Source organism: Mirounga angustirostris, unplaced genomic scaffold, assembly GCF_029215605.1.
Source record: "Mirounga angustirostris isolate CCGP_5_RB_7025 unplaced genomic scaffold, mMirAng1.0.hap1 SCAF_13, whole genome shotgun sequence".
Taxonomy (NCBI): domain Eukaryota; kingdom Metazoa; phylum Chordata; class Mammalia; order Carnivora; family Phocidae; genus Mirounga; species Mirounga angustirostris.
Window position 1 is genome coordinate 34,148,023 of NW_026991721.1, and position 72,089 is coordinate 34,220,111.

The 72,089-nt window shown below is 36.0% G+C and overlaps 1 protein-coding gene and 1 pseudogene across 1 annotated transcript; one reads left to right on the forward strand and one right to left on the reverse strand.

The window, feature by feature from the left end:
• Positions 1-3,595: 3,595 nt before the first annotated feature.
• Positions 3,596-51,617, reverse strand: LOC123857291 (zinc finger protein 133-like). The gene is made up of 2 exons (XM_045894000.3): positions 51,241-51,617; positions 3,596-7,874 (listed from the first exon to the last, which is right to left on the reverse strand). Exon 2 carries the CDS (start codon positions 6,875-6,877, stop codon positions 4,958-4,960), a length of 1,920 nt encoding a protein of 639 aa, XP_045749956.1. The 5' UTR covers positions 6,878-7,874; positions 51,241-51,617; the 3' UTR covers positions 3,596-4,957.
• On the forward strand, positions 30,540-31,695 carry LOC123858014 (vimentin-like; annotated as a pseudogene).
• Positions 51,618-72,089: the final 20,472 nt, after the last annotated feature.

Consider the following 72,089-nt stretch of genomic DNA (forward strand, 5'->3'; position numbering starts at 1 on the left):
TACTAGCCCTGAATATATGGACTGTGCTTTAAATACGCCTCATTGAATCATTTAGCATTCAGTAGAACATGTTCAGGCATCAAGTCTGTCTAGAAGAAAGACTTAAAGATATAATTTTATAAGCCATATGTTGAAAACCATAGCTAGACAATGGTAGCTGAGGAATTTCAAAAACTAAAGACATATCATAAAACATGCTGGCTTCCTTAATAAGCAGATGTCAAGCTTTTGAACACATTATTTGTTCATCTCTTAAATACACAGCTGCATTAAAAAACAGTCTAATGCTGACAGTGCTTTTCCTAGAGGTATGGTGAAAAATCAAAACCTCAAATTAAATATAGCAAGGTCCCACAGATATTACTAAAAGCCAAGACAATACTAGATCTGTTTAAATGTAATACACAGAGATTAATGGTACCATATACATTTGGCACACATTGCTGTCAGGCAACATGTAATCAAAAATCCTGGTAAAATCTCCCAATTAAAAAGCTTAATATTTGCTCAGGGCAAGGCACATAAAATTTTTGGGAAAAATTCTGCTGGCTGACTAGTAACTGTGCACAGAATGTGACCTGGTGAGGTTTTCCACTGGCTGCCTGCATGGTACAGTGAGAACTTGGAAGGCTTTGAATGCATTTATTTGTAAAACAGGCGTTTTCTGTTAATCTGCAAGGCACTCAATAGGTATATTATAGGACAGTAACAACTTGCTAAAATGGACTTTAATGAAAAGTGGCAAGTATTTGTTTTAATTAGAGGCCAGTATGTCCTGGACAAAAGATGCCCAAATCTCTTCAGAGAGTATCTGGGAAATAAATATTTCTTAATGTTATTATTGCTGTTATTTTTATTGCAAGTGGCATTTGGCTTTCCCTAAAGTGCAGCCTGCTTTGTGGATGTTACTACATTCATCTTCACAGCATGGTAAACAGGTGTCAACTCTGATTATCCTGGTTTTGCAGATGGTCAAAAGAAATTCTGAGAAGTTCCATGACTTGATCAAGGTCATAAAACGATCTGAAGCTGCAACTGCCATGGACCTACTCGGTTTCTTATTAATTCCGGTTAAATAGGGCACAGCAGAAGTAAAAGGGTATTTTTTAAAGGATTACTTACCACAATCCTAGTTTACATATTGTCATTTAATATTAATAATGGTGCAGATGAGAAAATGAAGCTTTTAGAGGTACCCAATATTTTTCAAGTTCATGGGGCAAATTCAAGGGTAGAGCCAGAGTGTGAACACAGGTGATCCCTATGACTCTTCCCACTGCATTTTGCAGGTTGATCTTCACTACTATGACAATTTGTCTATATTTGCCAAGATTACAGCATAGAAACAGCAATTGTGATTTAGCTCCCTGGGTGTAAGAAGGTGAGGGAAGTAGGAGGTAATTGAATCCATCAATATCCAAATCTATCGGCATCAGTCTCTTGCTTTAATCATTCTATTTTCCTGTGGCCTTCCTACTATTGTACATCACAGCTAGCACTTCGAAGTTGACAGAGGATCTTGTCCCCCAACCCAGATTTAACAGATGGGGAATGCATAGAAATGTTCCTCTGAGGACCAAATATCTAGAAAGAAACTTCTCTATCTAGATTCCTTCTGCTCTTGCTGGAGGACACTCCAGAGAGAAATGTCTGACAGGGAGATATTGTGGACAAACTTACTAACCACTTCTCATGTCACAGTTCCAGAGTAACACCACCCATGGCTCTTTTTCACATTTTGTTTTTAATTCCACATGTTAGACTCATAAAGCAATATGTATTTGAGTTTAAGCAGAAAGGTCCAAGATTACACAAATTGAATTATAATATAAAACTTATAGGAATAAATCCTTATGCATTTGCTGTTCATTTTGTCCCAAACTTTTCCAAAGGAAGTATTCTTAATAACAATCTTGTACAAAATCATAGGTTTTGTGGTTGGAAGATGTGTGTGTGTGTGTGTGTGTGTGAAATGACAAGTAATACCCCTTCAGTTTCAAAAAGGTTTATTTGAGATATAAAAGAAATAATAAACTCATCTAACATAAGCTCATACTGTCTGCCAAAAGGGGAAAACAGATAAATTATAACCCAAATGTTAGTGTTGTTAACACAGTGAACCGAAATCGATTCATTTCATTCTCTGATGTCAAAGAATACGAGAAAAAGAACACAAATCATCATTGCCTGAAACATCTTCATCATATTATATTCATTGCAGGGTCATTTTCCATAATAAACACTCATCATTCCCTGGAAATTTCACCCATTTTAATCCCAACACTAAGTGGATTGCATCCGGCCAGTCCATTGTTATTATACAACATTTAATATGGGAATATTGATTAATGAAAATAACCCACCCAAGAAAATGTATGACTTTTAATGGGTTTGCTCCTTTGAAATCGAGTTATAAAAACTGAGAAGTTATATTTACTGACTTAGGGGACAGGGTTGTTCTAAATGCAATAGACACAGAAACAGTAAGAGAAAGGGCGACAGTGAGAGAGGGACAGAGAAAGACACCGAAGAGTCTTGCTCATCTAGAAGAGGATATAAGTTTTCAAACATTTATTTATGAAAAAGAAACTACTTGGGCAGATGCCTTAAGAGAAAGCAAATATCCTGTTTAAAATTTGGAAATAAAAACAATTCTAAATAAGGATCACAGAAGCATATCTGCTTCCGAAGCAAATGACAGAGTTGAGAAGAGTAGTATAATTTTTAGAGTCCAAAATATGAAAAATAACTTTTAAATGTAGTGCCTCTTCATAATATGGTTGACCAGATCAGGGTTTATTAACTGATTTTCCTAGTTCTAAAGAATGAGTAAATGAATAACTTTCAAAGCAAAGGATCCCTTCTAATGTTATTTCTGGGTTTATTTAAATCACTCGTTTGAATCTTCATGAAAGTTATTTCAGAAAGAAATGGAAGGAAAATGGCAGTTAATTTTACTGCATTGGCAGGCATGGAAAAAAATTCAGATATTTCAATATTAGTATTTGTATTTGGTTCTTTTTTTAGTTTTGCTTTTCCTTTTGAAATATCCTGCCAATTTTCTTCTAAACTCTTTAAAGTAGTTATAATAATTGATTTAAAGCCATGGCTGCAATTTCCAATAACTAGGTGACCTGTTGGTCTGCTTCTATCATTTTCCTTTGAGTAAGGTTACATATTTCTATTTTATTTCATATCTGGTCATTTTTAATTATATTCAGAACACTGTGTATTTAAAAAAAAATTCTGGAGACTAATGTATGGATACTTCACATAGAATGCAAGGTCTTTCCTTTATCTGGCAGTTAGGATATGGGCTAATCTTTCTAATTTCTTCAGGAGTTTAGTTATTCTGGGCTGGGTCACAGTGCAATTCTAACAGTGATTATTCCAACCACCAACCAACCCACCATCCCAGGAGTTTCCTTCTTTTCTTTCTTTTCTTTTCTTCCTCCATTCCTCCCAGCCTACCTACCTTTCTTTCCTTCCTTCCTTCCTTCCTTCCTTCCTTCCTTCCTTCCTTCCTTCCTTCCTTCCTTCCTTCCTTCCTCCCTCCCTCCCTCCCTCCCTCCCTCCCTCCCTTCCTTTTTTCCTTTTTTGCTTATGTTTTTACTTTGATACAATATCAAAAAGAGGAAAGTTGCAAGAATAATATAAGGCACTGCTTTTACCTTTTAACTGGATTTACCAATGGTTCAGACTTGTTCCACTTGTGTCCTCTTTCTCCCTCCGTCTGTCTGTCTGTCTGTCTTTCTCTCCCCAGCTCCTGGAAAATGTGTTTGTATTTTATGTATTCATTTTGTTTTCTATGAACATTTTCAGACCACTTTTTTCCTGAACAATTTGTGAATAAGTTGGAGTCATTGTATCTTTTTAACCCTAAACACTGACTTGTATATTTTCAAAGCAAAGATGACCACAGTATGCTGCATTTATCATTGATTTAACATCGATTAAGCAGTATCGTCCAGTCCATAGTCTTTCGTGACTATACTTTTTAAAGTCCACAATCCAATCCTGTATCAAGCGTTGTATGGCCATGTCTCCATAGTCTCCTATAATCTGCAAGTTTGTCAGCCTTTTTGTGTTTTTCCTGGCTTTGATATTTTTAAAAAGTACAGGACAGTTGTTTTGTAAAATATTACTTAAGTTTATTTAATGACTTCTCATGACAAGACTTAAGTAATGGCTTTTTTGGCAGAAATATATTTTAAAAATGATATGGTATCTTTTTCAGTGAATCCTATTAGGAGGCTTATGACGACAATCTGTCTCAATGTTAGTGGTTAACTTTGTTATGGCGGTGTGGGCCAAGTTGCTTCGCTGTAGAGTTACCATTCTCTCCTTGTGATTGTGTGAGTTGGAGTCTTCTGAAAAAGAGGATGGGACTAGATGTGCAAGAGGCTATTGGGAAAACCATATTTGAGAAAATAAATGGAAAGAGTTAAAGAAGGCAGGGGGAGGCATTAGATCTGGATTGAAGGAGAGGGAGGAGGATGGAGGTCTGGGCAGGAGACTCAGCTACAGGAGAGTGTAAGAAATTTTCTTTTGAGCCAATGGCAGGGATCTGGGAGCCAAGCTAGCCTTAAAGGGATCCAAGTCTTACAGGGTGAGAGACTTTCGTTGTGGGAGGCAGTCCTGTGCATCATAGCATGTTTAGCAGCATCCTTGGCCTCTGTCCACTATACGCCGGTGGCATCCTCCCAGTTGTGACGATAAGAAAATGTCTCTAGGTTTCACCAACTGTCACCTAGGCAGGGGATAAAATTGCTTCTAATTGAAGACCATTGTTTTACACAGGTAGGTCTTCTCCTGTCGTCTGATGAAAGTTAGTATCTCTGAAGTCCCACCCTTTGCACACATGAGATTTCCCCTAAAGTTCTCTCTTCTTGCATGATGAGGTATGATCTGATTTATTACTAAAGCCTTGCTTACACTCCTTGTGCATGAAGCTTCTTTATAACAGATGTGTCCTCTGGTGTCTAATAAGGAGTGATTTCAGCCTAAAGCCTTCCCCACACTTACTACAGATATAAGGTTTTTCCCTTGAGTGTGTTCTCTGATGTGTGCTGAGAGTTGCCTTATCACTAAAGCCCCGTTCACACTCCCTGCATACAAAAGGCTTCTCCCCAGAATGTGTCCTCTGGTGTCTTATGAGAGCTGACTTCTGGCTGAAGCCTCTCCCACACTCCCTGCACACAAAGGGCTTCTCCCTTGAGTGGGCCATCTTGTGCCTGACTAGATTTGCTTTCTGGCTAAAGGCTTGCCCACACTCAGTGCAGACATAAGCCTTCTCCCCGGAGTGTGTCCTCTGATGACTGATGAGGTGTGATTTCTGTCTAAAGCCTCGCCCACATTCCCCGCACACAAAAGGCTTCTCTCCTGAGTGCGTCCTCTGATGTGCAACAAGAGTTGACTTATGTCTAAAGCCTCGCCCACATTCTTGGCACACGTAAGGCTTCTCTCCTGAGTGTGTCCTCTGGTGTGTCATGAGAGCTGACTTAACACTAAAGCCTCGACCACACTCTGCACACATATAGGGGTTCTCTCCTGAGTGTGTCCTCTGGTGTGTGGTAAGATTTGACTTATCACTAAAGCCCCGTCCACACTCCCAACACACAAAAGGCTTCTCTCCTGAGTGTGTCCTCTTGTGTTTTATGAGGTACGATTTCTGACTAAAGCTCCGGCCACATTCAGTGCACAAATGAGGATTCTCCCCTGAATGAATCCTCTGATGTTTGCTGAGAGTTGATCTGTCTCTAAAAAGCCTCCCACAATCTCTGCACACATAAGGCTTTTCCCATGAGTGGGTCCTTCGGTGTGTGATAAGGTTTGACTTATCCCGAAAGCCCCGCCCACACTCCTGGCACACAAAGGGCTTCTCCCCCGAGTGTGTCCTCAGGTGTCTGATGAGGGTCGACTTCTGGCTAAAGCTTCGTCCACACTCCTCACATGCGAAAGGCCTCTCCCCAGAGTGTGCCATCTTGTGGGTGACTAGGTTTGACTTCTGGCTAAAGGCTTGCCCACACTCCGTGCAGAGGTAAGGCTTCTCCCCCGTATGTGATCTCTCGTGTGTGATGAGAGCTGATTTATAGCTGAAGCTTCTACCGCACTCACTGCAAAAATAAGGCTTTCCTCCTGAGTGGGTCCTCTGATGAACAAAGAGTGCTGATTTCTGGCTAAAGCCTAACCCGCAATTTCCACAGTTCACTACTTCAAATCCTGAGAAATCAACCCACTTTAATACTTTGTCTGTTTCTAAACGGCTTGCCTTCTCAGCTGAGCTGAGCTTTATTTCCACCACTGTCTTGCCTTCCCTCAAGCTTATTAGCTGTCTGCCAGGTGGGCTGCAGAAAGCTCTGGAGGCAAACCCGCCCCTTGTCCTCTCAAACAATGACTTGGAGCCCTTTTCTCTGTCTTCACCTTCCACTTTGTCATTGCGGAAGCTTTCGTGAGGAAGTGGTTGCTGCTTCTGCTTCGGATAGGCTGGGCAGAGAGTGCCTGCTAGCAAGCCCGGGCAGATCAGAAGGCAATGATCATGTAGCACGTGTTGGCATACTGGCCGACTGCAGAAGTCCAGAGCGGAGGAGGAATCAAGTTGGATTTCTGGCTTTGCATCTGCTGAACAGGGGCTGGGCAGATGTTCACTCTCCTCCTTCCAGGGTTCTTCCCCCTGCTCTAGCAGAACGACAAGTGTTGGCTTGGGAAATGGAGTTCCCAGGGAGACCAAGTTGTTGTAGTTTTCCAGCATCACACACCTGTACAGCATCCTCTGAGCATGGCTCAGCAGCCGCCACTCTTCCCAGGTGAAGTCCACAGCTACATCATGGAATGACACAAAGGCCGATTCTCTCCTGGCTCTTAGCCCCGAGGCCATTTTTCTGGTCTCCTGAATGGTCTCCCTGGAGAAAAGTGAGGTCTTGTCTCAGCTCAGCTTTGGCTCCTGTGCAGGAACTACCCCCAGGGCAGTGTCTACATGTCTGTGTAGCTCCCGGATGTGGGGACTTGTCACTGACAGAGAGGCTACAGCTGGTGGGGACACAGTTGCAGTGTCTGTCCCACGGCAGGTACAACAACTGTAAGGGATGACAGATTAGAGGCAGACTCCTACATCACCTATCTTTCTTTTAGAAGTTTTATAATTTTAGCTTTTACGTGAAGGGTGTGATCTATCTCAAATTCATTTCTGTGTTTGGCATATAATAGAGATCAGTTCTTTTTTTTTTCCGTATGGAAAGGAAGTTTTCCCAACATTTCTTAAAGAGGCTTCTCTTTTCCCTTTGAAGTGCTTGTTGAAACCAGTGGGTTATATAAGTATGAGTCTAATTTTTTACTCTAGTCTGATCTCTGCTATGTTCTGCTAGCTTTCAGTGGTGTCCATACTTGAGCTGGAAGACTTGGCTGCATTTTCAGATAGGCTTGCTTTGTTACTGGTTTCAATTCCACAAAGTTCTGGAATCCAGTCATTTAGAGAATGGCCAAGACTGGGTGACTTCTCTTTACTTACCAGGTCTTTATCCACTGTTTTTTCTCAAGGGTGGGGTGGGGAGAGAGGCACAATTACTTGGCTGAGCTGGGGTTCCTCCAATCTACAGTCCATTTCAACTAGCTCTCGGCATCCTCACTCCTCCCATGGTACTCTGAATCCAAACCTGGCAATGACCCTCAGAAAGAAGTAGCTACTGCTCTCTCCTCTTCTCTGAAGGGTTTGTTTCTCTATAAAATTCAGTTCATTTAGCTTCTTTCAATCCTCCACTCTTCTCTACTTCATAGAAAAATATGATTCTTATACTTTTTGTCTATTTTTCTTGTTGTTACCATTAGAACAAAGCTTTTTCTCTTCTTTTATAGTCTAACTGACAGCAGAAGTATTCCTGGTGGGGAAAAATGAAGGGAGAGATTAGAATTGTTTATGAGGAAAATCAAAAAAGAACTCACATTTTGAATCTTTTGTGTTACTAATTTTTTTCTTCTTATCATAGTTATCATAAATTGGCTATACTTTTGTCTTCAGCCATTGAAATTTACTCATAAGCCTTTAGAAGTATCTAATATTTAACTTTAGTAACATTATTCTAGGATCAAATGTCAAAGTTTTACCTTGCTTTTGTGATAGGGGAGTAAAATGGAATGATAGAGGTCCATATAACAGTCAAAACAACAGGAGTCACCTTAGCAATTTTTTCTCCTCTTATTTTTATTTGGCCATTTAATATGCTATCCAAAAAGGTCTTCTCAATGACCCTTGAGAAGGTTCTTTTCAACAGAGACTGAGGAATACAACAGGTCAGAAGTTTGTTCATTATTTCACAATTAAAGAGGAGCATCATATATATTATTTAAATAAGAAAGAGAATGGTGACTACGATATTATGAAGTGCAGAAATAAGATGTTTTTTTTTTTTTTAAAAAAAAAGTAAGCTAGAGAAATCATTCCTGTTGGTTTAAGTGACACAGTGAAGCTTAAAATGAGGACCCAAGAAGCTGACAGCAGTAACATTTAATTTGGGTCTGGCACAGGCTATTGATTCAGAAGTAAGCCTTGGTCTTGGATTCTAGCTGGCAGCATTTGGACAAGTCCAGTTAAACACAGCTTCACTAAATGTACGGATTGTTTGAAACTGTTTTTGTTTTATTAAAGACAGCATTCACTGTGGTGCTCATACAGTCTTTCAAGGCATATAAGAGAAGTGAATAGACAATCTGAAGGAAGAAAAGAGTCTCCTTGTGTGCTTTCCCTGTTTTTCACTTTTTTACCCATGTTTACCCTCCCCTAGCAATGTTTGAGCATTCAGACTACACAGGGAGGGTATCTGAGTGGCAGCACTCTTCACATAGAGGGGCATGATTAAATGAAAATAATAATGCTTAATAATAAGAATGACAATAATAAAAGAGATTTCTTAATGTTTAATGTAGAAGCCAGCTTATCGGCATTCAAATACAAGCAAAGATCATCCAAGAATCTAATGCTCACTGTAGAATTCTCTCTGGGTAATATGAAAAGACAAAATGCATATTCTCAGTATTTGAGCCTCAGAATTGATACACATTCAGCCTAAAGCAAGATGATTCTCAAAACACCAGTGTAACTCAAGCTACAAATAGGAAGAGGGAAATAGAGGGAATTCTGTGATCCAATAAGTTTGAAAATGATTTGGCCAATCCATTTATACATGTTTCTTAATTGAAAATCTTCTCAGATACTTCAATATGTCTAAATTCACTCTCAGGCATCAAGATAGAGACATAGGATGTAGTGTTTCTGAAACATATTTAATGAAGAAATTCCTTTCCCTAGAATATCTTATGAGACAATTGTTCTAAAAAACATGCTTCAAAAAAATTGGTGTAATTTCAATAAAACTTATGTTGGGTTTTTTTTTTTTTTGGTCTTTGTTTATGTTTTCTCAAAGAACTGCAAGATCTGGAGTTCCTTTTATCCAAAAAATAATCAAATATGTCCAAAAGGAAATGCTTTATTACATTCATAGCTCTTTGAAAATTTTTATGGAAATTGAATCATTTATTTTATAAGAATCCAGATGAACTCAAGATATATGGAAGAAAGTATATAGTATAACATTCATAAAAGATTGGTCTTTGTCCTTGGTTAGTGCTCAAGGGAAGTAAATTATTAAATAGTGGCCCTTGCTTCCCATATTTTCTACGTGCAACATGCTTCATACCCTTGTCAGGATGTTTTGAGGTAGCGTTGTGTTGTTAGTGTTACTGATGTAGATATGTATGTGTGTGTGTGTGTGTGTGTGTTGTGCATTTTAGAACATCTGATGAAACTAAACAGTGAGTTCCATAAGGGAAAAGACCAGCTGTTACCATTTTTTTTTCAGACCTATAACTGTGCCTATAAAACAAACAGAAGCTTCGAAATAAACCACTTCATGTGTCTAAACCACTTCATCTAGGTCTTTTTCAAATCAGTATCTTTTGCATTCTACAGTTTCATTTCATTCTACAGATCATTTTCCTATGATATATAACAATAAATATTTATTAAATGTATAGTATGGCCAGGTGATACAGGCTACATGCTAAGGATTCTTTTATTTTCACTGGCCATTTATCAAGGAGCTTAAAAAATTAGAGCACAATTAATTTCCTAATATGGAGGTAGTTTGAGCTTAATAACTTTAATTAAGAAACCTAAACAGCTGTGAAGAAACCACTACTGCGGTATCATTCAGGTTACTGAGGGCTCTCTGCTTGATCAAGAGAAGTAAAGGCATTTATTCATCCTTAACCACCTGGAGAGCAATATATCAAAGGTATAATTAGAGAATGGATAGAGGCTAATGCTTTTCTTTCCAGGTGAACAATAATAAATGAATGTCAATTTCAGCACAAGGTTTGGGGATTAAATATAAGGAGCAACTTATAAATATCTCACGTACCAGAGGACCTCTGAATGGCACACCAAAATTTCAACCAGGGGACTGTGGTGGTCAGTGGTGGGGGCAGGAATAAAGGCAAGACCATGTGGGAAATGAGGGTGAGGGTGGGAGTAGGAGTAGGTTCAGTTAGATCAAATGCCAACAGAGTAAAACTGAAAGAAACTAAAAGAGTGAAATAAAGATTCATATTCTCATAATAGTGCATTGGCAAAGGAATGAAGTTTAATATTTAAGAATGAGTCATAGCGATCCTGGACAATGATCTTGGCAACACTAGTACACAGTACCTTCTATGTAAAATCTGTCATTCTAAGTTTTCTATAGAAATAATATTGTGTGTGTGTGTGTGTATTTATAATATGAGGTATATGTTATCTTGTTCCTCATCTGAGGAATGAGGCCCTGACGTGGTAAGGTTAAGTCATTTCCCAAAGTCTTAGAGTAAAAGACAAAAACAACATGAGACAGAATCTCTTATTATATGATAATTGTCCTTCTCTGCTTGACTTACTTCACTTAGCATAACCCTGTCCAGTTCCATCCATGTCGATGCAAATGGTGGGTATTCATCCTTTCTGATAGCTGAGTAATATTCCATTGTATATATGGACCACATCATTTTATCCATTCATCTGTTGAAGGGCATCTCGGCTCCTTCTGCAGTTCGGCAAACCCTTGTGTTGAGGACTAACTTTCAATAAATCACAGTGTGGGTGTTTTTAAGTATTATTAGTGAATCTCTTACCACTTCTATGCAATCTGTGGTTTAATAGTTACAAAACACAAGTCCACTTGGATTAAAAAAAACATTCTGGGGAAATTAAATCACTTTCCCAAGGTCATGCTCCAGAGCCCATGCGCTTGACCCCTTTACAGTAATTCGTCCGGCTATGCAAAGTGAGCTTGTGTTCCCCGTAGGAATCCCAAACTACTGCAAGAAGCCGAATTCCAAAATTAAAATAAAATAAATTGAAGTATAATAGCATGGATTAACGTTAAGTACACTTGACTTTCTTTGGAAATGAGCAGGAAATTCTTTTGAATCTAGCCAAACTAAGTGCACAAAGTTTGGCATTTGCTTACTTCCCATGTTAGGCCATCCTTTCCCTCCTAGATCTATCTTCTTTCTTGAAGACTTCTCTGAGTTCCTGCTCCTAATTTTCAGTACCTGATTCCCCATAGATCCATGTTCTACACCAGTATAGACCAACAGTAACTGGTACCAGTTGACCTTTTAATAGTCAGCTTAGAAATAGCAACCGACACAGACATGTAACCACTAATATAGGTTTGAGGTTGAAAGACGTGGAGATTTTGCAATCTGAGATAACACTTCTTAGATACTCACCTACTCTTCCTTGACCCTTTAGCTCTAAAATTCTCTACACCTTTAAAAAAAATCTCACTGTAATATTCCAAAAGACAAAACATATTTATTGGAGGAAAAACATATATATATATATATATATATATATATATATATATATATGTACAAAGAAAGAAGAAAGCAAGGAAACCCTCCAAACTCTTCCTATCTGGAGACATCCATTGTTAACCCCTTGGTGCACTGATTTCTAGATCCTTTGATGAGAGATTAGGTCCTCTATCCTCTGAGTCATGACAGCTCTTTGCGCACTCAAACACAATTATTTTGAACTTTAGTTTTTCTCCACTCAAAATTTAGAAACAAACAAAAGCCAAAACAAAAACCCAACACATTTCTTCTTAGCATTAAATGTTTAGAACCATCCCAATACATCCCAGTGTCATTTTGCCAGTGAAAGGAATAAGAGATATTTTCTGTCCCTCTGAAAAAATTATGATGAAGCAAGGTTTTGTATATCTAGCAGTCTCTCTTACTGAGCTTTGTCTGAGCCAGGAGTTCAAAAGTGAGGCATAACAAAACAGTTTAGAATGTTGACACATATTTAAAATTGGACTTTATGTAATTGTTTGACATATAGCTTTGGGGTAAAAACATAATAAAAATGAGATTTCTACTTATGTTTTGCTTACCTTATATAGAGCAGTAAAATTAATTAGTTAATTGATAAGAATTTGTGACAAATAAATATTTTATCTTTCCTCATTTTCAAGATATGGTAAATTGATGAATATTTCTTCTAATGAACACTATCCAATAAAAACAACTTGGAATAAAATAATGTAAGATAGTATGAAAGTAGAATTAGGGAGGCTCATTAAAATCTGTACATCTTCCAAGCATGTACAGTGTTGAATAATTCATTAGCTGTCTAACACATTTACACACCCTTAAAAACCATACAAACTGATTTTATTACTGGGTTTTTATTATTTCATTTTCAAAAAGGATTATATATTTTTTCATCTGTGAGGCTTCTAAGGTTTAAATGCAAAATAATTAACATTGAGTTCTTGCTAATTAAATCAGCAGAGGAGATTTAACTGACACTATGCTAGGTTCTCAAATTAAAAGTCTGTCTCATTGCATTAAACAGAATTCATTTATCACAAATAAACTCTCAGCCTATTTATTTGATATGACAGTTAATGGGTAAAGAAAATGAATCTTCCCAGTGTTGTAGGCAACAAATGCACAGTTGTCTTACTTCTAATTGTCTGATCTAGAATGTCTGAAGCAAAAAAAAAAAAAAAAAAAGGATATAAACACTATTGTCTTTAAACTGAACTGGAATATAATAAAACCTAAAGAAAGTTTCATTTCAATAAGTTGAGTAGTGCTCTTGAACTAAATAAAAAGAATAAGAATTTTCAAAATGTATGCATAAACATATATAAGCTCTACTCAAACATGATTAAACACCAGGGGATGTATGGTAACTTAAATTATAAAACAGACATAATATTGAAACAGCTAGGGTATCCTGTGCTTCTTTTAAATATCATAAAATATCTCTATCCTAGAAATTCTGTCACCAATTTCTTTTAATATATTCACTTATTAATTTATTTATATTTATTGAATTCCTTTTAATGGCAACCACTATGCTAAATGCTACAAACGTAAGTATAAGGAACAGCATATATCTGTTGGCTCAAATTCTTCCTTGTAATGTACTCTATGGAAAATTTCTGAGAATTTTGAGTATGAGTAAAACAGATATGAACTTATGGATGTAACTTACAATCTGTCTCTGTTAGGATATAAGTCTATTTTGACTGGCACAGAAACTGTACTTAATATCAGTGGCTTAAATAAATACCAATAATAGATTTCTAAGTTTAATTTTTAACATATGCTTGAGGGATTTCCTCTCAAAATTAACTAATTTTAGAATTGACCACATTCATTAAAGTATTTTCTTCATATTTTTTAAAATATCATAAGTTGATTTTCTAAACTGCCATATTCTTAACATACAACTGAATTTTTTTTAAGTGATTTTCTTTTTAATGTATCTGCATTAGAATATACTTAGCTAACTCAGTTTCACATGACTTTGACTTGCTACTGAGTATATTTTATCAATATATCACATAAAATGCCTTGATTTTCAAGCAAGGGTCAAGAAAAAACAAATAATCTTCAATGATCCTGTAATAATTTCAGTACCAACATGATTTAAGGTTTGATCAGAGTCAGGAATGTGGATTTGTAAGGCGAACAAATCAAATGCTAAAACAAAGCAGTTTGAGTATTTATAATAACTTTGCTCCTATAATTCTGCAAAAATATGTTTCTATGCCATAGAAAAATGGGGAATGGAAGTAGTAATAAATCAGCATTGCTATAGTGGTCTTGGACATCATGCAAGCACCTAAAATAAATTGTATCTTACACTAACAGAACATATTTCTCTTATTGTTGATATTTCACAATGTTCTCTGACAGTTAAACTAGTTCAGTCAAGTACGGTCAGCCTAGCAAATAGTAAATATTTTACAGGGTTTCCATTATCAGGAGAATAAACTAGAAAAGAAAGAAGCCCTTTTTCTTTCTAAAAGGAAAACCAGATTCTGGATTTTAAGGAACACTATTTTTATTTTTTATTACTATTCTTCTTCTTCTTATTATTATTATTATTTTCACTAGGGAGACAATGGAAACAGGAGTAAAGAATTAGGTATATAGAGATATCAAAGTCCAAAATCCTGATTTCATCAGGGAGCCACCATACTAGTCCTAAAATGCCTAATTTTAGACTTCTCTTTCTGTGATAAAGAAATGAAATCCTTATTTTGTTTAAGCTATTGTTTAACTTTGTTGGTTTTCTTTAACTGAATGCAGTTGCTATTAGTACATTAGCTTTACCCTCATGGGTATGATATAAAATTCAATCAGAATTTTAGTTTAAAAATTAAAAAAAGCTTTATTCATAAATGAGTACTAATAATTATTTTAATAAGTGAGAGGATCAAATAAGAACAGAGTGGTAGGGGACTTACCACAATGCCTGTCACACAATTTGTAGCCTGTGAATCACCATAATTATTGTTATGTGCTATTTGAGAAGCAACGTTTTTCATTTCTTTTTTTCTTTTAATTTTTTTCATTTTATATTACACCTGAGACACAAATCAGGCAATAAAAGAGTTAATGACTTGATTTTTAAGATAAATGTAATTGTGTTTCTTCTCAGGTCTTTTACTCCTCCACACCCCCAGAGGGGGAGAGAGAGAGATGGTGGTGGGGAGGGGCTGAGGGAGAGAGAGAATCTTAAGCAGGTTCCACGCCCAGCGCGGAGCTGACACAGGGCTCAATCTCAGGACCCTGAGATCATGACCTGAGCTGAAATCAAGAGTAGGACGCTTAACCAACTGAGGCACCCAGGCACCCTCATGTCTTTTTGTTCTTAAATCTAACATACAAATAATCACAAATTATAAACACAGTCATTTTGCTGGATGCACTGGCCAGCATATATGATACACAGCTTTTAAAGTTTATTTTTCTAAAACTTGCACTGAATTTAGGCCTTTGAAAAATTCTAAATGCACTTACCTGTTTATGTCAAGATACTGGGGTGGGGGGAGTGCATTAAAATTGGATGAGCTAAAGCTATCATGAAAACAAAAGAGACAGAAAAAAAAGAAAAAAAAAGAGAGAAGAAAGAAAGAAAGAAGAAAGAAAAGAAAGAAAGATAAAAAAGAAAGAAGAAAGAAAGAAAGAAAGAAAGAAAGAAAGAAAGAAAGAAAGAAAGAAAGAAAGAAAGAAAGAAAGAAAGAAAGAAAGAAAGAAAGAAAGAGAGGAGGGAGAAAGGAAGGAAGGAAGGGAGGGAGGGAAACTATTATGAGTTTAATTTCAGTTTCCATGCCTTTTAAATAAATGTTTGGCTTTTTACAAGGCTCTAGAAAGACACAATACTGTCAGTTTATTTAGGAAGAAAAATAGAGTGCAGACTTTTTCCATCTGTAATCTAAGAGATATCCCATGTTCAAGCTCCCCAAGGGTCCTTGTGTCTGTGGTTTGAACGACTAAATCTGTATAAGGAATCTTGGTTTGGAGAGAGGATCAAGCCAAGTTTGTCAAACTGGTTAGGTCAGTTGCAAACCATAAGTAAAGAAATTACCCAGAGGGTCTTCAGGGAGTTTATGATCTTAAACATTACATTTTGAATTTAACAGTCCTTATCTTGCCCAAGAGTCAAAAAAACAGACACATAGGCATCCCTAGAAATAGAGCTTTTCTAGTGTAGCTTTAAATCCACATGTATTTCCATTTACTAATGTTTAAAAACAAAAACAAAAATGAAAACATGAACATAAAATAGAAACTTGGTCTTACAAATTTTCCATCCATAGTTAATATGTTTATTTAAAATTTCACTAATCGATAACAGCCATTATTTTATGCCACTTGACTTGACATAACCATTATTTAAAAATATGTTCCATTAAAAAATGTTCCATTATTGACTTTTTTCTTAGCTGTATAATTGATACTCTTTTTGTCAATGTCTTATACTTTTAATATACATTTATTTGACACAAAATATGGAAAGATCTTGTTTTCTTTTCACTCTCTTGCTATTAATCTCTTTTTCTCACATTTTAACCCACTTTTTCTATTTGAGTGAATTCCAAAGAGATATTGTCTCACTGACTAGTCATCAGTGTCTAATCAAGACGGTGTTTCAGCTGCCCCAGGCTACTCTGGGTCTCTAGCCCTGTTATCCCTATGCCACTAGTTTGGATAGTCTATATTCACACTCTAATAATTCTCAATACATTAAGATGCTAATGAATCTAGTAGTCATTTGCTTATTCATTCACTGAACCAAGAATAACCGCTATGCTCATACACACTCCTTGGCAACCACAGCGCTGAGTAATGGAGAAACAAGAGCTCCTGCTCTCATGTATTTCTAGGCTGATGGAGAATACAGACAGGAAAATAGGAAATTATAAACAAGTGTGGTAATACCACAGTGTAAGTTCTGGTCGACTGAAGCACACAGGAGGTATGCAAGTTGGAGTGTCAGGGAAGATTTCCTGAAGGAAATAGTAGCTGCAGCATAAAGAATAAAGAGCTGTTAACTAGGGAAAGATAGGGTGGTGGGACAGACAGCGATATAGAACATTCTGGGCAGAAGGATCAGAAAGAGCTTAGCAGATGTGAGAAAGTGAAATTAATACTATATGTCCTGAGAGAGAGAGAGAGTCTGGTAAGAGTAAGCACAGGAGGGAAACTCTAATAGAGGCTGGGGTAATGAGCTGAAAGAAAACCTCGGAGGGCATTACATTGGTAAACAATGTAAATAATAGAGATGAATGTGACTTAAGTTAGAAGAGGGGTCTGGTAAAGGCCTCTAATTTTCTAGGCTTCCATGAATCAGCCACAGGAGAATGGTCAATAGAACATAAACACAATTCTCCACATTAGTGTGTTTTTCAGACTCTTAACTCTTTCTAAGGTGCCTTCTTTCATCTCTCTCCAAATTTCACACCCTCTTTGATGTAGCCATCAAATGCATCCTCCCTCATGAAGCCTCCATTGAATTAACTGAATAAATGTATTTCTCCTTTCTCTGGTTCTGTACAACTCTGTTTAGTTATTTTTCCCCCTTATATAATATCTTGAACACATATTCTTGAGCTGTATATATTTGTAAACTTACCTTCCTCTCCCACTAGACGAGGAGAGGTCTTAAACATCTTAGAATCCCTATAATATGGTCATTCATATTTTTATTATTAAATCACACATTATTAAATTAAATAACACTAATTAGGCATGGGCGAAAACATTAAAAAAGAAATGTTATGGTTTTTCATAAGGCTTACACATTATAACAAAACATTATTTCACCAAATGTGTAAGCCTGTTTGGGGTGGGGAGGTTGGAAACTCACACAAGGTTATTTTATTTGTTTATTTTTTAAACAATCATCTGATTCTTAACTGTCAGTTTAGCTGATACTACTGAAACTATAATGTATAATCGAATGCATTTTTTCAGTTGGAAGAGCACCACCGTTCACCATTGATTAAAAAAACAACTGGGTAATTTCTTTACTTATGGTTTGCAACTGACCTAACCAGTTTGACAAACTTGGCTTGATCCTCTCTCCAACTTTGTGCAGAAAGAAATTGTTTTAGCTTTTGCTTTGTGTATGCATGTGTGTGTGTGAACAAATTTATAGATTTCATACTCTGTGAATTTGAAAGAACCTTAAAAAAATCTGATTGAGCTGACAATCCCTCAATTCCCTTGAACATACCCTGTCAAAAGATGATCTAATAGAGATGGGGAACTCGCTACCTGTCAAAACCTACAATTTTCATCTCTGGGTAGCACTAAAATTCTGCCTCCTCTTGAACGCAAACTCATCTCCTTAAATTCTGGCATTTGATCTTGATTATACCATTATGAAGCCAAAGAGAAGAGTTTCCAACTCTTTCCTACGTGGTATCTTTCAAATATCTGAGACTGACACAACATCTTCATCCTATCATCTAATCTTCTTCAGGGTAGACATATCCAGTTCCCTCATCTCTTATTCAGAATGCTTTCAAAATGTCCTCACAGCCCTGAATGGGTTCAGTTTGGGTTTTATTTTTTCTTAAAACAGCAGCCAGAACTGAATAGGATGCTAAAGATGTACCCTTGGCCAGCCAAGTGGGAGTCCCAGTTTCTTTTCTGAGATATTGTTTTTCTATTAATTCCGAGTTGGATTATATTAATTTTCTTGGCAACTAAATTCCACTCATGTGTAACCAAATGATCAGTTAACTAAGATGCTTAAGATGTTTTCAATATATGCTACATGCAGAGGCACATAAGATATAAGATAAGGTAAATTTTAGTCTACTGAAATCCTTTTAGAGTCTGAATCTAATAATCCTTGATGGCAATGAATAGCCAACACTGAAACTTACGAGCATTTTGGTAGACAAACTCAGATACCCCACCAGGCATTCATAAAATCAATAACATGTCATCTGTTAATTAAAATATTTTAAAGAAACAAAATCAAGATTTTTTTTGGTAATTTAGTGAAAACAATAGGGATCAAATTGTATTTTCAAAGGACTTAAAAATAGGCTAAATTGAAACACGAAGGAAAACATTTTTCTAATAAATACTATTAATAAAAATTAAATCAGTAGTTTAAAGTTATATACACAGTATGAAGCCTAATATTTCTTCACAAAACAATTTCACATTTCATCATTTCATCTTAAATGTACACCTTCTAAAATAAACTTTATTTTATTACGAAACCTAGTAAGACATTTCAAAACAAGAAAAATTAATGTGTTACAAGCCTATGACCAAACAGATCAGAATTTTCATTTTCTTATTTTTTTAAGCTTTTCATTCTCTTGTTTTCTCTTAGTCTTGATCCAAATACGTGAATAAAATGTATGCATATTTTAAAATATTTTCTTTACTTCTATGACTATATTTCACAGGATATGTCTGACATTTCATACATTTATTTTTAGAATGTTCAGGAAGTAAATCAGCCTAGTAGAAAAATCAAGCTCTGCCTACCCGAATGATTTCAGTTTTCTGAAGTCGCAGTTCTCAATTTAGCCTTTCATGTTCTCCCTGTTGGCACTTTAGACTGGATACGAAGCTAAAGCGCAGCCATCGGCACTTTCGTGTCCCATTTACAAAGAAAAGCAAACATCAAACTTCCCGTCTTCTGTATGCTACAGAGCACTTGCGCCAGAAGGAAAAACAGTTTCCAGTGTGGCCTGCCCAAAATCTTTCTTCTTCAGAACTGTAGACAAAAACACTCTCAAGGTCTTCTCAGTCCCGGGAGAGCCAGAGGACTCTCATGACTATGGGAGTTTTACTCATCTCTTCTCATAGAGAGAGAGAGTTACTACTCAGGGAAATGGTCTGTTTCAATAACTTAAATGTGAAAATTGATTTTTTTAGCATTTAAAATGTAAAAGTGGGGGAGGACACAGAAATGATGTGGGCACGGATGTACCGCAGCCCAGCTCACAACTGACATTCTCATTTGGGTCTCTGGGTATCTGAAACAACGTGCACGGAATGGTAAATAAACCTCCAAAAGAAAAAGAAAAAAAACTACCTTTAAGCAAGAAGATTTTTGAAAAAAAAAGAAAAAGATTTCTGCTATAAAACATATCTGGAATTATGAGAAGAGTATATTATCCCATAGCTATGAAGTGATCTAATTTACCTAAAGGCTTCAGTCTAAAAATCAGTTCCTTGTTAAAGATTTTGTATGAGTACTTGCCTCTTCTAAGAATTTAAGAATTTAGAAGTTAAGATCGACACCTAGACAAAAATGAAAGAGAGCAAACTTCTAATCTAATGAAGTTTCAGATGTACATATTTTCTATTTTGTATAGGAAATGTATATATTCCCTATTTTGTTTTTCATGAGCTTCATTTTAGTAATGGGAGAAAAAAGGGGCTATACTGAATGTGCATTATGAATGAAGCAATTTCAGTGCATTTTATCATTTATTTGTAATTATAAGTATTAAAGGTATAAATACTCCCATTTTGAAATTAGGCTGTTTTAAGCAGGTCAAGTAACCCGGATAAAATTAAACAGTTGATAAGCTTTACAGCTGAATTTTAATTCAGATACTTTGATACTAAGTCTGAAAACACTTTTGGCTTTGATATATAAACACTAAGTATATTTATACAAGTGTCCCCCAACACGCACATACTTAAGCTTAAAACAGGGTTGGCAGACATTTTTTGTAAAGGACCAGAAAGGAAGTATTTTAGGTTTTGCTAGATGTATGAGCTCTGTCACAGCTATTCAGTGTTGCCAATATAATGTGAAAGCAACCATGAGCAATATGTAATCAAATGAGCAAGGTTGTGGTCCAATGAAACTTTATTTACAAAACTGGTTGAAGGCCAGATTTGGCTTATGGGTGGTAGTTTGCCTACCCCTGGCTTAAAATAATGCAAAACCCAGAATAAAGTTTTTACCTTCTGCCACAATAACATGAAAAATAATTGAAATGTTAACATAATGTAACAAGGAATAATTGTATAATAGAATTCAAAGTTAAAAAGCAAGAGAAAAACAACAGCAGCAGTTTAGAGGGAGCAAATAAAAAAATATCTAAACTCTTCCTAATATTTTACCTATAGTTTATGCAGGTTTCAAGAGAGAAGCTGAATTGAAAAGCAACAGGAACTTAACAGAGACAACATACATAGTGAATTAAAACCAGGAGAGGTCAGGAACATGGGACCAATATGCAGAAAGAAAATCTCAAAAGTTCCTGTGGTAAAAATGCAATTATCTAGAAGAAGAACTGCACATCTGTAGAAGTCAAGGTGGCTGGAGTCTCGTGTGCACAATACCATAGAAGAGAGGGCTACACAAAAGAGAGCTCCAGAGATCTGCAAAAACAGTCATCCTAGAGCTCTTAGCTGAGAAATGATTCACATGTAATGGTGAAGAAACTAACCCAGACCAGTGAAAGAACAATCTATAAGGATTATATTTCCACTTAATCTGAAACAAAACCAGAGTCAGGAATAATTCTTGTTGTCACAAGCCAAAATGGAAAACAACTCATGATTCAGAGAGCATCAAGTAGAGTTATCAGAAGGGTTTTGGCCAGGTAGTGGGGCAAGATAAGTCAGAAACTCAAGGCTGCGCTGGTTTCATTGAACAGATTTTAAAAGCAAGCCTCTAGGGAATCAAATGTTTTCAAAATAACTTAAATGTGCTTCAGAACAAGATCAAGAATATTTATAGGGATATGAAAATATCCAATACCCAAAAAAGCAAAATTCACAGCAGTTGGTATTCAATAAAAAATTATCTGTATGCAAAAAAGCAGACAATCCATAAGAAGGTGAAAATTTAATCAATAGAAAGAGACCCAGAAATGGCACAAATGATAGAATTAATAAACAAGAGCATGCAAGCAGTTATTATAACTATATAACTATAACTTGAACTATATACAGCTCAAGAAGGTAGAGGAATGCTGAGATTTTGAATGGTGGATGTAGAAAATCCAAACCATAATCTAAATCAAACTTTAGACAAATAGAAAAATAAACACTGTCTGAAATAACACATGCAATAGCTGAGATTAAAGGCATATCAGTTACTGCAGAAGAAAATATTAGTGAACTTGAAGACATTACAATAGAAACTATCTAAAATAAAATACAGACCAAGAAGAGAGAGATTAGAAAATAAAATATAAACAGCATCAGAGAGCCATGGAACAATTTCAAACAACTTAATACACATACATATAATTGGAATCCCTCAGTGAAATGGATCAGGAAAAATACTTGAAGAAGTAATACAAAAATATCTTCCAGTTGAATAAAAACTATAAACCCACAGATCTAAGAAGCTCAATTAATCCTTAACACAAAATATATTTTGGAATTTTTCCTTCAGACAGTTTCTTAAAAACATAGAATAAACAGAAATATTACTTAACTTTTTTCCATCATTATAAAAGCTTTTATTCATTTTTAAGTTTATGGTACAACTAAATTATTTTTTCCCAAGGGAATCTACATGGATATGCATTTTTAAGTTATCATATATAAAAATGATGTTTTGTCCATCACACATAAAAGAGCATTTGGATATAAAGCAGTTGGGATAACTAATTCTTCACCCATTTATGTCAACCTTTACTCATGTATTTTGTAGGTTAGTGTTCCCATAAATTAAAATGTTAAAATTAGGAATTCTATATACTGAGGTAATGTCCATCCCCTAAATTTCTATATACTGAGGTAACTGAGGTAACTGAGGTAACGTCCATCCCGCATTTCCTTTTATGAGGACCTGCCTAATGAAACAAAAATTTTCTCATCCTTGCCAACATAATTACTTATTGTGAAAAACCAAATTGTTTGCATCCTTGATCTTTCCTTTTCAAACAGAAATATCAAAAAATACACACAATTGCATATTTGAATCCAGCAAGGAATATTTTTTTTTACCTTAGGATTCATCTTACAGGAAAGCAACGTAACATGCCATTCAAATTGATAGAAGATGTCAAAATTTTTGCTTTATTATTATCATCAGTTCTATTTTTGCCCTTTCTAAGGCTTTAAAAAAAAATAAAAACAAACTTTCGCACGAACTTCACTATTCTTTAAAAGAATTATTTTTATTTACAAGACTATATATAGGTGCAATTTATTATTTCAAAAGTTTTTTGTTACTTTAGGTCTAAAAATCTCAATTCACTTTCTGGTACTGTGACAATTGCTCGTTACTCATATTCATGTCATCTTTTTTTTTTTTTCCACTTAAAAGTGGGGAGAGTTCAACTCAGTCAATCTCAGTAGTGGTGTGACATCAGCTGTCAAATAAGTCACTCCTAGAATACAACTGTTAGAAAAAACTTTGAGTTTTCCTAGTTTTTATATTTGTAGAGGTAATAGAGGCATAACCACATGATAATCTAACTTAGGAGCGAGCCTTAAAATTCGATATGAAAGGAGCAACTGAGCACAGTCTTTCCCATATCTTTAAAAATTGTCCCAAATGCAACTCTTTGGAACCAATTCAAGTATCCAGTCATAATAAAAATAATCTTGGGAAATCGACTTTACATGGACAATTGTATCTAAAGGTTCAAGGGGCTATGAAGTGATAAAAAAATAATTTATTATCAGTTTTCTCACTGAATGAGGAAAAAAAAGACCTCTAAGTTTTATGTATTAATGGATCCTGAGATTAATTTGGGGCTGTCTATAAAGAAAAACAATGTCCAGCTAAGAATGTATGCTGGAAAAAGATCACACAGGGTGTATAGTATTGTTCGTCCTGCTCCAGATGACAAAATAAGAACAAATTAGTGACAGTTATAGAGGAATTTGTAGCTGATTAAAAACAACTTATTTGGGGGGTACGTGGGTGGCTCAGTCGTTAAGCGTCTGCCTTCGGCTCAGGTCATGATCCCAGGATCCTGGGATCGAGCCCTGCATCGGGCTCCCTGCTCAGCAGGAAGCCTGCTTCTCCCTCTGCCACCCCCACTGCTTGTGTTCCCTCTCTCACTGTGTCTCCCTCTGTCAAATAAATAAAATCTTTAAAAAAAAAAAAATTATTTTAAAAACTCTCCAGAAGTTTCAGATAGAGGTTTGGTGGATATTTATTTTCCATAGAGGGAACTGAATAATGGATAGGAAGTTGGAGGACAATGAATTTTAATTCTGTTTTGAGGGGCACCTGCATGGCTCAGTTGGTTGAGTGTCCAACTCTTCGTTTTGGCTCAGGTCATGATCTCATGGGTGGGTCGTGGGTTTGAGCCCCATGTCAGGCTCTGTGCTGGACAGGGAGTCTACATGGTGATTCTCTCCCTCTTCCCCTTCCCCACTTGCATGTGCATGCATGCACTTTTTCTCAAATAAATAAATAAATCTTTAAAAAAATTTCTGTTTTAAGTCTAAATGTCACTCTAACAAAGTTGTTTCCACTACTTAATTTTGTCTATTTAGTAAAATGAAATTTGCTGGTAATTCTCTTAACCTAATTCTAAAAGAATGTGAATAATGGATTTATTTTTTAGCTTAATACTGGGAAAATGTTTTGAAATAACATAAAACCCCCAAAATATTCCTCAATGACACATCCTAAGAATGATTTTGGTTCATATTTTTGAAACAGAATATATGCTGCAGCTTCTATTTTTAAATATTTACTCCAGAGTGACTTTTATAGGAATTATTAATAGAAAATAATACCATATATGAGTCAGTGTAATGAAATTGATATATTGCCCATCAAAGCAATGAAATTGATTCACAGGTATTCATAAACCCTAAATCATTGAAAACATTCATATAGAAGTTTGAATATTAAAAAGAAATCTTACAGACCCAGTTTTAGTTCAGTCATTAGAATAGTCTTCTTAGGATTTCTAAACCAGTGCTTAGATTTCTTCTCCTGATCTCTCTTTTCTGAGCAACTGCAATTTTGTTTCTTATTATTCTGAATTTCCCAAGTGATAACACATAAAATTGCCATTAACAGCAATATGAATAGTTATTTTAGCCAAAAATTTTAGAGAAAGTCCTATAATTGATCTCGTTCAAAGGTATCTGCTTTAGTATAAAAAGGAAGAAGTTCACTGAAATAATTCGTATTTCTATTGTGGCTGTGCCTGTGTCTGCTTCCCAAGTGAAATGCTGACCATCTATCTATGCACACTTCCAGCTAGACTCAGGGTAATCCTCAGGGTCTGGCATATCTGTTGCCAGAGGACAAGGTCAATTAGACAGTGTTATTCCAATTTTAAAATAAAACAAAAGTATATTTAATCTTTATCAGATATCTTCATAGTCTGGAGTGGTTTCTAGCAGGTTTTTTTAAAGCAGAGTGATCTAAAACCTTCCTTTCAGAACTGTGTTAAATAAAATGAGCCAAGTGAATGTTTTTGTTCTTAAATTAGTCAGTTTTCTTGGACAACTATTTCACATCTATCTAGTGTATCATCTCTCTTAGAAGAGAAGATGGGGCAGAGGAGATAAACAAATTCCTCCCAGCATGAAACAAAGTAAACAAATGTAGTGTTTTGGGGTTTTTTTGACAAAGTATCAAACTGTTAAGAATGCCATTACTTGGATTTTTGATGACTGTTTACTCTTTCAGGAGTGATGGGTACATAAAGGAAATACATTTATCTTTAATTTTGTTGGAGCAGACACTTGGCAGTATTATCCTTTATACATATACCTTGAATCCTATTCCAGATCTTTCTTCCCATGGTGCTGGGAAAACCTAGCTGAAGATTAACCTCTTAAATAGTCAGGGACAAATAAATGTAATCTGCATTAATCTTCAGCATGGATCTATAAATAACTACTAAACTGCTAAATGTGACACAGCCATTCATCAGAACTGTGAACCAAATCTTTTTATGACTGGAATTGACTATTACCTAATTCATTATTAAGCTAATTAACTAGAATATTGTATGGAAACGGTTTTATGTTGTCATCTATTACACTCTATAAAGAGCACTCTTCCAGAATGTCCCTAGGTAAATATTTTAATTAATTTTGAAAATTTATTATCTCGTCCCACTTCCTCTGCTCAACTGCCTTATAATATCTAAATGGGATTAGTGTTTTCCAAGAAGAAATGTATCTCGTGCCTTCCTTAGTGCCTGTCCCTTTCTAGTTAGTCCTTTAACTTCCACCTCTGTGTCCCAGGAAGATAGCTATACTCATGAATTGCAGCAACACACACACACACACACACACACACACACACTACCATATAGTATACATATTAGTGCATTTTTATTTTGTTCATAACATCACAAGTGCATATCAGAATATATTTTGTATAATATTTAGGTAGCTAAAGAAACATGCATGGCAAATTAACATCACTGATAGGTCAATAATCCTATGTAATAAGCCTATTATATTTCTAAAGGATGCATTAGACTTAAGCTAAACAAATAAAGTACTGTTTTTGTTATGTATCAAAAAATGCAAGGACAGGAAATCCAAGGATGGTGAAGCTACAATATTTCAAGTTCTACCTTTATTTCTGTTCTGCAATCCTTAATATATTGCTCTTTGTCTTTATGTCTGTCAGTTGACACTAAGGGAATAAATAGTATATGAAAAAATAGCATTTGCACACATATCTGTCTGGTTCCAAATTATATAACCTCACCTCCACCCACCCCACCCCACCCACAAACACACATACCCACTCCATGAAAATACAGCATCACTGTCTTATGTAGATCATTAGATAGATGTAGAAATATATTGACATTTAAATTCCTCAAGCTAAAAGGTGAAAGTGAATATAGGTACACACTCCTCAATGAATAAATGTTAGAACAAAGATAAAGAAAGATGATAAAAAGACAAAAGTGTTGATGAACTTCTCATTAGAGGTGAGCTTTTCCTGAGTCTTTTTTCAGGAAGTCTCAATTCTGAATTATTAGGAGCATAGTACACCAGTAGGTAGGTAGGTTAACTGAAATACACTACAAAATTCAAGCTAAGATGTTCCTTATTTACTATTCTTTTCTCTTTTTTTTTGACACACAGAGAGAGAGAGAGTGCAAACACAAGCGGGGGAGTGGCAGGGAGAGGGAGAAGCAGGCTCCCTGCTGAGCAGAGAGCCCAACATGGGGTTCGATGCCAGGACCCTGGGATCATGACCTGAGCCAAAGGCAGATGCTTAACCAACTGAGCCACCCAGGTGCCCCTACTGTTCTTTTCTACAGGCAGTCATCATACGGACTAAAATATCTGTGAGAGAATGCCTCCTACTCACTGCTCAGTGTTTTACTTTGTACTTTGTGACAGCTACACAGGTTTTATTTTTTAGTCAGATTTTTTCTTTATAGTTTTGCTTTGTTTTTATGAAACTATATCCATTTAAGGTTTTAGAATGGGGGCGCCTGGGTGGCTCAGTTGGTTAAGCGACTGCCTTCGGCTCAGGTCATGATCCTGGAGTCCTGGGATCGAGTCCCGCATCGGGCTCCCTGCTCGGCAGGGAGTCTGTTTCTCCCTCTGACCCTCCTCCTGCTTGTGTTCCCTCTCTCGCTGTGTCTCTCTCTGTCAAATAAATAAATAAAATCTTTAAAAAAAAAAAAAAGATTTTAGAATGGGATGATAACCATGCTGCAAAGATAATGAAAAACATTAGTCTTCACATTCATCTTTCCCCAGCCTCCATCCCTCTGCTATTCACTGAACAAGATACCACACTCAATAAAGTCTTGCGGAAGACAACCAGAGTACTTAGGCTGGGCTTTATGTAAACACTGAAGGATGAAAATAGAGATGATTTATGCAGTTCAGTGTCTGTGACATTATGTTTCTACGCTCTTAAAAATACAAAATTTAAATACTATATTTATTTCAAAGATAAACATTTCTTATGGTAAGACTGCTTAGATACTCATTTCACACATCTATCAAAGTATTCTAAGTGTCTCTTGTAGGTATAATATTTCCTTCTATTTTGGAAAATATTAAAAGTTCCATTTAGCTTTAAGAGTGTGTGTGTGTGTGTGTGTGTGTGTGAAAAGTGATGGTCAAGTCATATAGATGATGGTGATGATGACAATAAAGCTAAGTTTTATTGAGTTATTTCCTATGTCACACAGATGGTGTAAGGAAGTGCTACAGATTAACTTCATTTGAGATGGCATGCACTTCACAGAAGCTAGTTAGAGTCTGGGGTGGCGTAACTGGGGTCATTACAGTTACAAATTCATCTCATGAAGATCAGTATATTGATAAGCTTTCTATGTATTTATCATCTTGGCACTATTTGATTAGTTCTTTTGAGTTAGGTCTACATAGAACATTAATAAATAAAATAAATTTTCTGAGAAGGAAAGCACTGTTAACTTACTTTATTATTCTTCCCGTTGTTATAGATATTAGAATATTTTATACAATTTCTCTTTCATGAAAATATATAGAATAAATTGCAAAAAATATAATTGGTACAGTATATGCATTAAAATTTAATGATACATTTATAATTCATCTTCTCAAAAGTTATATCATTTTTCACTCCACCTTGACCACATATAAGCATTCACTTGTGGGGCACCTGGGTGGCTCAGTCAGTTGAGCATCCAACTCTTGATTTTGCTCAGGTCATGATCTTGGGGTCTTGGGATAGAGTCTTTGTCAGGCTCCACTCTCAGCATGGAGTCTGCTTGGGATTCTCTCTCGTCCTCTCCCTCTGCCCTTCCCCCCAGAAATAAATAAGTAAATCTTAAAAAAGAAAAAATTGACTTGTGACTACTTATTGGGTCAGCACTGATTTTTTTTAATTTGCAAACTGTTATATTAGAAAAGATTGTACTATTGTTTTTATTTGTACTTCATGCATTATTAGGAAGGTTAAGAATATATTCATATATCTGATTCATTTTTATTATATTTATGATTATTCTATTCATATCTTTAGTTCTTCTATAATGATATATAAATCATTTTAATTATTTTAGAGCAGGATTAATATGTGTAAGACCTTTTCCTACATTTTATAGAATTGTAAAGAGATGAACAACAAAAAAACTATATTAGCATATTTGTGATAAATATAAATAATTACTCTTGAAGGAAACAAACACAGGTAGCTCAACATTATGTATATTTTTTAATCTAGCACAGCTTGCCTTATTTAAAAATAAAGCTAGACAGCAAAATAAAAGTTTCAAATTGTAAACTAAAAACTGAAGTAGATCCTACCTATATAAGGAAGAAAATTTATTTCATGGTGCTTGAACATATGCTAACTCAATGAAGATTGAAACATCCTTAAGAAAAAAATGATTTATTTATTTTTAGTATCTACTCTCTCTTTGTCAATATAAATACACCTCTAATTTCAATACATATATCCTCAACTTAAACAAAACATATCCCTAATAAAATAGCCATCTTGGGACCAAGTCATTATTAGAATTTAGAAATGTTTTTAAAAAACATTCCAAGAAAATAAGTAAAACATTCAATTAAAAAATTATAATAAAAAGATTTTTACATACATATGCAAAAGTCTTTTTCAGAAATAACCAACATTATTATTTTAGAAAGTAGGCTTGTATTTAATTTGTCAATGACATTTATTTATTAACTACATTACTGTAAATCCAACAATTTGATTGTATCCAAACTGGTAGCACTGAAAACGTCAACACATTGACTTGTTTCATAGAGCTTAGTACAAACAAATTGAAGAACCGAGGTCAATCTTTATGTAATTTGTGGTGGGAAAGGTCTTAAAGGGAAGGTTAGAAATTCAGTTGATCGACTTCCAATGTTCTGTGTCACCAAAGGTCATGCAAAGAAATAGTCACTTCCATATTTTAACTTTCTCCTGATGACATTACCAAACATGTTGCTCAACTTTGACTAAAGACAGTCCTACGAAATAATTCTTTTACAACCTGACACCATGAAAATATCTTTTCTTGGTAGGAATCAATATGCCTTTATTCTGATTATTATACCAAATGATTTATATTAGCTTACTGAATGTTCCTGTCTGAATTTTCAGAAATGAATTTAAAAAAAATTTTTTTAAAGATTTTATTTATTTATTTGAGAAAGAGAGAGCATGAGCAGGGGGAGGAGCAGAGGGAGAGGGAGAGGGAGAAGCAGACTCCTGGCTGAGCAGAGAGCCAGACATGGGGCTCGATCCCAGGACCCTGGAATCATGACCTGAGCTGAAAGCAGACGCTTAACCGACTGAGCTACCCAGGCGCCCCAGAAATGAATTTAATATTCAGTTACTTTACCCCTCAGGGATGTTTCTCTCTCCTCCTTTTTATGATCTTTATTCTCTGCTGCTAATTCTTCAAATACATATATGTGCACGCATGTATGTATATACACATGTGCATCTATTTAATTTGCACTTCAAATCCTTTCTACAAAAAGATGTCATATACAATAAAGTGTATGTATATATATTTTTAAATGTATGTATATTTATCATAAAAATTAACAAAGTAAAATCACCTCTTAAATCTTCAACTCGAGCCTGACATTTGGAAAATATAAAGATATGAACAAACAAAGAGGGGTTATTGGGCAGGATATTTTTAATTCCCCCACCCCCACAATACTAATGTCTTTTGCATTGAATAAAGTTATGACTTCTAAAAATCTAAATAAATTCATATTAGTTCAAAAATTTTCCTTCCATGTATCATGTACTGGAGAAATAAAGAAGCTTAGGAATGATTTTACAAAAGAGAACAGGAAAATTTTATGGTATGGTAAAGGGTGGAGGTGAGTGGAAAAGAACAGGGAGAGAGAGCACAGATAAATGATATAAACGTGTTCAGGGAACTATAGACAGATTCAGTGCCATACCCCATATCTCATAAAATCCCTAATCTCTGCAATGTGGCTTTTATTAAATACTGTTTTACATATGCACATACCAAGAGTGAGGGAAGATGTTTGAACAAATTACCATAGACAGTTGGCAAACATCAGTAATAAAACTATAACCAACAGAAAGTTATTATTTATACAAATATTATAAGAGTCCCTCATGACATGCTCTGGCAGCACAGAGGAATGATGGTTGGGTTACTGAGATGCATGACAACGTTCACCTAGAGCTGCTGATACGGAGATAAATATTTATCTAAATTCCAAGCATGTCCTTCTACTAGGATATCAACAAAAGAGAGAAGAACGTTTGGAAAGCAAATCAACTTAGATCTCACAATGTTCATCGTAAGTAAAACCAAGTTTAAAATAAGTAGGCCCTGAGTGCTGGGTGCCAGCAGTATGAAAGCGTTGCCGCGGAGAAGCTTCAGGAGGCTGCGGAAGGGTTCACCTCCATGTTTGCTGTCCTCCCGGGGGCTGCGGATTGGAACAATGACGCCCTGCGGCAGGCGAGGCAGGAGTCAGAGGAGTGCCTGCCGGAGGCAGGTGCAGTCCCTCACCTGCACTCAAAGGAACTAACGAGTGCCTTGAACGCCAGGTGCATGAAATGGAAGTGAATGCCATTGAGGCTAACCACCAAGACACACTGGCCGCCTGCGGGATGAGAGTCAGAACATGAAGGAAGGTCACCTTTGGGAATACCAAGATCGACGTAATGTCAAGATGGCTCTTGACCGTGAGATCGCCACCTACAGGAAGTTGCCGGCGGCAGGGGAGCGTCAGGAAGGCTCTGCCCCTTCCGAAGGCTTCTTCCCTGAACCCGAGGGAAACCCATCTGGATTCTCTCCGTCTGGCTGACACTCAGAAAGGATACTTCTGGTTAAGACGGTTGAAACTAGAGATGGACAGGTTCTCAATGAAACTTCTCAGCATCACAATGACCTTCAGAGAAAATTGCACACACTCGGTGCAGCAATATATTACAGGCAAGAATAAAAAAGAAATCCATTATCTTAAAGAAACAGCTTTCAAATGCCTTTCTGCAGTTTTTCAGGAGCACAAGATAGATTTGGAATAGGAATAACCTCTAGTTCTTAAGAACCAACACTCCTGAAAGATTTACAGCATAATCTAGTTTATGAAGGAAACTTATGATAGAATACTTTTTTAAAAGTATTCTTGGATACCATTAGAACTAGTCTTTACCAACAAGTGTCTGACCAACTTGTTTCTGTTTCAGTAGATTTTTGGATTAGAACTAGTTTTTACCAACAAGTGTCTGACCAACTTGTTTCTGTTTCAGTAGATTTTTGGAAAACTCAAAAATAAAATAGGGTAAAATAAAATAATAAAATAAGTAGGCAAGCAATAATCACACACACGTCCAATAAAAAGAATATAACTGAAAGAGACAGCTGTCTAACATGGATGAAGAACAGAAATCACTTTTGGAATTTGTGACTAATTCCCCAGGATGTAATGAAAAATATATGGACATTTCCATCCAAAAATAGATGAAAAATCTGCAAGAAAATCTGTAAGATAGGAAAATCTTATGCAGGAAACAACATGATCAACTAAATGTTGACCAGCAGGAGGAACAGACATCAAATGTGAAGGTGATATGGCACTGTGCTGAGCTGGTCATGTACAAAGAACACTGAAATCCTTAAATAAGAATTTGTAAATACAATTTCAAATGTGGTACAAAGAAACTAGCAATTAGAATTCCTGGCATATTTGCTCAAAAATTAAGGTGAAATCGCTACATTGACTAAGATTTTTCCAGAGAGACCTGATTAAGTGTGTCTTGTTTCTCTGTTTTGAAGTTCTTTGGAAAAATTAAAAATCTTGAGCAGAATTTTTGATAAAAGTAAAAAAAAAGATCTCAAATCAGGGGCGCCTGAGTGGCTCAGTCGGTTAAGCGCCTGCCTTCCGCTCAGGTCATGATCCCAGGGTCCTGGGATTGAGCCCCACACATCGGGCTCTGCTCCGTGGGGAGCCAGCTTCTCCCGATCCCCCTGTGTATGTGCGCACGCGCACGTGTGCTGCGCTCTCTCTCTCTCTCTCTCTCTCTCTCAAACAAACAAAATCTTAAAAAAAAAAAATGCCATAATTTACTTCACTGATTAGTAGAAGAAACTCCCCTATATTTGAAGTTAAATATGTATATCAGAAAAAGATAACATGGAACAAAAACAGATAATGTTCTGAGTATTATCAGAAACCAGGGAGAATATTGTAAAGAGGAAATGGGATCTTGGTTAGACATCATAAAACTGAGATCTATTAAGCTAATAAAGGTTTTGAGGGGAATCTAATTTAAAGCATTGCTAAAGTCACCATTTCTTAGATGTATGAAATATAAATATAAATATAAAAGGCTCAAAGAAAGAATAGGACTTAACATATAGGAAAACTTTCAGGTGTGAAAATGTTTCATCGCAGTCAAGTGTAATTTTTAAAGCATTTAAGATAAATTGAATGAGTACTGAAGTATAAATAATATAATTCTTCATATAATGGTAGGGTAGTAGCAATTACATATCAGCTTGGAATTAGTCATCACTAGACCTGAATCCCCTCATTCAGTGGGATTAAGCAAAAAAGTGAATAAAGCTAAAAGATTTTTAAAAAGCTCAGTATTTCAATCTATAGACTCTTGAAAATAAGAGAAAAATGGCATTTCTACTAATGAATTGTGTTCATGTAAAAAAAAACTGTCAGTAAATAATCCAATTTCATATATTTATGACAAAAACTTTAAGTAATAAATCAACGTGCTAAATATTAAACCTTTGAGATGTTAATTGAAACCTGAATATTGAAAAGAAAAATAAAAACTTAAAATCATAAGGGGAAATACATGTCAAGCATTAGGGCAAAAGACCAGTGTGTGTGTGTGTGTGTGTGTGTGTGTGTGTGTTTGGGTGCTTGAAAATCAAAAAAAGTCAAAATAGTAGGAGATTCTACTATAATACTCACTGAACTTTCCATATTAAAAAAACTCTGGATTTTAAATTTGAAAGCCAGATTTTATAGCACATTTTAAGGAATGTGATTCTAAATTTTATCAATAGGATAGTAACAATTTTAGTTGGGTGAGAGTTGGAATGTTTTTGTCTTTGAGGACCCCAATAATTTTTAAAGACTATTTTTTGGACCACATCTAGAAACACTTTCTATCTATCTATCTATCTATCTATCTATCTATCTATCTATCCATCTATCTAGGCCTTTGTTCATCTACTACTGAAGTCATCTACTATAATATAATATACATAATTTTAGGGACAGCTAAAGTATAAAGAAATAAAAATACTTGTTGAACTACTCTGTGCAGAAGGAGCATTGCCTGGGTGATGAAGAATTGGAGGGGATGTCCTTGCTGATATTTGTAGCTGCCCTTAATCTGTATGAGCTCACTAATCATTATGGTTCTTTCAGATTCTAAATTTATTTAAGATAATTCAGGAAATGACATCATTATAATTGTCTCCTTCAAATCAAGGGTGAGTTTGATTTAACAAGACTTTTGGACACTTTCCCTGAAGCAAAGATTATTATTCATGGTGGCTTCATATAAAAATCTTGAAAGCTAAGAGATGGATTCTTTCAGTTTAGCAAAGTCAGGGAGATTCTGCACTCTATTTTTTTTTTTTTTGTCCCTGCTCCCATGATTTACAACTTACTGCATAAGCTTTGTAAACTAGTTTATAGGGTTCAAATGCTCAAAACTGAATGATCTTTGAGATCATAACTTTGGAACAACAAAAAAAGGGTGAAATGCTTCCCTTTTGGTTCTACAAATTTAATGAAGAATATATTTACATTGCATGATATTTGAGACCAGGATTTTATATCCTTTTCAGGAGCCTAACCTATTGCTGCCTATCATTTTAATCTCAAAAACTGCTTTTCAATACTTTATATCTAAGATGGTGGACTGATTTAATTTTAGAACTGTGTCGTCATCCTCCATGGGTGCTAAGCCAATGAATATGAAGCAGTTAATGGACTAACGTGCAAACCATGTTATTTTCTATTCAATAAATGTATCAGTGCTATTGTGCATAGTGGATCTCAGGAAAAGGACTGATTATCGTTTCACCTTTAGGTACTTAAACTCTATATTAAAGATTCAACCTCTGAATTGAAATGAAAAGAAAAAAATAGATAAACTTTAAACTAGATGTCACAATAGTTGATAGGGTAGAATCTTTCTATAGAAGAGGGCGTTTGAGTTGGGCCATTACTGGTTAATCCAGTCTCATGCATTTACACTGGGTGATTGCTGTAAGAGGCCAACAGTCAGGACTTAAATTACAGTATGCAGCCTGTAATAACTATGCTTTATTTTAAAATATTCTTTATTGTATTCTTTTGCCTAATGAAATGTAGCAATTAAAATCTCTAACACTTGGCAGAAAAAGATGAAACTGGCCAGCTAAACTCCTGAAGCACTTCCAGAATCCAAGATCATTAATTTGAGAGCCAGAATTATATATCCAACAGGTTTTTTTTTTTTTAGTGTAAATTACATTGTCTCATTCTTGTCATAAACAGCAGCAAAAAATCAATTCAACCCTTCTCTATCCTTTTGCCCCACCTAACGTGGAGCATTTTGATAAGTTTTCACACAAATAGTATCAATCTCAAAATCTTTACCTTGTTTAAACAAAACCCACCTATAAATAATAGCTGCACTTTTAGCTAATGTTTTCTCGTGCACTGCTTCTAAAGTCCAAGATTTGAGATGGTTTATTAAGATCCAAAGTTTGATGCAGGCATATACTTAGAACCGAATCAACTAAAAATTACCCACTCAGAGAAATTAGGTAAAACCTCATTTAAACTATTAAGGTAATAAGTTATTTCATTTGGTTAATTTACTTGTAAATCCTAGTTACCAAGATCCTTAATTGCAACCAAATAAATGATGTAAATGTGCTAATCTGATAGGTTAAGCAACATGACCAAAATCTGCATTGTAATGCATTGTTAAACATGAATTATCAAAGTTAGAAAGTAATCAGTTTTTAGAATTAATCTAAATTCAGAGCTTGATTTATATCAAGGTATTTGCAACTTGTTAAGTGAACTGATCTAACCACAAATCATTATTCAAGTTTTTTTATATATCGATCTCCTTATTAGGAATTGATTAAAAAAAATGGCAACAGTGCTGAAGTACTGGGATTACAGGAGGCTTTAATTTTTGTCTTTATACTTTTCTGTACTTTAAGGATTATTTAAAATGAGTATATATAATGTGGTATTCTGGAAATGAAATGTTTCTCTAAAAAGAAGGAACTTATTTCTTAGGGTTGTATATTTGAGGAGGTTGAATAATATAAGGTATGGTTCACTAGGACATATAGACCAGAATTATATTCTTAAAGAGTTTATATATAAGAATAAATAGAATTATATGAGAAATATATATACTGAAAAGTTTACTATTAGAAGAAACATATATAATGGAATATTACTCAGCCATAAAAAATGAAATCTTACCATTTGCAATGACATGGATAGAACTAGACAGTATTATGCTAAGTGAAATAAGTCAGTTAGAGAAAGACAAATACATGATCTTAATCATGTGGAATTTAAGAAACAAAACATGAACATAAGGAAAGTGAGGGAAAAAGAAAGTAAGACACAGTCAGAGAGGGAGATAAACCATAAGAGACTCTTAACTATAAGAAAAAAACTGAGGGTTGCTGGAGGGGAGTGGGTGGGGGGATGGGGTAATTGGGTGATGGCCATTAAGGAGGGCACGTGATGTAATGAGCGCTAGGTGTTATATGCAACTGATGAATCACTAAACTACCTCTGAAACTAATAATACACTGTATGTTAATTAAATGATTTTAAATAAGATTTTTTTTTTAAGATTTTATTTATTTATTTGACACAGAGAGAGAGAGAGAGCATAAGCAGGGGGAGTGGCAGGCAGGCAGAGGGAGAAGCAGGCTCTCTGCTGAGTAAGGAGCCCGATGCAGGACTCGATCCTAGGACTCTGGGATCATGACCTGAGCTGAAGGCAGCCGCTTAACCGACTGAGCCACCCAGGCGCCCCTTAAATAAGATTTTAAAAAAGAATAAATAGAAGGCAATACATATGCAAACATATGGCAGATTCACCCTATAACTTGATGCTGGCTGAAAGCTGGTCAGGAAGAGACTTCCTAGAGACAATCAGATGTTCTGCCTTGAAAGAAAGAGGAAGTATGAATTGGATGGCTAGTGATGCAGGCAGGCTGGGTCTGAGAACCCTGGGGTGTCCCATAATACCAGCCAAAATACTCCTTGACTTCATGCAGGATGGAAATCAAATGCAGGCCAGAGAAAGTGAAAGTGGAGTTTTATTAAATAGCATAAGTGATAGAGTAGAGCAGATGGAGTGTCTGGGAGACTCAGAAAGGAAAGGAGAGTGAGTTTCTCCATCGCTTGGGGTTGGGAGTTTATATTAGGAAGAGGTCTAGGGTATGTGTTCCTTCAGGAACCTAAGGTAGGGTCTGATCAAAGGTGAGTGACAGGTGAATAACAGGTGTTCTTTAGGGGGTATTGATGATCAGCTGAGGTTTGTTTGCAGCTGATGACCTGGAACGTGTTTGGGATCTGGCTCTTCTTAGGTGTTGTCATGTGTTTGGGGGCCTAGGACAAAACTCAGAGAATGATTAACCTTCTTGCTTCCCACTTGGAGTAGGAGCATAGCTTCTTTGGCTTACTCACATATAAAATATAGAACATGAGTCAATGGGGCCTAGCAGAAGACCAGCAGAGATGGAACCTTTCTAAAATGGAGTCCCTGCAGCTTCCCTACCTCAGAAGCATAGGAAGAAGATGTGTCAGGTTAAGATTATTACATGGATGAAAGAAACAAGGTAGGAAGTAACAGTTTGCTTGTGTATGTGTATGTGTGTGATTCACAGAGAAAGAGACATAGAGAGAAGGTAGAGAGAGAGAATACGGTAGATACAAATGAAGTAATTCCTAGGTGAATAATTAAGAGTAACCAAAGGATATTTTAAAAAATGTGTTGTTTACTCCTTGAAGTCAGAAATCTGGAATAGTTTTACTATGTATAATTTGTTTGAAAGGTATCATAATTATATGAGTAGGACTAAAACTAGAAATGCAACTGAAAAGGAATTTCTTGTTGTCAAAAGTATGATCAAAACCCTCATGGGACTCTATTAAAACATACCATATTCTCCCAATGTATTACATAAACACCAAAAGACATAGCATCTTATAAAAGTTGGAATAGTATTTAGCGGTCACTTGAGAATACAAAAAAATCTGATTGTTTTCTCAAATATATATATATATATATATATATATATATATATATATATATATATATATTTAGCACACTTGCCAGACTCAAAAATGATCCATGCAGGGCATCAAGAATCCTAAGACTTAGACTCTGCCCTCAAAAGACTTTCTGCCTAATGGAGGAACTTCTACTTACTTCTCCTGCCTGGGATTGCTTAGGGATATACTTAACATTATCAGGAGTATGTTAATATCTTTAAATCATATGATTAGATGCACGGTTCAGATTTTTTATTTTTAGGAAAATGGAAAAATACCCAACAATTTGACGTAGATGCTTGACAAGAGTTCTCTAGGAACTCTTAAGTGAAACATACTGATATTCATGCTACAATCTATATTTTCTTCTATAAGATGATATATGTTTTGTTTTGTTTATTAAGATTTATTTATTTGAGAGAGAGCATGAGTGGGAGGGGCAGAGAGAGAGAGAATCTCAAGCAGACTCTGTGCTGAGTGCAGAGCCCAATGCAAGACTCCATGGGGGGGAAGGGGGGGTCAATCTCACAACCCTGAGATCACTGCCTGAGCTGAAACCAAGAGTTGAATGCCTAACTGATTGCACCACCCAGATGCTCCTAAGATGATATATGTTTGGGCACAATTTTTAAAGGCAGGTACACTGAAGATGATGTGCTTGCTTTGATGACATGAGGGAAAGCAAGGTGGTTCTATGGTTTTTTCTCATTGCACCTTTCTCCATGTCAGGAAAATTTTCCTTTTCCAGGAAAATTATAACCTTTTATTAAAACCTATTACTTTTCATCTTTATAAGACAAAAACAAAACAAACACTAGACTAGTTATTAGGTACTCGAAGTTTACTATGTAAAATCTAATTTGCTTCCATTTTTTTCTTGAAATAATACAAAACAAAACAATATTTCCAGCATTTCAGTTGGTAGAGATGGAAAGATTAGTGGCAGAGGGAAAATGTTCATTCCTAGGAACATTTTACATTTTTTGTCCAGAAAAGTAACCCTCCCCCCCCGCCAAAAAAATCACTGGCATATTAATATCTTCTAAATAAAGAAGGAATAAAATTCTACAATCTGACTCTTCAGAATGGTATAAAACAAATCACAAATAAATGAATGCTTATAGTCATATGAATTGGTATGTAGAAACCTTATTTTGTGAATAGAACTAAGGAAAACTAGCTCAAATTTATTTGAGAGTATTTCAGAAAAGTTAAACTGGAACTGCTTCCTCAAACTTACTTGCTTGATACTAAGGTTAGATTAAGAGAGAGAAAGAGAGGAGCCTGAGGTATCATCAACATATAACATTTCCTTAAAATAGAATACAAATACATGTGTGGTATGACCACTACAGATCTGAGGGCCCAGGAGAGATCCACCCCCCCACCCCCCCGCCAAGTTGCCTCCTCTTGGGAGGACTATAATCGATCATCTGCTGAAGTCACTTGCTTGATGCAAAAACTACCAAAAATTGGTAGAATTTCACTCCTTGCTTGTGATGTCCCTTCATACTTAACAAACCAAAGAAACCAACGTTGAACCACAGCATGAAGGAACAAAAAGGTTCTGCAGAATAAAACACAAGCCTTCTCAAGCACCCTACTGGTCCTTTTTTCACCAAGAACTAAAGAACACTTCATGTTACTTCTTTGAATATCTAAACATTTTTCCTTGCGAAGTAAATTATTGGCTGTCTTGGAATAGCAATTTAATACTGCTACAGAATGAAGTCATTTTAAAAAGTGCAGTCATTCTGTGCTGTATCTATTAAACCAACAAATGTTTACTTTCTTTGACCACGGTTATTTGTGCATACCTTAAATGAGTTTCTATATTGGTTACATTATTCATGTCATTAAATTGCTTTTTACTGACTTCACCTGCCACCTCCTGAAGGGAAGAGCCAATTATCAAGATTAAATAGCTTTCTTATCTCTATGGGATTTACCACTTCAAAAAAAGCAAAATGCTTGGCTTTTGCTGAAGGCTGAATATTGAGTTTTCCTGCTGGACAACAAAGAAAGTCTCACCAGGGCCCTAATACATGTTCAATACGGGGAAAATTATGGACTAATAAGTGCAATAGTGCTTCAGCTACTAAAATTGTTCATGAAAAGGTTGGGTTGGGCAAAACCATTAAAATTTATAAGATTTCATACTTAAATGAAGACTTTTTATCCCTGTTGATATATTATTATATAATGACTATCATTTTTCTAATTGCAGTTAACACATTTCTTTAAAACAATGCTGATCTTTTGACCTACTAAATAAAAAACAGCAAATACTGAGTAATATAATATACTTTTGAACCAAGATCTTCAATCTCACATTCCCCCAAATTTGAAAAGAATTCAGTACTGGCTAAGTGGATATAATGGATATTGCTTTACATAGAACTTAGGTTACAAGAAGTTTTGAGCTAGAAAACCACCTGTTATTGGTGACCACTGAGGAGCTAAGCAGTTTTTAGTGGCATGAAAATGAACTTGCCACTTAGTGCTAACAGCAATTTTTGCAAGTGGTTCTTGTTTGAACCTGTGTGGTTCAGACTCTAGCCTGCATCATAACTAAATGCGTGTAAGAACTCTTGAACGAAAAGAAGGAGGGGAGCAGGAGGAAGAAGAGGGGGAGGAGAAAAGAGAGTGGCCTTGTATTAGAGTCAATTAAATCATATCTTCTTTTGCAAAATGGAACATGGATAGCACCATACTCATTTTCAAATTTGCTTACAGGGATGGAGCACCGTAAATATTCAGTAATATAAATAATTAAACAGTAACATACCAACAACATATACTTTTATTCTTTGGGTTTTGTTTTTCAAGACCATTCTTTCATTTTGTTTTGTTTTCTTGATGAATTGACAGTGGAGGACAATTTAAGAAGAATCTATCACAGTCTTCACATAAATTTTATATTTCAGAAATTTCCCGTCCAAATTCACTAGTAGGAATGTCTACCCTAATTTTTTGGTGCTAATAAATATGTAAATTTTCAAAATAAAGACTTTGTCCTTTATCTTGTAAAAATTCACAGTAAAAAATAATTATGATTATTTTTCTTCACCTACTTTAACCATCATTAATATTTTGGCAGTGGGGAACTACAAAGATTTCTGAGACAGTTAAATTATAAGATGCTCAAAAGGCAAATATACTATTGCAACTCTAGGAATGTGATTTCCTCTATCTTGAATATTATTGCATCATGAGGGTTTACAAATTATATTTTTATAATAAGTTTTAGCATATGTTGAGAAACATCTGCCTAAGTGAACAATTTTGAGCATTTCTTTTTTTTTCTAGAAGAACATATATGTGATTATTAAATTTCAGCTCTAGGGTTAGAAAAAAGGGCAGAAAGTTCCAAAGAATAACTGTGATTTAAATTTGCCTGGTTCTCTATAGAGTCAATTGAAAAATAATTAAATACCTATAAATGGAGCAAGATATAATGATATTGAAGAACAACATGCTTTTTTAAAAACAATCCATATTCTATTAACTTTATTGGAAAATAATGTATATTAGTGGCATCCTATTTTATTTTGTGAAGGTCAAGTAGATTTCATGTGCAAAGAAAGACAAATCAGAAAACTTGAGAAGGATCCAACAATCCTTACACTAAAAGGAAAACCCAGTTATGCTAGATTGAATGATAGTGAAAAATTCCTTTCTTCCTTTTAGGTTCTTTGGCTGGCTAATAATAAAGTTGAAAAGGACAGATTAACAAGAGAAAAACAAATTTAGTTTCATACATATGGGAGCCCTGTAAAAATATGAGACTCCTAGGCAGGAAGGTAATTAAGGTTTATATACCACCCTGAGCTTAGGAGAAGGGGGCGGAGGTCTGGGACTTCAAAGGTGAGGAAGACAATTCACAGGAAGATGAGAAGAGCAAAAGTTTGGTGAACAAATGGTTCCTATGCCATGCAGAAAAGTCTTTTGGATAAAAGTTATCCCTGGTAATAGTTCTCCTCTTGGTTCAAGCCCCCTATCTAAATTCTTGTAGGCAGGTTGCGGGGGAGGTACAAAGCTTTCCTGAGTCTGCTGGGTCTTAACTGCCTTCAGCTCAAAACAATCCACATGTCAATGTGCCTCACTTGGAGGGGCAGATTCTGCTTCCCCTCAGGTGTACTGAACACTATGTGCACATAAGGAAACCATTCTAGGTCGAGGAAAGAGCCAACAAAATGTATTACAGGGGACGGTTTCTAGCACTCACAGGAGACCTAGAATAATACCAGTTCCCATAAGCCATAGTGGAAAACCTAATAATTCACATGGCAGTGTGCTAAGAAAGAACTTGCCTTGGCAGTGGAGAAAATTAACCCTAGACTGACCATCCTTCTGGTCCTATCTAGTAAAACATAAAAGCAGGACATAGATGGATCAATCTGTTTCCAAATAAAGGCATTCTAGAACAAGACTCAGGGACAATTTTAGAAATCTAAAAATATGCAGTACCAAATAACGTTACCTTTACAATGCAATAACATCCAATACAAAATTACCCCAGATATTCAAAAAGGCAGGAAAGCACAATTCATAATGAGAAATTCAGTCAATCCAAACTGAGCCAGTCGCAAATGATTGAATCAGTACATAGGGACATTAAATTCATTAGTACAATTTTATTACATGTCTTCAAGAAGATAGAGAGATCATTGAATATACTAATCAGAGACATAGGAGATATAATAAAGCCACGAATCAAACTTCTAAAGATGACTATTTGTTTCTCATTAACTTCCATGTCCATAGAATTAAAGCAGTAATTTTATATAAGCCTATAAGCCAGTACAACAGCAGGTAGTCAGATGCCGAAGTTGAGCCCTTGAGGGGTGACTAATCCCAATTGAGATATGCAGCATAAAGTATATAATAGAGTCTAAAAACTTAGTTTGAAAAAATATTATACAACATTTTAATAATATTTTATATTGATTACATATTGAAATGATAATAATGTTGATATTGGGTTAAATAAAATATATTATTAACATTGACTTCACTGTTATCTTTTTACTCTTTTAATGGCTACTATAAAATTTTAAAATGCCTATGTGCTTGCATGTGTGGTTCACACTATATTGCCAATAAATAGCACTGGTCCCAGAGAGGCGGAAACTGGGCCTTAGACAGGGAAGATGACCTGTCCATAATCACTATGGAAGATACTGCAAGGGCTGATACCAAATTCAAGTCACCTGACTCCGCATCCATAACAGGGGTCCTCTTGATACTGTCCTTCAGGGATTATTCCCAATTCAAAGATGCACACATACTATGTACTCAGATATACAATTATAAAGAACATGAAAGAGAAGGGAGTTTCACAGGGCCTGAGTGCTCTTTTCAGCAGAAATTGTTCCCTGTGTAATGATCATTGTATTTCTTTATTTTATTTCTAATTTGTATCTATAAGCATGAGATAATTATGGCCTTATTAAAATCTCTTTTGCTCAAGTGTGTTTTAAAATTTTCATAATAGAAAGAAAGGCTAATTAAGGATGTAAAAACTGCTGAGGCATAAACTGTAGCAACCAAAATTTCAATGATAAAGCATTGTTAAGGGATTGGCACAAATTAGTTTTAGTGAGTAACACTAGGCACAAAGTGTCTAGAGTTATGTCTTCTGATTGAGAGAAACCATCCACATGATATTTACAGATTTAAGAATGCTGCCTCAATTATGTCCTTTTCTTAGTTGGGAAAGTAAGAAATCCTCTGCAGAAAGCTCAGATCTCCTACCTAGAAAAATGTACACATACATAATCTTTGAAGTTGCAAACAATTTCAAAGGGCTTATGCTAGCCCATCTTCTGACTTTTAGATTGCTGAGGCACAGGTTAAGAACTTCTCCATCCTAGAACAAGAACCATATGATCCTCTCAATAGATGCAGAAAAAGCATTTGACAAAGTACAGCATCCTTTCTTGATCAAAACTCTTCAGAGTATAGGGATAGAGGGTCCATACCTCAATATCATAAACCCATCAATGAAAAACCCACAGCAATTATCATTCTCAATGGGGAAAAACTGAGAGCTTTCCCTCTAAGGTCAGGAACACGGCAGGGATGTCCACTATCACCACAGCTATTCAACAAAGTACTAGAAGTCCTAGCCACAGCAATCACACAACAAAAAGAAATCAAAGGCATCCAAATCAGCAAAGAATAAATCAAACTCTCACTCTTTGCAGATGATATGATACTTTACGTGGAAAACACAAAAGACTCCACCCCAAAACTGCTAGAACTCATACAGGAATTTAGTAAAGTGGCAGGATATAAAATCAATGCACAGAAATCAGTGGCATTCCTATATACCAACAACAAGACAGAAGAAAGAGAAATTAAGGAGTCAATCCCATTTACAATTGCACCCAAAACCATAAGATACCTAGGAATAAATCTAACCAAAGAGGCAAAGGATCTGTACTCAGAAAACTATAAAATACTTATGAAAGAAATTGAGGAAGATGCAAAGAAATGGAAAAACATTCCATGCTCATGGATTGGAAGAACAAATATTGTGAAGATGTCAATGCTACCTAGAGCAATCTACACATTCAATGCAATCCCTATCAAAATACCATCCACTTTTTCCAAAGAAATGGAGCAAATAATCCTAAAATTTGTATGGAACCAGAAAAGACCCTGAATAGTCAAAAGAATGTTGAAAAAGAAAAGCAAAGCTGGTGGCATCACAATTCCGGACTTCAAGCTCTATTGCAAAGCTGTCATCATCAAGACAGTATGGTACTGGCACAAAAACAGGCACATAGATCAATGGAACAGAATAGAGAGCCCAGAAATGGACCCTCAACTCTATGGTCAACTCATCTTTGACAAAGCAGGAAAGAATGTCCAATGGAACAAAGACAGTCTCTTCAACAAATGGTGTTGGGAAAATTGGACAGCCACATGCAGAAGAATGAAACTGGACCATTTCCTTACACCACACACAAAAATAGACTCCAAATGGATGAAAGACCTAAATGTGAGACAGGAGTCCATCAAAATCCTAAAGGAGAACACAGGCAGCAACCTCTTCGACCTCAGCCGCAGCAAGTCCTTCCTAGAAACATTGCCAAAGGCAAGGGAAGCAAGGGCAAAAATGAACTCTTGGGACTTCATCAAGATAAAAAACTGCACAGCAAAAGAAACAGTCAAGAAAACCAAAAGACAACCGACCAAATGGGAGAAGATATTTGCAAATGACATATAAGATAAGGGCTAGTATCCAAAATCTCTAAAGAACTTATTAAACTCGACACCCAAAGAACAAATGAGCCAATCAAGGAATGGACAGAAGTCATGAACAGACATTTTTCCAAAGAAGACATCCAAATGGCCAACAGACACATGAAAACGTGCTCAACATCACTTGGCGTCAGGGAAATCCAAATCAAAACCTCAATGAGATACCACCTCACACCAGTCAGAATGGCTAAAATTAACAAGTCAGGAAACGACAGATGTTGGCAGGGATGCGGAGAAAGGGGAACCCTTCTACACTGTTGGTGGGAATGCAAGCTGGTGCGGCCACTCTGGAAAACAGTATGGAGGTTCCTCAAAAAGTTGAAAATAGAGCTACCATACGATCCAGCAACTGCACTACTGGGTATTTACCCCAAAGATACAAATGTAGGGATCTGAAGGGGTACATGCACCCCGATGTTTATAGCAGCAATGTCCACAATAGCCAAATTATGGAAAGAGCCAAGATGTCCATCGACAGATGAAGGGATAAAGAAGATGTGGTATATATATATATATATATATATATATATATATATATATATATATACACACACACACACACACACAATGGAATATTGTGCAGCCATTAAAAGGAATGAAATCTTGCCATTTGCAACAACGTTGATGGAACTGGAGGGTATTATGCTGAGCGAAATAAGTCAATCAGAGAAAGACATGTATTATTTGACCTCACTGATATGAGGAATTCTTAATCTCAGGAAACAAACTCAGGGTTGCTAGCATGGTGGGGGTGGGAGAGATGGGTGGCTGAGTGATAGACATTGGGGAGGGTATGTGCTATGGTGAGCACTGTGAATTGTGTAAGACTGTTGAATTATAGACCTGTACCTCTGAAACAAATAATACATTATATGTTAAAAAAGAAGAAGAAGAAGATAGCAGGAAGGGAAAAATGAAGGGGGGGGGAAATTGGAGGGGGAGATGAACCATGAGAGACTATGGACTCTGAGAAACAAACTGAGAGTTCTAGAGGGGAGGGGTTGGGGGGATGGGTTAGCCCGGTGATGGGTATTAAAGAGGGCACGTACTGCACGGAGCACTGTGTTATACTCAAAGAATGAATCATGGAACACTACATCAAAAACTAATGATGTAATGTGTGGTGATTAACATAACATTAAAAAAAGAAAATAACTTCTCCATTCTACCTTAGTGCCCCTACTCACCAAGCCTAAGCAATAAGTGCCAGGTTAAAGGTGCATTATGTAACTTTTTTTCTGTTTAATGCTTACAAGTGATTGGAATAAATGCATAAAATAAGTTTCCCATAGGGAAGAACAGTCTGTCCTAATATTATTGGTAAGAAAAACTGAAAATAAAGTGTTACTGATTTGAAAAGAAAAGAAGCAAACTGGAGATGCTATATTAACATCACCTAAAGTGGACTTCATGTGAAAAAGAAAGAATATTACCAGAGATATAAGGGAAGTTTCTTAATGATAAAATTGTCAATTCATCAAGAAGAAAAACCCAAGAATGTTTGCCTCTCAGAAAGGTACTTCAAAGAACATGGTGAAAAAAGTTGACAGTACTAAATCCCTAATCCATAGTTGGGGATTTTTATAAGAATATCATTTTGATTATTACTATCACAGAAATTAACTTAATTTACATTTATGAAATACCTCACACACCAAATGAAAAAACAAAAACAAAACCACACACACACACATTCTTTTCAGATACACAAGGACTATTCACCATGATAGATTATATGCTGGACAATAAAAAATATATCTCAATACATTTTACATGATTAAAATCATACAGTACATTCTCAGGAAAAATGAATTAAGCTAGAAATTGGTAACAAAAAGATATCAGAAAAATTTCCAAGTGATTGAAAATTAAGTAGAGTACTTCTAAATAACCATAGGTCAAAGGAGAAAGCATACAAAAAATTAGTCAATATTTCAACCTGAATTAAACAATAAAACCCCCAAATTTATGAGGAAATGTTAAAACAGTTTTAGAGGAAAATTTATACTTAGATTTAATACTTAAAAAATAAAACAATTTGAAAACAATTTAAAAGGCTCTACCCTAAGAAACTAGAAAATGAAGAGCAAAATAAACTCAGAGTAGGTATAGGAAAGAATATAATAAAAAGAAGAATGGGAGTAAATGAACTAAGAAATAACAAACAAGAAGGGAAATTAACACAGCCAAGAGAAGCTTTTTTGGGGGAAAAAACGGAACTTGAAAAATCCCAAGAAAGACTCATCAAAAAAAAAATTACTAAAATTATGAAGGAGAGGTTATGGCTATTATATCTATAAATATTACAATTTTAAAAGAAAATATGAACATCTTCACACCTCCCCAAAATTCAGCAATTTAGATATAATTGATACTCTTCTTTAAAGAGCACAACTTATTAAAATGAATTTAAAAAATAGAAAACCTATATATATCTCTCTCTCTATGAAAAATTGAATTATTGTCAGTCTTTCAAAGAAAACTAGGCACTAATTAATTCACTGCTATATGCTACCAAACATTTAAGAAAGAAATCACACCAATCTTACAAAACTTTTTTCAGAAAATAGAAAAATATATCATTTTCCAAATTATTTCCTGAGACCAATATAAAGTAGTAACAAAACATGAAAGAAATATTACAACAAAAGAAAACTACAAAGCAATACCATACATGAACGTAACAAAAATTCATCAATAGGACATTAGAAATAAAACCTAATGGGGCGCCTAGATGGCTCAGTCAGTTAAGCATCCTACTCTTGATTTTGGCTCGGGTCATGATCTCAGGGTCATGGGAACCCTGTGACCAGTTCCACAATGGGCGTGAAGCCTGCTTGGGATTCTGTATCTCCCTCTCCCTCTGCCCCTCCCCCACCCCCACTCGCTCTCTCTCTCTGTGTTTAAATAAATAAATAAAAATAAATAAAACCTAGCAATATCTAAATGACAAGATATTATGACCAAATTGAGTTCATCCCAGGAATGCATGATTGTTTCAACAATCAAATGTGAAACTGTTATTCACTATAATAACAGTACAAGTAAGAAATATGTAGTTATAATAAATGAAATAAATGACAAAAATTAACATTCATGTGTAAAAACTCCCAGCAAAAGTAGGAAAAGAAGATACTTTCTTAGTCTGGTAAAGGGACCTTATAATTATCAGAATACTTAATGGTGAAATATTAAATGATTTCTCCCTGAGATTGAGGAAAGGTAAGGGTGTCCATACTTCACACTCCTATTCAGCACGTACTAATGAACCTAGTCAAATGAAACAAGTTAGTGAAATAAGGCAAGAAAAAATTAAAAAGCACATAATAATTAAAAAGAAAAACACACAACCATCTTTATTCCCAGATAAAATAGTTGTGTATATAAGACATGTTTAAGGACTCAACAACAAAATATGTAGAAATACTATGCAAATGTCACAAAGTTGAGGGATACAAAATAAATATTCAAGATTTTATATTTCTGAAAATTGGCAACAAACAACTGGAAAATGTATTGCCATTTGCAATAGCACCAAAATACATAAATTGCATTGGATCAAATTTAATCCAAAATGTGCAAGTCTGATACACTAAAAATTATAAAACATTGCAGAGAGAAATTTTATTTTATTTTTTTAAGATTTTATTTATTTGAGAGAGAGAGAGCAAAAGAGAGCAGGAGCAGCTAGCAGCGAGGGTAGGGGTGGGGGACAGGGAGAGGGAGAAGCAGACTCCCCGCTGAGCAGGGAGCACAACATGGGGCTCGATCCCAGGACCCCAGGATCATGACCTGAGCTGAAGGCAGACGCTTAACCGACTGAGCCACCCAGGCACCCATGCAGAGAGAAATTTTAAAAGATCTATGTAAATGAAAGATAAGTCAGACTTATTGCTTGGAGGATTTATAATTGTTAAGGTGTCAATTCTCCTAAAACTTTTCTTAAGATGCATTGCTATCTGAATGGAATTCCAGTAGACATTTTACAGGACCTAATAAACTGATTCTAAAATATGTGTAGATATACAAAGGAGTTAGAAAAACAAGCATTTTGAGAAAGAACAAATTTGAGACATTGCATCACCTGATTTCAAGAAGTTCTATAAAAGTATCTTAAAATATATAATCTCAAGTTATCATAAATAGATAATAGGTCAATGAAACAAAATAATAATGCCAGATATAGACCCAGACGATTACAGTGAAATGCTTTTCAACAGACTCCAATGCAATCCAATGGGAAAAGAATCACTTTTTTAGCAAGTAATGTTGAAATTACTTACTGAATATCCATATGGAAAAATAAAACAAACACACAAACCAAAAAACCCCTGACCCCTATTTCATACCAAATACAAAAAATGAATTTGAGTTGATCATAGATGTAAAGATAAAGGCTAAAATGGTGATGTTTCTAGAAGTGAATATGCAAAGTAGTTTTATGACTTTGTGGTATGAAAATATTTGTTAGATAAGGAAAAAAACCACTAATCATTAAAAGATGATTTAGTGGATTTCACCAATATGGAAAAATACTTGCTTTGCAAAGAGCATGATAAATAAAATGAAAAGGCAAACTGCAGGTTAGAGTTGCTAAAATTAAGAAGATTAAAATTCCAAGTGTTGTCCATGGTGTGGAACAGCTAGATTGCTCTTACCTTGCTGGTCACACTAAAAAATGATGCACTTTGAAAAACAGGCGGCCTCTGTTTCATAATGTTAAACTATACCTATTTTATAACCCAGCAATTACAGAGAGAGAGAGAGAGAGAGATTCCCAAATATCTGAGAAAAGATTTACAAGAATGTTCTTAGCAACTTTATTTTCTAAGGCAAAGGCTGAAAACAATTCAAATGCCCCATGAGCAAGTAAAAGGATAAAATATATTTTGGTTTCTTCCTACAATGGAATATCACTCAGCACTAAAAAGGAACGATCTCTTGATTCGAAAATATGTGTGAATTTGAGACTTTTTACAAAGTGAAAGAAACTGCACAAAGTGTATATACTGCATGATTCTATTTATAAAAATTTAAAGAATAGACAAAATTAAACTATGGTGGCAGAAATAAGATAAGTGTTTACATTTGAGTGGGTGTTTCCCGAAGAGGGATACTCAGGGAATTTCTAGAGTGATGTACATAAATACTCTGTATCTTAATTTACAAATGTTTGCCCAAACTCAATCTGACCGTACACTTAAAATCTGTGTATTCTCTTACCTATAAATAATACCTTTAAAAAACCACACCTGGAGTCAGTGAGAGAGAATCAGTACTCTAAATGTGTTTCTAACTCTAACTGGCCCTGTTTGCTGTTTGTTTAGCTCAGGTGAGAGGACACCAAAGTGAAAATATATGCATTCTTTCTCCACACCACTTAGCCTCCTCCAGAAGTTAAATCAGGTCATTTCAGAGTTCTGTGCATTCTTTGTTCTTTCTTTCCTTTCTCTCTTTCTCACTCTCTCTCTCCTCTCTCTCTGTCTCTCTCTGTCTCTTTCTTTTTTGTACAAGGTTTCAGGTATCCCAGAACCAGTCTGCCTTCCCTGGCTCTCTGTACCCTAAAACCAGACGCCTGCGTTAGGAGGCTGCTGCGGGGACATTCCCTGGTAACAATTTCCTCCTTGTATCTTGACTCTATTCCACTTCTTTGGTCTCTGTTACTTGTAGACAGTATGCTCACTACTCTTAGGACTGGAGAGAAACATGTCTTGGGTAAGAAAAATCCTTTGTCCCTGCGCAGGAAGCCGTCCTGAAGCTTCCTCCAAAAGGCCTTTGCGACCCCACTAGATCAGAATTCCGATCCTAGCAACTCTCCAATAGAGGCAGGAGATGCATAGAGCTGAACTGTGTGTCTTTAGCTCCCGTAAGTGACCTGCAGTAGGACCAGCCTGACACGGGCAGCGCCCCTGGCTCGGGTCACTCCCGCTCCGGACTCACCTGGTGCTGAGGCCCAGCGCCGGCTGCGGGGGCAGCGGGAAGTGCGCGGGGCTTGCATGCGGTGCCCCGGCCGGGGTCCTCCTTCCCCCGCTGCCTCCGCTCTCCCCCCTCCTCCGGGTCCTGTCGCTCTGCGGTGCGAAACCGACGATGGACCCTCTTCAGCGGCCGACAGACAGAGACGGACTAACCGACCCACATCACTCTCAAAACCAGGAGCCGGGTGCCTGGAATCCGCTTCGCCAGTGATGTCACTGGCGGCCTAGGAGAGCCCTGCCCGGGATCGCTGGGCGCCGCTGCTCCCGAGGCCGGAGGCTGCGCTGTCTCTCGAGCTGTAGAGGGAGGGGATGCCCAGCGATGGCCCCGCGCGCTCGGGTCGCCGGGCAACACACCCAGTGAGGCCGATGGTTTGTTCCCGCTTCTCTAGAGGCTGAGGAGGGTCGGGCTGGGGGAGAAGAGAACTCCAATCTGTCGGGAGTGGAACCTGAGTACTTACTCCACAGGAGGTGACACCGAGTTCACTGGGAAGGACAATCAGAGGCTTAGAGTCACAGGCAGGTGTCCCTCACCTGATTGCACAGTGTTTGGAAGAACAGTGTTCTAAAGAGGGTGTTTAGAATATTGTTTTGATTAAAAAGGCATAGTAATCTGAGGCAGGCTCTAAAGGGGGAGAAGGATTTAGGGAGCAGGAGTGAACAACATCCAGAAATGTACACTAAGGCCAAATGGCACTTGCCAACTCCATACCTGGGCTCCTTTCCTTTGGTGAGACTCATCACATAGAAATAATAAAAAAAACTGAGGATTCTAGAGGGGAGAGGGGTGGGGGGATGGGTTAGCCTGGTGATGGGTATGAAAGAGGGCACATACTGCATGGAGCACTGGGTGTTATACTCAAACAATGAATCGTGGAACACTACATCAAAAACTAGTGGTGTAATGTATGGTGATTAACATAACATAATAAAATAAAATTTAAAAAAGAAATAATCAAATAAAAAATACATCAGTAATTAATGCAGAGTGGTGGGATTGTAGGACTGGGGTTACTATGCTTTTTATTTTTTATCTGTTCCAAATTTCCTATAAAAATGCAGCCCTCGACTTCTATTTTGAAAAAAATAAATTTCTTTTCTTTTTTTAAAAAATTTTCAAGTTGTCATTTGTTGGGGGCAAATGCATATCCTCTCCTAGTCAAAGCTTTATTTTGAAGAGAAGCAGTTTTGCTAACCCATTGTCTTCTTCTAATGAGATTTAAATTTAAAACATAAATACAGAGCAGACGTAATGTCTTTAATAGCCATTAAAATATATAAGTAGTTTTGCAAGCTGTGTACCTGCCTTTGGGTAACAGTAAAATTCACAACAGATATAATTAGGCATATGCAATTGGACTCACATGTGAATTGCCTATTATTTGGGAGGGAAACCAGAGCACACTTTGTTAACAGACTCTGGAGACTTCTACTTCCAGAAAAGATGGGGACTCTCATCTTCATTTACATTTACATTTAAAGTTACATTTAGATGTAATTTTCTCTATTCTTCTCACTAATTACAAATAAAAACTCTGGACGTCATATTTTTAAAAATCATATTAGATTCTTAAAGGCAGAGACTATAAGGGTTAGCAAGAGGGAGATCTTTGCCGTGATGAAATAGTTCTGCATCTGGATTTCATTTGTAGTTATACCAATCTCTCCATATGATTAAAATGAGATGGAGCTTGTATTAGTTTTCTTGTGGCTGTAGAAACAAATTCTCACCAACCGGGATGGCTTAAAACAACAGAAATTTATTCTTTTAAAATTCTGGAGGACAGAAGTCCCAGATCAGTACCACTGTGCTAAAAGCAAGGTTCTAGGGGGAAATCTCATTACTTGCCTCTTCCGGTTTCTGGTGGCTCGAAGCATTTCTTGGCTTCTGATCACATCTCTTTTGCTTTTCACCATTGCTGTCTCTTCTATGTTTGTCCGTAGTCACCCACAGCTTCTCTCTTCTACTGTGATTATCACTTAGGACCCAACTGGATAATCCAGGATGAATTCCTTCTTTCAAGATCCTTAACTTCATCGCATCTTCTGCGTTATTAGTTAATATTTAACTCTTTTGCAATCTAAAGTAATATTTTTAGATTCTTGGGATTAGGAATTGAATATGTCTTTGGGAGGCCATTTTTAAAAACTTACCGCAGAACTATGCACACACATTGTAGCAATGTCGAGTTCCTAATATTGATACTATACGATAATTATGTAAGACAAAGCCATTGCGAAAAATTGAGTGATGGGTACGAGGACCTCTCTGTAGTATCTTTCTAGGGGATGTGAAAATATAATTATTTCAAAATAAAAAAGTAAAAACAAAAGTAGGTGTCTATGATAAAAAAATACATCTTTTTAATGATAGCTTTTCTTAACGGCCATTTAGAAGGCAATCATTTGAAATGCATTCTCTACAAAGGCATATGACTAGTGTCTAGGATGAAGATGTGTATGAGAGGGAATAAAACCAAATGTGTACACTTTTGATTGTGTGGCACATTTATGTTGTTATCCTATGTGCTCGATGCAGAAGGCAAGCATTCCAGACATTTTTACCAATTTTCTCTTTTTCAGAAGAAATTATCACAAAAAGATCAAGTAATTTGCTCATGCTCCCTAAATTGCTAAAATAGTGCAAATGGCCTTCAACATTCACCTGCATTGCTTCGAAATTTGCACTTACTTGATATTCTTTTTTTTACTAGTGAAAGAAAAAATTTGCCCCCATCTGTGTTGGAATTACTTTCTACTAGACAATACAGCATAAACAACAATCCTTATAAGTCATATTAACCCAAGAAATATCAGAATGAACTTTTCTTAGATTCATTTGCACAAAATGAGTCCTGAGTATGTTACTGCATCAGATGTCCTTAAATAACTCTGAAATTATTTAGCCTGTTATCTATTTCCAGCAAGAAAAATAAAATTCATCTAATTTAGAAGACCATAGGAAAGCACATCTTGGAAGATGAGCCTAAGTGAGGTTTTAAAATTTCTGCAATTCTAGATGTTCCTGAATTCTGATGCCACTTTGCCTCTCTTCTTGGGGACTTACAAGGCCATAACTTGTCATCATCTAATGTAATAAGTCACCAGTCACAGGGATACTCAAATCTTTTTTTTTTTTTTAAAGATTTTATTTATTTATTTGACAGAGAAAGACACAGCGAGAGAGGGAACACAAACGGGGAGTGGGAGAGGGAGAAGCAGACTCCCTGCTCTGCAGGGAGCCCGATGCGGGACTCGATCCCGGGACTCCAGGATCATGACCTGAGCCGAAGGCAGTCGCTTAACCAACTGAGCCACCCAGGCACCCGGGATACTCAAATCTATAAGTGACTTTTTAGCATCAGAGGATTGGTACATAAGTTTTAAACATCCACCTGTTACTCAAATACTCAGCAGATAGCTTCCATACTATACTGAGTCCAACACAGATGAACAATAGCTCTTTGTAGAACCTGCACATTAGTCTGTGACAGAAAGCAGAATATGTCACCCTAAAATATGCCATTTTGACATATTAATGATTCTGAATCAAAGTTACTTAAGAAATTACCAGTGCATAAAAGATACTCTGACCCTCCTTTTCCCCCCCTGAAATCAGGAAATGAAGTCTCTTTAAGCCAGAGTTAGCAAATTCAGGACCAAACAGGCTGTATAAACACACCTTGTCACTTCTTCACTAATTTGCTACCCCAAGCCCAAACCCCTTTGCTTTGCCAATTTTTCACAAATGTATTGTTTCCTTGTCTAAAAGGTATTAAAACCATCTGCTTTGGTCACTTCTGGGAGTCTCATATCTTTGGGACTCCTGTAGGTACAAAATTAAATTTGCTTTTCTCCTGTTAATCTGTCTTGTACCAATTTAATTATTAGGCCAGCAAAGAATCTAGAAGGGAAGAAGGAAAGTTTTCTGTCCCTACACCTATGTAAGTGATTTCAGGAGAATCTAAAAAAATTACAGAGAGCCCACTCTCCATAATCTAATAGGATGGGGAGACAATTACATCAATCAGGGTTTCACTGTAAATAATTCCATCTGGGGAGTACGATTTAATTTGGGGAATGTCTGAATACATAATCAGGTTTGGCCCTGGTTTTGTTACACCTATTCTTTTAAAGCTTTTTTTTTTTTTTAATTTTTATTTTTTATTTATTTATTTGAGAGAGAGAGAGAGAGAGAAACAGCATGAGAGGGGATAGGGGTCAGAGGGAGAAGCAGGGAGAAGCCCGATGTGGGACTTGATCCCGGGACTCCGGGATCATGACCTGAGCCGAAGGCAGTCGCTTAACCAACTGAGCCACCCAGGCACCCCTACACCTATTCTTTTAATTTATCTCTTCTCTTCAAGTGAATTATTCATTCTCTTAATAAATGCTTATTAAAACATGCTATGTATTACACACTTTATAACATAAGTTATAACTTACTTAGCCTGTAGAATTTAACCAGTTGTGTTATTTGCTAAATTCTACTGAATTGGAGATCTATAATTAATTTTCAAGGGCTAATTATACTCCTTTACAAGGAGCAGTAACTTCTATATTATTCTTTTCATGTATAGGATAGTATTTAATGACTATGTGGACTGGAGAAGAGATGGAGAAGTTACCTAAGTTTCCAGAGGTCATACAGCTAAAAGGTAACAAAGCCTGACTTTAACCCAGATCAACACCTTTTTGGTTTTCACTTTTGCATTTTTAAGCCTAAAGACATATGTATTAATTGTCTACAATTTGACTTGTTTGACAATTTAAATTGTTTGACTTCAATCTAAGTCCAGTCTTATTTTTGTTTTTCTATATATCACACCATCTAGTAAATTGCCTCTCTCAACTTACACTACTCACTGTATATGTATATATAAATACACACACACACATATATACATATATACACATATACACATATATGTACATACAAATATATATACATACATATATATATTAATATAAGCATATAAACCAAATACATAGTTTAAATACCTAAACTTATTTCTTTAAGGATCTTAATTAATGTTGACCAACTGTTGTAAGTGCCTTGTATTAGAGTTATAATACCTGCTACTAGTGCGAAAGCTACACAATAAAGACATTATCTAAGCTTATCTTAAGCTCTTCTGATTTAAAATTTTTGCAATGAAAAAATAAAATAAAATAATAAAATAGAACTTTTGTAGTGAAATATGTTGATATGGCACTTCACCAGCTTCCCCATCTTTAAAACGGCCTATTTTCAGGTTTTACTGAAGACGCTATCCTGTGTTTTGTTTTGTTTTAATTTACTCACTTAGAAAACCTGCAGTATTAGGACAGCATTAAAGAAGGCATTAATACTCACTATATCAAGTCTCCATTGATAGATTGAGTTATGCAGTTGCTTCAATACATCTTGTAATTCATCCATAAAACCTAGAAATAAAATAATGTGTGTTATAGATCTCTGTGGTATTAACCAAGAAAGGTAACGGATCTGACTCAAACTGCGGGTCATATGATTCATGAAGTCAGATCACACAAACGTGCCTCAAAACTGAGATCTCATGCAAAATCCCACCCAAAGGTGCCCTCACACAAATATCATTATCACCAAATACCTGGTACTCAAATAGTTTTAACTGAATAAGAAAGAAGTGAGTTATTGTAGTGTATGTGTGTGTATGCATACGTACTTTTATACATACACGTATATTTGTATATTTGTTTATACATACATAAATATAAATATACTCTAAATACATGTATAAATACAAATGCAAATATAAATATTATAACTTTTTTTCTTTTGCTTGTCCTATCTCCATTATCTTACTTCTAAAATAAACACTGATTTTCCTTCAAGAAAAAATAATCCTCATTTTTCTTAATCCTTAATCCTTGTGTTTGGTTGTTTATTTGTTCTCACAGTTTTATTGAGGTATAATTGACAAATGAAAATTTTGTATATTTAGATTGCAAAATGTGACTTTTTCAAGGTGTACAGGGTGATGGTTTTATATGCATATACATTGTGAAATGATTGCCATAATCAAGTTAATTAACATACCCGAGACCTCATGTAGTTACCATTTTGTGTGTGTAGGTGTTAAGAATACTTAAAATTTACTCTCTTACAAACTTTCAAATATACAGTACAATATTAAATACAATCACCATGCTGTCCAGCAGAACCTCTTCTGTTTAAATGGGTTAAAAACACTAATTTTTATTTCATTTTCATTTTTTTTGTTATTTCAAGATTTGATTGATTGATTGATAATTTTTAATTCCAGTATAATTAGCATACAATGTTATATTCGTTTTGGGCGTGCAATATAGTATATCAACACTTCTAATCATTACTCAATGCTCATCACAATAAGTACTTTTAGAAGCACGTGTGTGCCGATTGGCATATTCTCTCTCAAGTCACAAAGTAAGAGTCAGGCACAGACTTTTAGGAGGATCGATTTATAGTACAAAAGCCATCATAAAATGTCCCGTCAACCTCTGAGGACTTTCCAGACCACATTTGAAATTCCATTTTACTTTATTCTTTCTGGCTTCTGTGCCACAGTGAAGGCAGCTGTGTGGTCCATTTCACTTTCCCTCCTCTCTTTATAATGTGGGATTTCACTCGATGGCAAAACCTATGTTCCTTCTGTTAAATGAGTCTTCAGAGTTCAGTTCCGTACTAAGCCTTGTCTTGCTGTTTAGCTTTGTCTTCATGATCTTCAGTTTGAGATTATAAATACTGGGACTTTGTATGTTTCCATGCATTGCCCCATGAGATGATCAAAGACACATTTCGTTTTATGGTATTATAGTCTGTCAGGTGATTTTAAAAGCCATGAAACATTGAAGTCTGTATCTAAATCAGGTCTTTATTTTTTAGTTGATAATATGTCTTACTATTACATCTGCTGTACTTTGTTTCTGTGCTGTCTAAAGAAATCAGGCTGCCCCTAAAGAGCTACCTGGAATTATACTGAGACCTCAGCCATTCACGGAAAAATCGGAAGGTTCAAATGGGGAATGTGTCTCTTTGAAAAGAACTGATTAGGCAAGGTTTTGGTTAAAATTGAATACAAATGTAATTGAAAATAAAGCTTGGTCTTTATAACACTCTGACACTCTCAGAGCATGCAGGACATAAAACCAAGTAGTATTATACTGTATGGAAAATGAAGCACAGAAAGTTAAATATCCCCAAAGTCACCCTGAATGATGATCAGTGAGCTGGGATTGTGATACAGAACAACAAAATCCAATTTACTCATCTAACTGCTATAAGTCCTCTGCAAGCACTCTTTTTATCGAGTACTCCTATGTGTTAAGCATTGTACTAGGTGTTGTGGGGACTAGAAGGATTAATAAAATGTGATAACTCACAACCTCATGGCTACCTGGGATATTTTGCTTATGTCCTCCCTCTCCCCTTCTTTACTTAGTCAAGCATGAACTATTTATTTTTTAAAAGCTGTAAATGATTTTAAAGATTTTATTTATTTGAGAGAGGGAGAGAGAGAGAAGCAGCACGTATATGTGGGGAGGAGGGGTAGAGGGGGAGGGGAAGGGGGGCAGAGGGGGAGGGAGAGGGACAAGCTGACTCCCCTCTGAGCGCAGAACTAGATCTCAGGACCCTCAGATCCTGACCTGAGCCAAATCAAGAGACAGAAGCTTAACTGACTGAGCCACCCAGGTACCCCATAAAGATGTAAATTATTTTTAATAATTAGGCTCTAGTTTCCTCCTCATGCTGTTTGTATTTGAGAAATGCTGTAATCTGTTTTTACAGCTGATTTCAAAACAGTTTATTAGTGATACAGATATCACTTTTCTAAAGAGACTAGAAAAACTCTAGAGGGAGACTGGAGAGTGGAAGTGGACTCAGGGTCATAGTCCCAAAAGACTGAGATAATGTAGGTACTTCAGTATTATGGATAGCAGGGAGATGTCTGCTTTTTGCTTTTAAGTTCCTTCCTTAATTCTATCTTAGATATCAGTAGAATCAGCCTTAAGAAGGACAAAGTATTGAATAAATTATTCCCTCAAAAAAGTATGTATTACTGAAATTAGTTGATTTCATTATTTTAATTTTATAATGTTCTGGTAGGAAGTGTTGTGTATTAAGAAAGCATAAATGCCCAGCATGACTGCAAATAGTTTGTATTAGAGGGAAAAGAAAGTAAATTGGAATATGTTGAGCTCTGCTTTGTGGTGTGCAGTGTACCAAATCTTCATCTTCTAAATATCTTTTTTTTTTGAAGATTTTATTTATTTATTTGAGAGAAAGAATGAGAGAGAGAGAGCACATGAGAAGGGGGAGGATCAGAGGGAGAAGCAGACTCCCTGCTGAGCAGGGAGTCCGTTGCGGGACTCCAGGATCATGACCTGAGCTGAAGGCAGTCGCTTAACCAATTGAGCCACCCAGGCGCCCATCATCTTCTAAGTATCTTAAAGGTGACTTACCCTCCTGACATTTGTGAAATTTCAGAGAAATTACAGATCTTCAATGTTTTACACAGCTGGTGGAACTGGGATTTGAAAATAGAGAAGAGGTAGATTAGATGATTGAGGGAAAGAAGTGCAATTGTTAGCAATGTGGTTGGGCTGGGTAATTTCTTGGTCTGTAAAGTGAGCGTGATTAGTAACACCTTACCATAGCGTCGCTGTGAGGATGATACGGGATGATGATTGCAGACCTCTGTGTACAGTGCTAGGCACACAGTACATGCACCATAATAATTTCTACTGGAGATGATGATGTTGGCAACAGCAGGTGGTGATGCCCAACATTCCTTTATTACCAACTACTCCATAGAGGCCTGGATTGGATTTGGCCCTCCCACTCACTCGTGAGAAGGAAAGTAGCTTCTGACAGTCAGGACTCGGTCTAGTGAACACGTTAGACCATGCACTACTGTTGAACATAAAAATACCAAAGATACCACATCAGATAAGGCCACTTATGACCATGATAAAGTAAGACAAAAATAGGATTACTAAGTAATCATGTAGTAATCCAGACAAAAAACAGGAATATTGTCTAAACCAAAAAAAAACCCACCACCACCAACAACAAAAAACCTCCATAATTCATTTCTAATATGAAAAAAAAACCCAACAACAAAAACCTCCATAATTCATTTCTAATATGAGTAACTACTGTTTCTTTACAAATTATAGTTTTAAATTTACCTTATGCTTCTTTACTACTAGATTAGAATTATAAAAATATCAAATCATAGAATTATCCTTCCTTCCTGACAGCAACAATCCACAGAAAAGCTTAAAACACAGATTCAAATCATGCCTTTAAGATACCCCTATAGTTCCTCAAGGTCTGAGTTTTCCCTCATTGAGCAAACCAATACGCCCAGTTTTATTAAACTAAAGATGTAAAAAATAAATAAATAAATAAATAAATAAATAAATAAATAAATAAATAAATAAAATAAAGATGTGTTTCTGCTAGTCTTTGGAAGGCCATGGGTCACATGTCCTTCCCCGTAGTTAATAAACACTTAAATTTAGAAATTTAGTAACAAGAATTTATCTCGAAACTGTTACATACACAACATCATTCTCTATGCAAATGTGATTTAGACCTGGTCCCTGACCACAGCCATCTTGTAACTCAGTGGCAAATAAAGACCTAACTATTGAACAAATCTAAATGAAATGTATACTGCAATTCGATTTAGTACAACCAGCATTTATTGAACATCCAATATATCCCATGAATTAAGCCGTAGTCTAATTATTACCAACATACTATGTGATTAAAAGTTTGTAAGAGTTTTATTTGATATTGTTCCTGAGGACTAGGAAGATTTTAATAGATGAAGGGAAAAAATAATAACTGTGAGACTAGGCTTTTGAAAAATCATAATTAAAGGCAAAGACAAGAATGCAGGGTTATTTTTCAGAGAATAGCAAGTGTCATTGTTATTGGTGCTTATACCAGCTTTGGTTGGGCCAAATAGAAGTTGATGAGGCTAGAAATGTGTGTTTGGGATGATAATGAGGTATTAAATGGCATAATGGAGAATTGTAATGATAAAAGATGAAGGTCAGGACACTACATAGGAGGCCATTTCTAAAATCTATTTCAAAGATGGAAAAGAACAGAATTTAAATTGTTGCCTTAAGAATACAAATAAGCATATATGGAAAATTATGTTAGATTCTATGCTCATTACTGAAGGAGATTCAGATATAAATAAATACATTGCATTTGACATCAGGGGCTCCTAGTCTAAGTTGACAAGGGGATAGATAAAACAATGATAGTAACTGCTATAATCCAAAGGGGAGAAATGTTACAAGAGACATTCAAAGAGGGAAGATTGTGTTTAGAACATCTCAGAGTCCCTTAAATCACAGCATGTGCATCAGTTTTTCCAGTGATTACAAATATCATTTTGCAGGAATTAACCATCAGGAGCTCCAAAATTGGTTGGGCATCCTTAAATAACATGACTGTATGCTGCACACTTGCTACAGTCATGCAGTTTTCTCTTTGGGGCTCTGATGGCAATTCTCATGCAGACTACTTAGGAAGCAACAATGTCTTCCCGAAACTACTAAGTAGTTTTGTTAAAAACATATTGGAACTATTTTTTGCTGTTGGTGTTCTTATTGCTGCTGCTGTTGTTGTTTATGGGCTTGTTTAATATAGGGCTCTAATTAACCAACAGAAATGTTTCATTAAGTCACAATCCACGTGTAGGGGAGGAAAAATAATTTTTCCTCTACCCTTCTAGGTTCTTGGCTGAGACAACCTCGGTAGTAAAAAGCAGATCAAGAGGAGAAAAACAGAAGTTTAATGACACATGGGAAAGAAAACTTACCCAAGAAAACTGAGTAACTCTCTGAAATGGCCAAAGCCACATCACCTTAAATACCATTGCCAGCTAAAGACAGAAGATTGGGGAGGGGGTGCAGTTATAGGAAGTTACCAGGAAAAGCACTGTGCATAAGAATGAGGTTGTGATGCAGATTTAAGCCATTGCCTTTTCCATTGATAACTTTCTAGATATTTAGAGTCATCCTTCTCTTCCTGGTAGAGAGAGAGTGAGAGCGAGAGCGACAGAAAGAAAGAGAGACCCTTAAAATGGAGATTTTCCTTGTAAGTGTAAATGTCTCTTATGAGAGGGTAACTTCTACTCAGGTGTCAGAGCTTTTCTTATGCCTGCTATTTCTTAAAAAAATAATCACTTCAAGATAATCTTTTTGCCAAAGAGGCATATTTTGCAGTCGCAAATTGTTCCTCCTTTCACATGACATTCATTAGGGCTCCTATGTCTCCCGTATGCCCTAATTCCATTGGTTGTTAAATCTTATTGAGTCTACCTGTTAAGTAGCTCTTAAAATTATTCTATTTCTGGATCATTATTTCCCACTGCTCTAGTGTGAGTCCCACTCTATGTAAATGCTATTTTTCAGGTGAGTACTGAGATGAAAGCAGAGATTACAGCACCAGAATTCAATCAGGATTTTTTTAAAAAACATATATATAATATGTCCAACATTATATATATGTAAAACATATATGTAATATGCTAAAACACCAAGTCCACAAAATAACAGTGTAGTCATAAAAGAGATGGAGCATTGGCTAGAAGATAAAGGTAAGTTGAATCACTCAGTGTTCCATTAATTCATTCATGAAACATTCATTGTATACTTCCTAAGTATCAGGCATTTGGAATTCAGTGATAGCCTGATTTATTGATGGCTATGATCTTAAAAATGCAATATAGTGTAGGCAATTGCTCATCTGTACATTCCCTAATTACTAGAAGACTGTATTCCTGATAATATCCTCTTTCTGTGTCTATTCTAAGTGATTTTTGTTGAATGTTTTCCATTTAACCCTTAATACATTTTATCTACCTTCCTTACTATGTTCTGTGCCCCAGGATTTTGACTGTTAAGGACAATATCAGGCATTCTTGCCATCTAGCTTCTCACAAAATTCAATTAGGTACCAGCATGAATTCACAAGAGACAAGAAGAAAGTGAGACTGGGATATTTATTCTCTTTATCTTTTCCCTATGAGGTCTCCTGTGTCCCACTATCCATGTAACTCTCCCTCTGAACTCTGGTAACTACTTTCTACCCATGTTCCTAGACTGGGAGCAATGCTCTTATTTTATTATTACTTCCCTCATCTCCCGAATATTTGAAAATAATCATTTTTTTAAAGATTTATTCTATTTATTTGAGAGAGAGAGGGAGAGAAAGAGAATGGGAGGAAGAGGAGGGAGAGGGAAATAATCTCAAGCAGACTCCCTACTGATCATGGAGCCTGACATGGGGCTTGATCTCATGACCCTGAGATCATGACCCGAACCGAAATCAAGAGTCGGACGCTTAATCAGCTGAGCCACCCAGGCGCCCTGAAAATAATCATTTTTTAAAAATTCACCAAAATAATCCAGCTTGACTTTGTCATCAGTTTCATTCTAAGACCCAGATTGCTACTAGTTTAGAATTTGGTATGTTTTTCAACTAGGCCCAGAGTTTTCCTTATGCAATTCTTGAGTATTATTCTTAACTTTTGTGGTGTTTTAAAAAATATTTCTTAAATTTGATGTCTGTTTTTCCTTACTTTTCTTCAGATTGTGTGTGATGACCAAGTTTATGTAGCTTAAGGGGTATGATTATGAATGATGTTAATTATCCCTCAGGAGGATATTCCAAGTCTCCCCATTTGTCTCCAGTCTTTCAACTTCTAGATATCCCAAATCTAATCCAATTTTAACAGTACCTCCAGAGTCATCTTTTTTTTTTAAAGATTTTATTTATCTGAGAGAGAGAGAATGAGAGAGAGCATGAGAGGGAGGAGGGTCAGAGGGAGAAGCAGACTCCCTGCCGAGCAGGGAGCCCGATGCGGGACTCGATCCTGGGACTCCAGGATCATGACCTGAGCCGAAGGCAGTCGCTCAACCAACTGAGCCACCCAGGTGCCCCAGAGTCATCTTTTTTAAAACATGAATAATTAAAAGCCTTGGAAGCCTGAGGTTTTTTCAAGGAAAGTTTCTATTTTTTTTTCTTTTAAACCTCCTTATGTAATTTTGACCATAATAAATACTTAAATATTACAATATTTTAGAAATTAATATGTAATCATAGTTAAAAAGGAATTCAAATAGGGGTGCCTGGGTGGCTCAGTTGTTAAGTGTCTGCCTTCGGCTCAGGTCATGATCCCAGGGTCCTGGGATCGAGCCCTGCATCAGGCTCCCTGCTCTGCCAGAAGTCTGCTTCTCCCTCTCCCACTCCCCTGCTTGTGTTCCCTCTCTCTCTGTGTTTCTCTCTGTCAAATAAATAAATAAAATCTTTAAAAAAAAAGGGAATCCAAATATACTTAAATTATACTCTTGTCCCTGATGAAGGTACTGAGAAAGAGATAAGCTTAATAATTTACTTAACATTACAGAAATAATAAAATAATCTTGTGTACTCTTTACCATAGCACTAGAATTTTTTTCAAATCTGAAATATTAATGTAGTCAACATAGAAAATATAACCTCATTAGCATTTTTCTGTCATCCATAAAAACCTACTTTGTAAAGGCTGATAATCTTGAGACCATAATATGAAAGTAGTTAGAAATGCACTCATAGATCAATGATTACCCATTTGGGTTATATAACACAAATTGTACATTGATATAGTATCTATGTGATACAGATTATTATTTTGCATACTTTTTTTAAGTCTGTTATCATGTTGACGATGTAATTGTAGTTTTCTTAGGTTTTAGCTGAAGTATCAATAACGTTTCCAGGAACGAGACTCTTTAAGAGAGGTGATTAATATATTTTAAGTTTATTTGGTGCTTTCAATATTTCAGTAGTTATAGATATGATCTACTTCTATACAGAGCCTCTTTCTTACTCTCATTATTTCAAATACAGAATTTATGCACCATAAATCATGTTTAAAAGTTTGAAATATGACACGTTCCTCTATTTGTTATATTTTGACAGTAAAATAGAAGAATCATTATTTAGGAGCCATAGGATCTTAAGATAGATTCACCGTAAGTTCGGTGAGGCACGTGTTAGTATTCCTATTCTCTGAGTCAAATTTCATCAATACTATAGCATCAACATTTATAAGTTTTCTATTTGAAAGTTGAATGAGGAATTATAAAATTTGAATATCGTCTATGGGATCAAACTGAATTGGTTGAAGATAAATAAAAAGGAACAACAAACAGAAGGGAAAATATGGGAAATACATTCCATAATTTATTTCCCAAATGTGATCTTTACAAATATGTATCTTTAATTTCAAATGTTATTTTATCTGTGGTTTTGTTTTTGAATGATTTGTACTCATTTGAAAATCTAGATTATCTTGCCTCTAATCTCATGAATTGTTTTATCCTTTTCCCCACATTGGTAAGTTGTTTTGTTGTTGTTGTTGTTGTTTTGTTTTGTTTTTTAATACTGATTTGATCGTGTCATACTCTACATGTCTCTGTAGCATCAGGGAGCAAGAATTCCTGTCCCCTTCAAAGTCTTTCTAAGAATCAAATCAACATGAAACAGATCAGCAGGAGAAAATCAAATTTAATAGTGTACATATGGAGAATCCACATAGACATGGAAATTCCAAAGACAGGCAAAATTTATATATATATATATATATATCATCCTGAACTAAAGGTGTAGGGGTCTGGGGCTTCAGAGGAATGGAATGCAATTCACAGGGCAATATGTCAAAGAGCGGATGTTTGGCAATTAGATATTTGCCCTGCCATATAGATGGATTACTCTGATAAAAGTTATTTCTGCTAATAACCTTTATTCTGGGCAGGACTCCCAATTTAGATTCTTCTATCTGGTTAAGGGAGGGGGAAATTTTTCTCTTGAAGCTGCAGGGTCTCCATTGCCTTCAGCTCAGAATAATCTCCATGCCAAAGTGGCTCATCTTGGAACTACCTTCCCTTAGACCCTGCAATAGCACAGACTATAAAATCAGAATTTGCTTAGCACCAAGACTGAGACCAAGATTTGGTCAACAGTTGTCAACACTATCCAGTATCCATCACTCTTCTGAAGGCCTACAAATCTACTTGCAGTTTAGCAAACACCTGATGTTCACTCTCAGCTTTGTACTTTCACACATAAAGGTTTCTTTGTTTGGAATATCCTTTCTCCATTTAGTTCTATTCAGGTTTGCATGCCCTTAAAGACATAGCTCATTCATCATCTAATTTACTATGTCATTTGTGATCATAACCTCTCATTGCCTTGCCAATTTACTAGTTGGTGTATCTTATTATTGTTTCCATTAGATGGTAGAATCATCTCTGGTTTACTTCTTCAGACTGTGAGCTCTTTACATAGAGAGACAGCATCTTTTATCCCCATGTCTCAAACACCTAGAAGAAAAATCGGACTCAAAAAAAAATGTATATACATATAGGCATTCAGTAAATGTATATTAGATAAAGGAATGACTATCTCTGAGTGTAAAGGCAACAAAAAGTGTTTTTTTGATTTACCATTATCAGTTTAGGGTAAGTTGTTCAATAAATATGTGAATGGCTGACAGTATTGGTGATAGTGAGAAAACAAGGATTCATCATCCTTCTAGCTCTAAAATTCAATGACTTTAGATGTGATTATATACAAAAAACCATTGGAGAACTAGAACACATTATAGTTTCTTTTCCGTAGGTCAAGTCTTCCCTATATGAAAACTCTTGAGCTAGCTCATAATTACAGTACCAGTACCTATAGGATATCAAATAGAATAAGACATTATAGGGTCTCTTGATCCTCATCATTCTTGGTTTTGTGAATATAGGTCAGCACAGATTCTGGTCTTTTAGCTATATTAACAATAATCAGAGAAACAACAAACTATTTTTCAAAGATATATCCTTGAAATTAAACAAAACTATTTTTATTATTTTATTTAAAATGTTTTATTTCATCCATTCATCTGTCGATGGACATCTTGGCACTTTCCACAGTTTGGCTATTGTGGACATTGCTGCTATAAACATCAGGGTGCACATACCCCTTCAGATCCCCACATTTGTATCTTTGGAGTAAATACCCAGTAGTGCAATTGCTGGGTTGTAGGGTAGCTCTATTTTCAACTTTTTGAGGAACCTCCATACTGTTTTCCAGAGTGGCTGCACCAGCTTGCATTCCCACCAACAGTGTAGAAGGGTTCCCCTTTCTCTGCATCCCCGCCAACATCTGTCGTTTCCTGACTTGTTAATTTTAACCATTCTGACTGGTGTGAGGTGATGTCTTATTGAGGTTTTGATTTGGATTTCCCTGATGCCGAGTGATGTTGAGCATTTTTTCATGTGTCTGTTGGCCATTTGGATGTCTTCTTTGGAAAAATGTCTGTTCATGTCTTCTGTCCATTTCTTGATTGGATCATTTGTTCTTTGGGTGTTGAGTTTAATAAGTTCTGTATAGATTTTGGATACTAGCCCTTTATCTGATATGTCATTTGCAAATATCTTCTCCCATTCAGTCGGTTGTCTTTTGGTTTTGTTGACTGTTTCTTTTGCTGTGCAAAAGCTTTTTATCTTGATGAAGTCCCAATAGTTCACAATGGAATATTATGCAGCCATCAAAAGGAATAAAATCTTGCCATTTACAACGATGTGGATGGAACTGGAGGGTATTATGCTGAGCAAAATAAGTCTATCAGAGAAAGACATGTATCATATGACCTCACTGATATGAGGAATTCTTAATCTCAGGAAACAAACTGAGGGTTCTGGAGTGGTGGGGGTGGGAGGGATGGGGTGGCTGGGCAATAGACATTGGGGAGGGTATGTGCTATGGTGAGTGCTGTGAATTGTGTAAGACTGTTAAATCACGGACCTGTACCTCTGAAACAAATAATACAATTATAGGTTAAAAAAAAAAAAAAAGGAAGCAGCAGCTAGCAGGAAGGGAAGAATGAAGCAGGAGAAATCGGAGGGGGAGATGAACCATGAGAGACTACGGACTCTGAGAAACAAAAGGTTCTAGAGGGGAGGGGGGTGGAGGGATGGGTTAGCCTGGTAATGTGTATTAAAGAGGGCACATTCTGCATGGAGCACTGGGTATTATACGCAAACAATGAATCATGGAACACTACATCAAAAACTAATGATGTAATGTATGGTGATTAACATAACATAATAAAAATGAATAAATAAATTAAATGTTTTACTTCAAACATAATAAATGACACTGTCCCTGTTACTAAGCATCTAGCAGAGAACAAAACAAAGTCCCTACTCAAGAGATTTCATGGGAGATTGAGATTATATATAGGTTTTAAAAAATGTAGCTGATATAATTTCAGTTACTGATAAAAACTATGAAGAAAATAAATAATAAATTAGAAATGTATAAGATTAAAGAATGAAGATGAGTTGAGATTATTTTTTATAAAATTATCAAGCATATATAATATAAAAAGCAAACAGTTAAGTGTTTTCATTTTTTAATTTAATCATCATAACTCCCAATGGAGAATTTTTCAAATTCTTGTTTTACAAATAAGAACTTTGAGACTCAGAGAAGCCAAGCAGCTGGTTTATAGGCACACAGAATGATCGAGGTAGAGTTTGCATTAAACTGCAACTCTTCAGGAGACTAAGAACCAGGTAAATTTCAGGAGATCCTCCATACTTTACAAAGTCTCATTTTATATGAACTTCCAGTCATCTTTTACCATTACCAGCAAGGATAACCCTGAGCTGCATGGACTTCAGATGGGTCATAAAATGGAGCACTAACCAAATGTCTTTGAGAGTGGAGCTGAAAAAGGAAGGGATAAAAGGCTTTTCAAAGGCCGCAGATAAAAGAATTCTCCAGTCAGCAGGGAAATCACCTGAAAACAAAGAAAGGTGGCTCTTTTTTGTCAGCTCAAGACTGAAGCACTGCAGTAGAAGTAGGAGGACATAAATCAGGGGGAAAAAAAAGTCCAAAAAATCCCAAAGGGAGGGATTCAGGTTCCAGTTTTCAGACTTCATTTTATTCTATATAAATATAGAGCAAGAAATAAAACAGATGGCCAAATATTGCAGTAGTATTATGAATGTTATCAACACTGCATTAAACATAACTGCTTTATATTTTTATACCACTAGATGGTTTGAAAAATACATTTTTAGCATTTCTGAAGCATGCTGCCTATATTAGTTTGCTAGGGCTGCCACAATAGAATACCACAGACTGAGTGGCTTAAAGAACAGAAATGAATTTTCTTAAGGGTCTGGAGGCTAGTAGTTCAAGGTCAAGGTGCTTGCAGGGTTGATTTCTCCTGAGACTTTTCTCTTGGCCTGTAGATGGCCATCTACTCCCTGTGTCTTCACATGGTCTTCCCTCTGGGCATACCTGTGTCCAAATTTCCTCTTATAAGGACACCAGCCATACTGTTTTATGGTCCACCCTAATAACCTCATTTTAACTGAATTGCCTTTTTAAAAGTCCTATCTCCAAATACAGTCACCTTCTTTTTTTTAAGTCTTTCTTTCTTCTTTCTTTCTTCCTTCCTTCCTTCCTTCCTTCCTTCCTTCCTTCCTTCCTTCCTTTCTTTCTTTCTTTCTTTCTCTTTCTTTCTATTAGAGAGAGAGAGCCCGAGTGAGGGGAGGGACACAAGGGATGGGGGAGGGGAGGGAAAGACTCTTAAGCAGACTTCGTGGTGAGCACGGAGCCCTATGCAAGGCTGATCCTACGACCCCCAGATCATGACCTGAGCTGAAGCCAAGAGTCAGATCCTTAACTGACTGAGCCATCCAGGTGCCCCAATCCAAATATAGTCACCTTGTGAGGTACTGAGGTCATGTGAATTGGGGGCGGGTGGGTGGGGGGACACAATTCAGCCTATAACACCACTCCTCCATACATTTCTATTTTGAGAATTGAAGAATAAACAGAGAAGTTGGAATCACTGAATTTTAGATGTATAAGTGATCTAAAGATTATTATAACTCAATCCCAGAGTTAATGGATAAAACCGGAACTGCAAGAAGTAAAATGAGTCATCCAAGATAAAAGAGAGCTTTTCAGCTGGCCACAAAAAGATTGAGATTAAGAAAGAGATGGCATTAAGAGAGGGAAAGGCTAGTCAGTAATGAAACTAGGAAAATTAACTATGCAAATAAGAAAGAAAAAGTAAAATGAAACATAATCATGGTTAATTAAAAAGCTGAGTATACATTTAATTTCTTAATTGAAGACTGAAAGAAAACTTTTTTATTGTTATGTTAATCACCATATTTTACATCATTAGTTTTGATGTAGCGTTCCATGATTCATTGTTTGCGTATAACACCCAGTGCTCCATGCAGAATGTGCCCTCTTTAATACCCATTACCAGGCTAACCCACCCCTCCACTCCCCTCCCCTCTAGAACCCTCAGTTTGTTTCTCAGAGTCCATAGTCTCTCATGGTTCATCCCCCACTCCGTTTCTCCCCCCTCTATTCTTGATGGCATATAACGACTTAAACCGTCAAGGACAATATCAGCACATTTAAGATCTTAATATGTTTTTTGAATGACATGGCTCACTATTCATTCCATCCCACATCTGAGCCTTGATGGCTCCCTAGGAAACTCCAAGATAGATGAATCAAGGAACACAATGACCAGATAATCTTTGAGGAAGACAGCAACCAGCTCTTAAATGGATGTGTTATCTGATTTTTAGAAAACATTGTGAACTTAACTGGGCTTATATATTTCCATTTCACAGATGGTAAATTAAAATTCAGAGATAGGGTCGGGGCGCCTGGGTGGCTCAGTCGTTAAGCGCCTGCCTTCGGCTCAGGTCATGGTCCCAGGGTCCTGGGATCGAGCCCCACATCGGGCTCCCTGCTCCACAGGAAGCCTGCTTCTCCCTCTCCCACTTCCCCTGCTTGTGTTCCCTCTCTTGCTGTATCTCTCTCTGTCAAATAAATAAAATCTTTAACAACAACAACAACAAAATTCAGAGATAGGGTCAATATTTGCCCCATGTTGTGCAGTGACTGAAACTGAGGTAATTTAAAATAATTCAATAATCAAAAATCTTGGCTAAGCATTTCCTTTTAAAATAACAGTCACGTTTTAACCTTCAAGTATTCTGGTGTCACACAGTTTTAAAATGGTTATTTAGTCCTCTCTTAGAAATTAATTGCTACTCTAAAAACCCAAATCCACAATCTTTTGCTTCTGAAGAGTAGCATGTTGCCAGGTTTGGAAAAATAAAAAGCATTTCAGCTTTAGCAAAAGCCACATAACTCTGATTCATTCTAGCCAGCACCAAGCATAAATTGCCTCATCAGCTCACCCTAAGTGCTTCAACTCCAACACGCAAAGTCCTCGAAGTACAATTTTTCTTAATAATTTATTATATTCATGAGACTGAGATTTTTGCCCAATTTCACTGGAGCATGAATCTGTCATCTGTTCTTTAAGCTTATTTCTTTTTATTCTTTTGAATAGCAAGTGCAGTCAAAGGTAGCATGCATGACTCTCCTTAAATAAGATGCATTGAAGAATTTATAGATATTTAGTGGAACACAGCAATTCTCTTATATTGATTTTTCCTATAAGTAAAACAGACTTTTAATGCAGGAGTTGATCAATCACAGAAATCTTTCCACTGGCTGGCTCTGTGTTGTTAAAACAAAATTATACTAGATCAGGCTGTCAGAATTAATCTCTCCAACTATCACACCCCCATTATGGCTCTTTGTTTTAGAATATTTATATAAAAGTTTAACTCAAATTGTGAGTTTCTTGAGGAAAGGAGCTCTTCTTATCATTTTTCAAATCTCTCATAATTTCTCAT

Coding starts and splice junctions, on each gene's coding strand:
- LOC123857291 (XM_045894000.3), bottom strand. CDS start 6,877: ATGGCCTCGGGGCTAAGAGCCAGGAGAGAATCGGCCTTTGTGTCATTC.